We start from the raw sequence: 71,342 nt of genomic DNA, 5'->3' as shown, positions 1-71,342 counted from the left end.
CAGCGGCTTCCTTTAAATCTAAATCATCTTCTTCTCCGAGACTAAAGGACACAAACCCTCAGCCTCTCCCGTGTGAATGTGAGCTCTCGCACCGTGACGCTAATGCTAAACCACTGATTGATTTTTGCTCTTAATATGAAGGTTATTGTCACTCACATGAGCCGAGACACTCACTCTGAGTCTCTCCTCTCATTGGGTGGAATAACCTGTTTCTTTTTTTATTGAAGCGGGCATTTCAAAATGCTTTGTTGCCTTAACGGAATGAGCCTTGAATGAATTGAACTGATTAGCTGATATCTGTTTGATGGAAAATAAGATTTAATTTGCTTTATTGACGCATGCAAAATGACCCTGACTGGCTTTGTCTGCTGCCATCTTCTCTCTCTCTCTCTCTCTCTCTCTCGCTCTCTCTCACCTCTCTCACCTCTCTCACTGCCCCTGTGCATGTGTATCTGTCCAGGTGAAAACAGCTGTGCAGGGGTTAATGACGACGGAGAGGGAACGGGTGGGTAACTAACTTTTTCCTCCACCAGCCAGAGAAAACACGGGACTAGATTTTTTGTTTCGGACACCCCGACCACTGCTGGATTTCAGTATTCAAGTATTGCCACATATTTGCTTACCCAAAAGAAAGAATAACGAAAAGTCCCTTGTCTAGGATTGCTGTTTTATATAACAGTTTAACCTACATAGGCTCAGATGACCTGTTTACTACTCTATTGTGCAAGGGATTGTGGGAAATGTAGTCTTTTGAAATTCTGAAGCCAGCTGTCAATCATTTGTTCATGACTCTGCAGTCAGTGATGATTGACGGTCGAGTTTCAGCTTGACAAACAACACTCTTTAAAAACAAGCACTCTCCTCTTCGTCCAATCAAAGCTGCTGAAACCTGCCGCATGCTTTCAAGCCCCGCCCCCTCTGCTGAGAGCTTTAATAACCTGAGTTTTGGGGTTATTTTGGGGGTTGGATGGGGTGTATAAGGAAATCATAAACCTGATTCCCCAACATCAGATTGAATTGAACTTTTCAGTCATCATCTTTGAACTTCATTGCGATGAAATTTGCCACTAACAACATTCAACAATAATAACAACAACAATAATTCCCATAATTCAACTCAGATTAACCGAAATGAAAGTCGTGAATTTGGCGTGAATGGAGGCGACAGACAATCAACGCTGCGACACACATTCATGAGTATTCTGTTTAAATAACAATAATAGAAATATTGTGTGTAAAGAATTCTCATTTTTGCTAAATATGTGCAGATTTATTAGACGATCTCTTATATTAAAAAAACAAGTAGGCATGTATGTTATCTTTTGTTCACTGTTTGTTAAAGTATTTAAAGTGTGTGTGCTAACTTGTGTGACTGCTACCAGGCACAGTTTTACCGTGCTCCATACCCGGTGAGATCGGAGAGCCCGGATACCCCGGAGGACTCGGACGACCAGGTACCATTTACGAAAAAATCACCCTTTTCTTTCGACGAATGCACTTCCTGTCTGTTTCATCTAATTAAAAAAAATGTTTTAATTTGCCTAACATTTTATATTTAATATTTTCTGATCTGAGCTGTTTTTTCTGATTTTTTGTCTGTTTTTAATGCATAAAAAAAGCCAGATTTATCAGTTTTATTTAAAGGAAATGTCTTTCTTTTTTATAGTCCTAACGGAAAGGAGTGGAACTGCAGTTTGGAAGAATTTAATATGTTACAAATGTTGGATGGAAATAACAGGACAGCATTCGCGAATGGATTAATTTCAGTGGATTTCATAAGAAACATAATATCTTGTGAAATAACATTTAAAAAAACTATAATTTATGACTTTTTAATGAAATAATTAGATGTGTTATAGCCGTCACTTCCTTCTGACTCCTTACTACAGCTACCCTAACCAACAAAACCGTAATTATGCAGCTTCCTGTTCCTTATAGGATTTCTGGAGCAGATATAAAGACTTGTATGAACTAGATAGATTGTATAGCAGAGACAATAAGACTTTAATCTACTTAACATGAGAGAGAAATACTCATTACTACCAAAACATTTGATAACAATGACATTTCAAGGAACCGAAGGACACTCATAATGAGTTCCAATGTGCATTTACCCGTCAGGCCCTAAAGGTCAGTCAGGGTTCCCAGGAGGACCCGGACGTCCCGGATTTGACGGGTCCAAAGGAGACAGAGGAAACCCCGGTTTTGGAGGACAACCTGGACCACAAGGTAAACCCGTACCCTAATTATCGAGATCAGAGACGACACTTAATAGAGTGGCTGAATAGGACTACAGAAGTCGTGGAGGACGTTAATTATTGTTTTATTATTTTACTCCTATAGTGTTAACTTATTTTATATTGTATGTATTCCCTGTACAGCACTTTGGTCAACTGAGGTTATTTAAATGTGCTATATGAATAAATAAAGATTGAGATTGCCTTTTTTTTTAAATAAAATAACTCCCCGCTCTTTCTCCCCTTTCCTCCGTGCAGGTTTCCCCGGACCCAGAGGGGATTCCGGTATTCCCGGCGGTCCCGGACAGAGCTTTGACGGCGGCAGAGGGAAGGATGGAGTTCCTGGTCGTCCCGGAGGAAAGGGCCAGCCTGGAGAGGTGCTGGGGGCCACGCCTGGCTCCTCGGGACAGAACGGACGACCAGGAACGCCTGGAGACAAGGGCCAGCCCGGGACCCCTGCAGGGCCGGGACAACCTGGTGGGTTTGAGACACTGATTCTTTCATTTAGTCCACTCCTCCTGAGCTTGGATTCAACGCCATAAGACACATCCTCTGAAATGACCACATGGTTGATCGACACCTTTTGTAATCATTTTGAACAAAAACAGATATTTATAACCTTCATCAAGGGAGTTTTCAATTAATCAGTTTTAATCAGTACCAAAACAATGTAAGGCGGTGGTGGCGAAGTCGATAGGGACTCGGCTTGGCAACTGGAAGGTCACCAGTTCAAGTCCCGGCAAGACCAAGTGCTCCCGAGTGTCCCTGAGCAAGGCACCGTTCCCCACACTGCTCCCGGGGTGCTGTTCAAAATGGCAGCCCACTGCTCCTAACACAGGATGGGTCAAATGCAGAGAAAGAATTTCCCCACGAGGATTAATAAAATATATCAAAATTGTGCTAAAAGTAGGGTTTTGGTAGCAGAAGCAAACAGAAACAGAACAAAACTATACAAAACTGTGGAATTAATGGAAAGGGTATTCAAAAAAGCATCTAAATGTGATTCTAACTAAAACATATTTTCTCGAAATTTGACCTTAAGGGGCTCGAACATCCTAAAACTGATTTTACCCTTCATAAAAAGAGGCATTCATGTAGTACTTATAAGAAGTCAAATTGGTGCTAGTATCATTTATTTGTCCCGGGGAAAAACGGGTTTCCCGACAGTTGTTCCATTTAAGACAGATATAAAATAAAAGATGTATACAATTAAATAGTAGGTAAACATAAGAAGTAAGAATGTGCAATAAAATGCTCAAATAAGAAACTGCCAGTAATGTACGCCAGAGGGAAACATCTTTAAGCTTCTTCTTGCCCCTTTTGAACATGACAGAAACTATGAGCATTTGTTTAAATTTTTTTGTTATACCTTGACATTTTTTTTTTTGTTGCTTCTCTTTGTTACAATTATTATTTTTGTTTATTTTTGTTTATTTGGTTCTAACATGTTCAATAAATCGACTAATAAAATAAAAGTCTAAATATAACTATATCCCCTCTCCCAGGTGGCGACGGGCGTTTCGGCGTTCCCGGTCTGAAGGGAGAGCGAGGAGTGGACGGTTACCCTGGTAACAACGGTCTCCCCGGACTTCCAGGCGAGCCGACCTTTGGTATTCTCGGTCGTCCCGGTTTTCCCGGTAATGTCGGACTGAGCGGATCTCCAGGTGAGGACAACTCAGCCTGTTCCTCCACGACACTTCAGTTGAATTCTGTGGGACTTCTAGTGTGAAGTTATTTGGAGCTTGATTTCTAGTAAAAGAGGGTTTAGTTTGGACTCGGCTGTCACTCCTCCCCCCCCCTCCCTTTTTTCACTTTTCCTGCGTTGACGAATCAGACACCACAGTTTTTGTTTTTCCTGTTGTTCATTTGAAACTCTGCATCACCCAAAAGAATTCTCCTGTTTTGCATTTCTCTGTGTTTCCTCCTCCTTCCTTCCCTCCTTCCTACACACCACCACCATTATCTGCATCATCCTCTCATCCCTCCATCTTTTCTTGGTGTTGGGTCATTCGCTATAGGCTGCCAAGGTGAGACACGCCCTCCTCCTCCACATCCATCCTTTTTGCTTCAAATCCCTCCTTCCTCCTGCTTCGTGCTTTAGACCAAACGCTCTAACAGCGCTCGCCATTTCTCATCTGTACAGCAGACAAATGTCCATCTGCATATTCTGATTCATATTCTGATTCATATTCTGATTCATATTCTGATTCATATTCTGATTCATATTCTGATTCCTTTTTCAAGTCAACGGTGTGTCAAACTAGTCTTCTCCAAGAAATAAAGGATATATTTAAGTGGTTTCTACATAGAAGTTAAAGGAGGAACTGCAACTTTCAGTGAGTTTTTCTAGAAGTAGGTAGGGCTGCTCTATTAATCGAATTTTAATCGCGATTACGATTATGGCTTGCAACGATTATGAAAACAACGTAATCGAAATAATTTTTTTTTTAATTATTATTACTTTTTTTTTTTTTTTTTAATACATTTTTGGTTTTTCAGTTGAATTATAATTAAAGTTCAGGGTAATCAACTCTTAAAAACATACGTTGAAATATTTCAAGCTTGCCAAACAGCAGACAAATGTCCGTCTGCATATTCCGATTCATATTCTGATTCATATTCTGATTCCTTTTTCAAGTCAACGGTGTGTCAAACTAGTCTTCTCCAAGAAATAAAGGATATATTTAAGTGTTTTCTACATAGAAGTTAAAGGAGGAACTCCAACTTTCAGTGAGTTTTTCTAGAAGTAGGTAGGGCTGCTCTATTAATCGAATTTTGATCGCGATTACGATTATGGCTTGCAACGATTACGAAAACAACGTAATCGAAATAAAAAATGTTTTAATTATTATTACTTTTTTTTTTTTTTTTTTTTATACATTTTTTTTTGGTTTTCCAGTTGAATTATAATTAAAGTTCAGCGTAATCAACTGTTAAAAACATACTGTTCACATTTTTTTTCTCCGATAAATGGATGTTTTCAAAGCCAATTATTGACCCAAATAATCGAGATTATGATTTTTGCCATAATCGAGCAGCCCTAGCAGTAGATCTAAAATGTTCAAGTTTGAAGTTCTCTAGAGGTTTAATTTGAACTAACTATTTAAATGTGATATCGTTTAGCGGAAAACTCCTAAACGTTAAAATATTTCAAGCTTGCCAAACAGCAGACAAATCATCTGCATATTCCGATTCCTTTTTCCAGTCAGTGGTGTGAAAAACCAGTCTTGTACAATTGTGAAAGTGGGAACTCCGATTTTCGGCATCGATATTCTACTTTTTCTAGAAGGAAGTCATTTTTAACAATTTCTTTAGTTACTTCTTCCTATATATAATAAGCTAAAAGTTCACCAAACTAAATGGTCAGGATATATTTTAATGCTTTTGTTCAGTAGGAACTCCGACTTTGAGTGCCTTTTCTATCTAGAGGTTTAATTTGAGCAACTAACTATTTAAATGTAATCTCATTTTATAGATAACTCCTAAACGTTGGAAATAATTATAAGAAAAGTTTCTTAGTGAATAATCAATAGTGTTGCTTCCTTCTCTGCACGTAAACAAGATACATTTAAAAACAACTTAGAAATATAGTATGTGGATCATGTTTTCATCCCATTAGTGAATCTATTGTACATGCTGAAAGGACAGCTGATTGTAGGACAGTTGGAAAATATATTTTACAGTTGGAAAATATATTTTACAACTCAATTAAAGATCAGAACATTAGCTTAAGATGGACATTTCCGCTGCTACAGATCCAGAAACGTTTATTATGAAATGTGACTTCCACTGATGTTGGTTTTTTTGCAGCCGGTACTAACCCTCCTCCTGAAGTGTAATCTGTACTAAGATGTGTTTTTGCATTAGTGTGCGTGACGACTGGCTTTTTAACAAGCACCTTAGAAACCTCTTAAAAAAGGACTTTTAATTTCACCGCATCCATTCATCGTGCTGTATTAGTGCGAGGTTATAAACACGTAATGGCTTAAATGTACTTTAGATGCATGGGTGTGTTGAACACTGTCCTCTTTTTAAGAAAGTCAACAGTAGTGGTAGTCTGCTAGCACAACTCGGCGGTTGAGAAAACGCTAATTCAGCCTGGAATTGCACTTGAGATTTGTATATCTTTGGATAAAATATTGCAGATTTGATATGTAAACTATTTAAATCCCTTTTTAATGAGCTGAAATGATTTAATAACAAGTGCAATTGCAGCCTAACCAAAGCAATGACACGACGTAGTTGTTTGCATTGTACTTTGTGGCCAAACTGTGTGTTTTAATAATAGAAATAAATCATAAAGTGCTATATGTATTAATGAACTTAGCTATTGTGTTGGAGGTAAGTTACATTACAGGTAAGTTTATGTGTTTGTTACTCAGTTACTGAAAAAGTGAAATTATTTAGTCTATTTTTTTTTTTTTTTTTTTATTTCAAATGTGTAAAAGAATAATACAAACAAATTATCGTAATAATGAAATGAAACATGAGAATTATTATACTATACAAAGTTAATCAGTATCAAATTGATAAACAAAAATATTACTGACTTAAAAATTATATATAAACAAATGATTTACCTGATTACACATTCGAAAAGGAGTGAAGTTTAAACTTATTTAATTCTCGCAAAAACTAAATTATTAACATATATACTTTGTTTTTTCTTAAAAATCTATTAGTATTTAGATGTAGCCTATATTTCCATGTATACTGTTCTCCTTCTGATTAAATTCCACCTTCCTTTTCTTCACTTAAGTGTATGCAAAAGTGAAATTACTATGTCTATTAGTGTATAGATTTATATTTCCTTCTCCTTCTGACTAAATTCCTCCGCCTTTCTTCTGCCCGTCTCGCCGTCCTTCGTCCGTCCCCCCTCAGGTTTCCCCGGTAGAAAGGGAGACAGAGGAGACCCAGGTTTCCCAGGACCAGCGGGGATGAAGGGGACCCCCGGCGTGCCCGGTACCCCTGGAACTCCAGGGGCCCGAGGACCCTCCGGACCCCCCGGACCGGGAACTAGAGACGGGATCCCAGGAACACCGGGAAGAAAGGGTAGGCTGGAGTTGCTGTTTATCATCAAAGTACTGGTGGGAAGTAGTGGAGTACAAATATTTCGTTACTGTACTTAAGTACATTTTTCTATACCTGTACTTTCTACTTCTTACATGTTTATTTGAACACGATCCGTGTATCCATCATGTCCTGGTCTTCTCTAAAGAAGAGGGACCAATGGAAACGTTGTCATGTTGCCGTTGGTCGGCATGGAAACATTCATTAGCTAACAATGACATTATTGTTCTATTAATATAAAGGGAGGTCAGGTACTCTTTAAAACAGCTGGTAGCTATGGGTACTTTTTACTGAAGTACACTTCAAAGCCTCTTTACTTTCACTTGAGTAAAGAAGTTTAGTCAGTACTTTTTAAACACGAGTATCTGTACTTCTACTCAAGTAAAGGATGTGTGTACCATCTCTGGTACTCACATGTTTGGGGACCGACTGTAACACTAGGGAGAATCAAGATTCAAAGGTTTTATTGTCATAAAGCTACATTGTAGAAATGGCAATGAAATTATTCTGACCTGATGTCCTCCAACAATGCAACATATATAATAAAATACAAAGATAAAAAATAAAAAAGTCTATATACATGTCAATAGAATATGATAGTGTAATCAGCAAGGTTTATTTGATTGCATGTTTTCCTATTGTAATGTATTAAATGGTGTTTCTATGTCTTCCTGTTGCTGTTAAGTTAGTTTAGGAAGATATCACAGAGTCTTATCAGTGATTCTGAATCTAGTTTGAACGCACAGCGGATAGGATCATGGTTTATTCACAATATTTCAAGGATTCAGTGACATTTTGATTGTCTGTGTTTTCCACAGGTGAGTCAGGTTTCCCAGGACTGATGGGCTTCCCTGGACTCCCGGGACGTCCTGGATCTTCTGGCTTCCCTGGAGGGAAAGGACAGGCTGGAGGACAGGGTAGAAACGGACTCAACGGCGGCCCCGGGTACTCCGGAGCGAAAGGTAAAGCATCCAGAATTAAGTGATAAGTTGTGCATTCGTATGAACATGTTAAATATATTTACATAAGAGTGCAGATGAGAGTGCAGGTTACTTAGTAGTGTGTCACAAAAGGCCAAAAGCAGAGGGAAATCAACGACCTTGTATAGCAGAGAAAATAAGTCTTTAATCTACTTAACATGAAAAATAAATACTGAAGATTACGACCAAAAAAAGTGGTTAAAGTTGCATTTTAACGAAGGGCTCTCATAATGTGTGTTTTTCCTCCTTCAGGGGACAGAGGATACCCCGGCTCCCCCGGTCTGCCCTCCCCTCCGTTCAGATCAGAGTTTGTAGAAAAAGGAGAACCAGGAAACAACGGAGGCAGCGGCCTTCCTGGTTTCCCCGGACCCAGAGGTAGATCTACTTCCTGTTTATCTGTTATTGTTGACATCTGAGACACAGACAACGTGAACGTCTTCTCAAAGCTGCTTCTAAAGTATCAATTAATATAATATATTGTGTGATTTATATTTTAAGTGTTTTTTAAGACATTTTAACCCGGGTATGTATAGTATTATTATTATTATTATTATTATTATTTGTATTTGTATTATTCTTTTATGGGTTTTTATATTCGTATTACTTTTTTTGTATTATGTTTAATATTATTTGTAATTATTTGTATTTCATTATTATTATTATTAATATTCTGTTTTTTTATTATTATTATTATTATTATTCTGATTAAATCTGCCTCTGCTCTCAGGTGACAAGGGTTTCCCGGCTCAACCTGGTCGTCGGGGTCTTCCCGGACTTCCTGGTTACGCCGAACAGAGCAAAGGACAGCCTGGAGTACCTGGTTACCCCGGGCAACCAGGTACCCCAGGATACCCTGGACCAAAGGGAGAATCTGGTATTATGGGATTCCCCGGCATGGCTGGACCGAGGGTAAGAAAACATAACTTGAAAACTGTTTCTACCCATCTTTTTACATTGGCTTTTCTTTCTACTTGAAATGTGTTTGATTTTATTTCGAATGTGTAAAACAATCCTAAAAACAAATAATAATGAAATGAAACTTGATAATTATGATACTACCCTTTAAGTTTGTTTATTTATTTTTATTATATATAATATTTCAGCGGTTCTCAACCTTTTTCAACTCAGGGCCCACTTAAGAATAAAAATGTTGCGGCCCACATTCAACCATAAACAATATGGAGGCTAAATAAAGTTCTGATTGGTCAATTCAGAACATGTGGCACGTGTTAAACACACCGTTGTCAAGGACTGTAATAACCGTTGCTAAGGAGGATCAAGAAAGAGAAAGGAAAAGGGGTTCAAATAAAAAAAAATCTTAATAATGAAATGTTTCCACACAAATCATAATGTTTTGCAAATGATTTGGTGGCCCACTTGCAATGCCTTTGCGGACCACTAGGGGGCCGCGGCCCACAGGTTGGGAACCGCTGTACTATTTTGTATGTTCTTTCCCACTATGACTATGTATGTCATTAATACGGAGCACCCGAGGAGAAAAAAAAATTATTTGAAAAAAAATAAAATGTTTTGCGAGATCTCGCAAAACCCCTTTGTGATATTCCGCAATACTTTTGCGAGATCTTGCAAAACCCCGTTGCAGTTTGTAGACTAAGCACTCCTCCTCTCCTTCCTCCAGCTGCAGATTGTGACCAATTATTGATGTTTAGCTCGGATGACGGCGCGTATCGAACTGTTCTGATAAAAACTACTCTGTAGCTCGTTGTCCACCTTGCTATGATTGTGAAGTCATGTTGTTTGTATTTTTACAACGTTATGTTCATGAGTTATTGATCCGCGAAATTCAAATCTGTCAATAACTCAGCTCAGAGGAACGTGCATGTCCCCTCGCTCTGAGTGTTTTCTTGAGGTGTCTTCACTTTGTGAAACCCTTTTATATATACAGTCTATGTGTGAAACCCGTGCCTATTGCCAAGCACTGATGTTATATCTTTATATTTAAGGCCAAGCTCAAAGTAAAATCGATAAACCACTCCATTGTTGTGGTTTCTGTGTTGCCGTAGCAGCCGAACTGACCAGGAAGTACTAAATGAAAAGTATAAAAAAAAAAAAAAATGGAACAAAAAAAATTTAAATGTTTTGCGAGATCTCTTTTTTGTTCAAATTATTATTATTTTTCTTCTCCATGTCCTCTAGGGGGCTCCGTACATTAAGTATGGTATTCCTGTCATGCCATGTTTTTTCTCTGTTGATAAAGAGAGGCATGATTTCCACCCCAAAGAATCTGTACTATTGCTTAAAAAAATATTTGAAACAGAGAATTATTATACTAAACAAACGTAAGCAGTGGCAAATTGATATACTAAAATATTACTGACTTACAAATTATATATAAACAAATGAATTACACATCCGAAAAGGGGTGGGAAGCGGGTTACACAAACGTAATCCCACCTCTTCTCCCAAAAACTAAATTACTAACATATATATATTTAGTTTTTGCTTAAAAAGATATATTTCGTGTGTTTTGTTTTTATGTTATCCTTACATTTCTGCCTCATGTCATTTTAACTTTTTTTCTTTCTTGTGAAGCACTTTCTGTGAAAGCTGCTATACTAAATAAACGTATTATTACCAATGAGACTCACTGATTGGATGCTTTCAGGGTGATGACGGCACACCTGGTTTCAATGGAAATCCTGGAGAAAATGGCCGACCAGGAGGCAAAGGTGAGCGCACGCTAAAAAACATCAATCATATGTGTTTATGAAAGTGTAAATGCAGACTTTGACTCACGTATTTTGTTCCTCAGGTTCTCCCGGAGAGAGCTACGGTTATCCCGGAAGATCGGGAGCTAAAGGACAACCCGGAGATTCAGGCTTCCCAGGTAACACCCACCATGTTTGATTTTAAGACTGTTATTACCCATACTAGCTCCGATACCCTGCTTTTAACCGACCGAAAGATTGTTAAAACATATAATACAGTGAATCTTTGTGTATTCACATTTCCGCATAGTAGTAAAAAGAAAAGTCGCTAACTCCCTAACTGTGTGGACTTGTACTGTTTTTATTCCCTTTTTTTGCTTATATTTAAACCATAATTGCTTCTTTTAATATATCCCTTTTCTGTATTTCACACCGTATTGATGTCTCTCTTCAGGCGGGCGTGCGAATGACGGCGCTCCCGGTGACAGCGGTTTCCCAGGAGGTCCAGGCTACCCCGGATCAAAGGGAGGTCCAGGTGATGGAGGCCGGCCTGGAATAACGGGTAAGAGATAAAAACGCTGCAATGGCAAACTGATTTTTAAGAAACGGGTAAAAATCACATTCGTAATAAAATAATGACTTTCTGTCCTTTTTAATGTCCTGTCTTGTCGTCTTCTTTCCTTTCCTTAGCTTTAATTGTATTTCCTTTCCTTCTGAAGCCTCTTTCCTTTCCTTACCTTTCTTTCCTTTCCTTTCCTTTCTTTTCCGAAACGTATTTCCTTTATTTTGATTAACTTCTTACCCTAATTTAGTTTCCTTTACTTTCCTTTGATTTACTTCCTATCCTATCCTGTTCTTCCTTTCCTCAAACCCAATTTCCTTTCCTCTCCCTTCTTTTTCTCAACCTGATCCCCTTTCCTGTTTCGTTTCCTATTGCCTTTCACTGTATCCTCTCGTCCTGTCCGACCCCTCTCCTCTCCTTTCCTTTCTTTTTCGCAACCTGCTCTCCTTTCTTTTGATTCGCTTCCTTTCCTAAAAACCAATTTCCCATCCTCCCCTCTGCTGTCTACATCGCACATCTTTAAGAAACGAGTAAAACTCACATTCAGAGGAAGCGAGATTGTAACATGTTCACCTCCTTTCCTCTGCAGGCTCCCATGGTTTCCCCGGGCCAAAAGGTCAGTCTGGATATCCAGGAAGACCAGGAGCAGACGGGACTCCTGGACCTCCTGCTGGGCCTGGAGGTCCCGGAGCCAAAGGTGAGACGATTATTACACTTTCTTTCAAGACTGTACTCAAGAGTTTGAAGCTTCAGTGATAACGCTAACATTCAAATGTGCGTGTGTGAGGCTAGGGCAGGAACGCTTAGCTTAGCTTAGTTTAGCTTAGCTTAGCTTAGCTTAACTTAAAGGATGAACACTGGGTTAAAAGGCTAGCCAAGCTCCGTCCAAAGAATAAAAAAGTTCTGCAAAAGCTTCAATAATATAAGAAATGTGTTGTAAAATGTTAAATATTTAGTTTTTGAGATGCTTGTTGGTTGATTTTGTTGCTTTTGGTAAGCATGTAGGTTATCTGTTTCCCCCTGTTTCTCATCGTGATGCTAAACTAAGCTAAGAAATACACCGGCATAGCAAAGCAGTAAATTATCAGCATTTGTATACAGTGTGATTAACAAGCAAATGTTTTTCTATATACTAAAAGTTATATGTAAAATCGTATGAATGTTCTTTTTTTGTTTATGAAGGACGTAGCTAAGTAAAGTACAGTTTATTTAGTGTGTTTCCTGAGGAGTTTGAAGCTTCAGTGATAACGTTGACATTTAAATGTTAATTTTTCAGGTTTTTGTGGCTGGTTTATTTCACCTTAATTCGGTTTTAACTCTGTATTTTGGCTTTTTGTCGGATTAGATTCCAGTGGTTGCTTCATAGGATTGTTTCTCACTTGTTTCATTCAAACATTTCCAATTACTCCAGAGCATTGCAAAGACCATAAGTCAAACATTTACTGGCTTAAAAAAAGCACAGATCATTTCCAATATTCTCATGTTTTAATGTCACCAAATATTCAGTTTCAATCCATTGAGTGTTGGCATATAAGTGGATACAAACTGGAACTGGACAGGACATGTATTGCGCTAGTTTATCTGTTTTATTTGTTGTATGTCCTATACTGTATATATGTCGCACTGTTAGAGGAGCCTGAGACCTACGTTTTTCATTGTCATATCTACACTGTAGCTAATGTGCAAATGACAATAAAAGCCTTGAAACTTTAAACCTGAAACGTATTACCCCAGTATGAACAAACCCTCTCTGTTGTGGTTGTGCAGGTTTACCTGGATCCCCTGGTTTGGATGGTCTTAATGGCCTCGCTGGACCTAAAGGCCTCCCAGGAACACCAGGTGGGAACGCTGGAGGTCGTCCAGGAGCTTCCGGTATTCCCGGTCTGAAGGGAGAGAGAGGATCCTACTACCCTGGGGGACCAGGATACCCCGGAGCCAAGGGACAGAGAGGAGACCAAGGTGAGCTTCACGGGAATTAAAGGTCACCTGAGGAAGAAGTGACATCAGTGGGTGTATCAGAGTATGAATTAGCGAATATAAAAATTTCAAAATGGTTTGTTTTTATTTGTGTGTGTCAGGTGGTCCCGGACGCTCAGGGTTCCCCGGTCTTCCCGGACCCCCCGGTCCCACGGTGGGATCGGACGTTCTTGGACCTCTTGGAGACCCTGGACTCCCTGGACTGGATGGAGAATATGGTAAATATGTTCACTTTCTGTCCTTTTTAATGTCCTATATTGTCCTCTTCTTTCATTTCCTTTCCTTACCTTTCATTTTCTTTCCTCTCCTTCTTAAGCCTCTTTCCTTACCTTTCCTTCCCTTTCCTTCCCTTTCTTTTAACCCAATGTCCTTTCCTTTTGTTGTATTTCCCTCCTTTCTTTTAACCCAATTTAATGTCCTTCCCTCTCCTGTCCTTTCTTTTTATCAACCTGCTTTCCTTTCTTTTGATTTACTTCCTTTTCTAAAACCAATTCCCCATCCTCCCCTCTACTGTCCCATCCTATCCTGTCCTTTTCTTTCCTTTAATTCCTTCCCTCTCCTTTCCTTTCCTACCCTCTCCTTTCCTTTCTTTTCCGAAACTTCCTTCCTTTATTTTGATTTACTTCTTACCCTAATTGTCTTTAGTTTCCTTTACTTTCTTTTGATTGACTTCCTTTCCTCAAACTCAATTTCCTTTCTTCTCCTAGCCTTTCCCTTTTGTGCTCAACCTGTTTCGTTTCCTATTTCCTTTCACTGTATCCTCTCGTCCTGACTCCTCTCCTTCTCTCCTCCTCTTCTCAGGTTTCCAGGGTCCTCCAGGTCCTCCCGGTCCTCCTGGTCCCGGCACAGCTCAGGGAGACCGAGGAGACCCTGGACTCCCAGGTTTCCCAGGATCCCCCGGGAGAAAGGGAGAACCTGGTTTTCCCGGAGGCCCCGGACTCCCCGGAAGCCCCGGGTTCAAAGGTCAGTGAAGCTCCGATTGGCCTGTAAACAATATGAAATAAACCCCAAAAGAAAGTGTGAGAGACAAATGTTTTGGGGTGTTTTTTAGGAGGAATAGGAGAGAGCGGATACAGCGGAGGTCCTGGTCTGAAGGGCTATCCCGGTGATTCTGGATATTACGGACACAAAGGAGCCAAGGGAGTGCAAGGTAAGAGGACTTAAATAAGAAGTTAATAAAAGTTAGGATAAGTTAAGCCGCTTTCCCTCTACGTTTTCGTGTTGTTTTTTTGTTTTGTTCTTTCCGTTAACTGTCAAGTGGGAACTAAGTATTTTTTTGTACGTTTTTGTGTTAATTAAAAAAGCTCCATCTTATCTTATCTTATTTCCTCGTCTCTCTCCATCCCTTCCTCTCCAGGACGTCCCGGTCGTAAGGGAGCCCCCGGACACATGATTCCCAGGATACCGCAAGACTTCGAGCGACCCTACGGAGAAATTGGTTACCCCGGAGGAGGTGGAGGAAGCGGGACTCCTGGAGAACCCGGACAGCCGGGACTCCCCGGACGTTCAGGTGAGGAATCACACAATCCAGATCTTTGTTTTTGTTAAAAAAAAATATTTTTGGTGATCACATTTTTATTTAGATTAATACACAACATGTACAATTTATTTTTAAATAAAATAACTAAAAGTACTTGAGAAAAAGTAAAAAAAGACAACAGCAATTACTTACAAAACATACAAAATGCAGAATACATATGTAAACCAAAAATAATAATAATACAGACAAAGAGAAATAATTTTTTTTTAAATATAACAGATTTGTGTTCCCATTAAAGACAAAAAAACGATATATATTTTTTTAAGAAAAACGCCAAAAATGATATCTAAATGACAAGAAAACATCAGGTTTCGTTCTCATTATTTGGTTGTGTTCAAAGGAGTAGTTTAGTATTTAGTGAAAGTTAAACGAGAAGATGGATTTCACTCTGAAGTCTGTGTGAGTTTATGGCGGGAATACTTAGCTTAGCTTAGCTTAGCTTAGCGTAATGAATGAAAACTGGGTTAAAAGGCTAGCCAAGCTCTGTCCAAAGATTAAAAAAGTTCTGCAAAAACTTCAATAATACAATAAATGTATTATAACATGTTGAATATTTAACCTTTGAGATGCTTGTTGGTGTTTTTTTGTTGCTTTTGGTTAGGATGTAGGTGATCTGTTTCTCGTCTTCATGCTAAGCTAAGCTAAGAAATACACTTTACTGGCATAGCAAAACTTCTCACCAGTAAACCATCAGTGTTTTTATACGGTGTGATTCACATAAGATTTTATATTTACAAACATTATACTGTATGTACCCATGATTAACATTTGTTGTTTATCAAGGATGTAACTAAGTAAAGTACAGTTTATTTAGTGTGTTTCCTGTTCAACAAAACAGCTTCAACTTCAATACTATAAGAAATGTGTTGTGAAATGTTATATATTACGTTTTTTAAGATGCTTGTTGGTGGATTTTGTTGCTTTTGGTAAGGATGTAGTTTATCTGTGTCCACGTGTTTCTCGTCTTCATGCTAAGCTAAGCTAATACGAACAAAAAAACTGCTCTCTGGACTTTTTGTTGACGGCTGAGTGAACGTGTGTCCTGCTTTAGGGTCTAAGGGTCGTCCCGGTCCTGGAGGCAAACTGGGCCAGACTGGACCTCCTGGTTACCCCGGATCTATCGGTGAGGCCGGATCCCCCGGTTTCCCCGGACCCGCTGGAGAACAAGGTCAGACATTTACATGCTATGATAAACGTACTTATACCAGAAATCTCCCCCATTGCAAATACCTGGACTCTTTCTAAGTTAGTGTTAGAAATATATCACTCGTCACTGGATTGAGCTTCAATATCAGGATCCATGTATTTAATATCCTCTCCAGAATGGAAGTAGTCCTCACATACAGAGCATCAACTAGTTCCTGAACAGTGTCCTTCACATGCTGATATCCAAGAGAGGGAGTTACACAGTCACAAGATGGAGGAATACCGGTTCTTGTAGGTAATCATACATCCTGTCATGAATACTGAGTTTTTTCTCAAAATGTTGACTTTCTCTAAAAATTCTGACTTTCTCTCAAAATTCTGACTTTTTTCTAAAAATCGCAAAATTCTGATTTTTTTTGCTCCAAATTCCGACTTTTTCGCAAAATCCAAAATTCTGACTTTTTCTGAATACTTAAAAATCCCTCGTCACCGGCTTGAGCTTCAATCTCAGGATCCATGTATTTAATATCCTCTCCAGAATGGAAGGAGTCATCACATACAGAGCTAGTTCCTGAGCAGCGTCCTTCACATGCTGATATCCAAGAGAGGGAGTCACACAGTCACAAGATGGAGGAATAGAAAGCAGTCTTCAATGTTTACTTCAGATTAACTCCACGTCAGAAATGAGCATGCTTGATGTCTCTCTCCATAGAGGCTGAATCATCATGTTAATCACATAGCTATCATCTGCCTCAAGCAGTCCTGATGCTCTTCTAGGTCATCACACATCCTGTTATGCACACAGCTACAGTTGGGATACCTTTGTTATCACGTGGACTCTGATATTGGACGAGGACATTCAGTATTTTCCCAACAGTTAGCATGCGAAACAAACCTCTTATTTCTTCTTGTTGTCTCGTCCTCCAGGCGCCACTGGGTCCACGGGTCGCTCCGGAGCCCCCGGGGCTGTGGGTCGTGGCTCAAGCATCGGATACACCCTGGTGAAGCACAGCCAGAACGCCCAGGTGCCCATGTGTCCTCAGGGCATGGCCACGCTGTGGGACGGGTACAGCCTGCTGTTCGTGGAGGGGCAGGAGAAGGCTCACAACCAGGACCTCGGTACGGAGAAACGTTTCATATTCAGTCGCTAACGTGATGTTACAGAGGTTTGAAGGACTGTTACCTTCATCTACCTTTGATTTGTGAGCCGATACATCCTGTCTGCACTTTCCACGACGGAAGCTTTGAGCTAGATTACCAAAAGTAATAAGATTCATTAGCGTACTAAAGACGAGAATAGTGTTTTAGAAAATGTTTGGAAAATGTGAGAAGTAGAAAGTACAGGTATTTGAGTTCAACATGTAAGAAGTAGAAAGTACAGGTATTTGAGTTCAACATGTAAGAAGTAGAAAGTACAGGTATTTGAGTTCAACATGTAAGAAGTAGAAAGTTCAGGTATTTGAGTTCAACATGTAAGAAGTAGAAAGTACAGGTATTTGGGTTCAACATGTAAGAAGTAGAAAGTTCAGGTATTTGAGTTCAACATGTAAGAAGTAGAAAGTACAGGTATTTGAGTTCAACATGTAAGAAGTAGAAAGTTCAGGTATTTGAGTTCAACATGTAAGAAGTAGAAAGTACAGGTATTTGGGTTCAACATGTAAGAAGTAGAAAGTTCAGGTATTTGAGTTCAACATGTAAGAAGTAGAAAGTTCAGGTATTTGAGTTCAACATGTAAGAAGTAGAAAGTTCAGGTATTTGAGTTCAACATGTAAGAAGTAGAAAGTACAGGTATTTGGGTTCAACATGTAAGAAGTAGAAAGTTCAGGTATTTGAGTTCAACATGTAAGAAGTAGAAAGTACAGGTATTTGGGTTCAACATGTAAGAAGTAGAAAGTACAGGTATTTGAGTTCAACATGTAAGAAGTAGAAAGTACAGGTATTTGAGTTCAACATGTAAGAAGTAGAAAGTACAGGTATTTGTGTTCAACATGTAAGAAGTAGAAAGTACAGGTATTTGAGTTCAACATGTAAGAAGTAGAAAGTACAGGTATTTGAGTTCAACATGTAAGAAGTAGAAAGTACAGGTATTTGGGTTCAACATGTAAGAAGTAGAAAGTACAGGTATTTGAGTTCAACATGTAAGAAGTAAAAGTAAAGAGTAAAATAAGTAGTGGAGTAAAGTACTGATACCAGAAACATGTACTTAAGTACGGTAACGAAGTATTTGTACTCCACTACTTCCCACCTCTGCACTGTTGGAGGAACCTGTGACTTCAGTTTTTCATTGACTACACTGTAGCTACTGTGCTAATGACAATAAAGCCTTGAAACGTATCACTAATTGTCTCCCCTCTCTCCCCTCTCTCCCCCCTCTCTCTCTCTCTCTGCAGGTCAGCCGGGGTCTTGTCTCCCCCGCTTCAGCACCATCCCCTTCCTCTACTGCTCCCCCAACGAGGTGTGTTACTACGCCTCTCGAAACGACAAATCCTATTGGCTCTCCACCAGCGCTCCCATTCCCATGATGCCCGTTGCCGAGCAACAGATCCAGCAATACATCAGCAGGTACTGGCCCTCGTTCAGGACTGCAGGACTCATACATTCACAAACTAAACACCCTGAAACTGTATTTCCCACCAACGTATGCTGGAGCAAAAGTCCCTACGTATTCTCTGTCTATAAAAGTCGATTTCTTTGCCGTTTTTATGACAGAAATTACGTTTTAATAATTGCCTCTCTCCTGTCCTTATGTTCCAGGTGTTCAGTATGTGAGGCTCCCTCTCTGGCTGTAGCCGTGCACAGCCAGGATCTGAGCATCCCCACCTGCCCCCCCGGCTGGAGGAGTCTCTGGATCGGATACTCCTTCCTCATGGTAAAACAAACAATAACATCAATAACTCACTATACACCCTAAACATCACATTTAGACGTGTTTTAGTGACATAAGGGAAATAGCAAAGCGTTTTCTTCATATATGTTCACATTCTTTGTGTAATGTTGGCGTAATGGATTGACTTTACTGTCATTGTATACACACCCCCGTTGAGGAACATGGTTAATATGAAATGTCCAAAATACCTATTTTCTACAACATTTTAACAATTATCAGCTTGTTAAACACGTCCCTTCCTCGTGGTCAACTTTAAAGTACTCACAAACCAAACTACTGATAGATGTCTCCGGGTAATACTAATGTCCATTTCAATAGGGTTAACGTATTTTCTTTATCCGAAGCTAGGGTAGAAAATACCAGATGGTGTCGTCTTCTGTACCGATAGCAAACCCTTGAGCTAGGATTTAAATATGTTTTCTTTGTTTTTATAAATGAGAAGTTAAAGCCGAAGATAACCGTCTTTTTCCCGTGTGGAAATGGCTCTATTTTCTCCAACATTTGAACCAATCAGCTTGCTAAACATTAACTTGCCTTCTTCACACGCTGCTCTGACAAAACGATGTTGCAATCAATAAAGAATATCTCATCTAAACGCCTGAACTTTTGATAGAACATCCATAACATTCTGTTAGCACTATTTCTATTCTATTCGTATTTACTTTCACTATGTTATCTGTGTTGTTGTGTTGCACCGTCGGAGGGGCAAATGGGACATGTTTAGCAAGCTGATAATTGTTAAAATGTTGTAGAAAATAGAGCCGTTTCACTCGGAAAAGACGGTTCTCTTCGGCTTTGACTTCCACATGTATTCAAACTAACAACACATCCTAGTTCGAGGGCCTCGAGGGTCGTAGCTGTCTGTACAGATGGATACTAAATGTCCCTCTCTCCGTGCAGCACACGGCGGCGGGATCCGAAGGTGGCGGTCAGTCTCTGAATTCCCCCGGTTCTTGTCTGGAGGATTTCCGCGCCACGCCGTTCATCGAGTGCAACGGAGCCAAGGGGTCCTGCCACTTCTTCGCCAACGAATACAGCTTCTGGCTCACCACCGTGCAGCCGGGCACGGAGTTCCTCTACGCCCCCGGACAGGAGACCCTGAAGGGCGGCCAGGAGAGATCCAGAGTCAGCCGCTGCCAAGTCTGCAGCAAGCTGTTGTAGTGTCAGCACCTCGGAGGAGAAGTAGAGGCGTTCAAGGTCACCTATTATGCAAGATCCACTTCTCCATGTCTCTACATCAACATGTGTCCCCTCTTCTTCATGTCTCTACATCAACATGTGTCCCCTCTTCTTCATGTCTCTTCTACATCAGCATGTGTCCCCTCTTCTTCATGTCTCTTCTACATCAGCATGTGTCCCCTCTTCTTCTTGTCTCTTCTACATCAGCATGTGTCCCCTCTTCTTCATGTCTCTTCTACATCAACATGTGTCCCCTCTTCTTCATGTCTCTTCTACATCAACATGTGTCCCCTCTTCTTCATGTCTCTTCTACATCAGCATGTGTCCCCTCTTCTTCTTGTCTCTTCTACATCAACATGTGTCCCCTCTTCTTCATGTCTCTACATCAACATGTGTCCCCTCTTCTTCATGTCTCTACATCAACATGTGTCCCCTCTTCTTCATGTCTCTTCTACATCAACATGTGTCCCCTCTTCTTCATGTCTCTTCTACATCAGCATGTGTCCCCTCTTCTTCTTGTCTCTTCTACATCAGCATGTGTCCCCTCTTCTTCATGTCTCTTCTACATCAACATGTGTCCCCTCTTCTTCTTGTCTCTTCTACATCAACATGTGTCCCCTCTTCTCCATGTCTCCTCTACATCAACATGTGTCCCCTCTTCTTCATGTCTCTACATCAACATGTGTCCCCTCTTCTCCATGTCTCTACATCAACATGTGTCCCCTCTTCTTCATGTCTCTTCTACATCAGCATGTGTCCCCTCTTCTTCATGTCTCTTCTACATCAGCATGTGTCCCCTCTTCTTCTTGTCTCTTCTACATCAACATGTGTCCCCTCTTCTCCATGTCTCTTCTACATCAACATGTGTCCCCTCTTCTTCATGTCTCTTCTACATCAACATGTGTCCCCTCTTCTTCTTGTCTCTTCTACATCAACATGTGTCCCCTCTTCTTCATGTCTCTACATCAACATGTGTCCCCTCTTCTTCATGTCTCTACATCAACATGTGTCCCCTCTTCTTCATGTCTCTTCTACATCAGCATGTGTCCCCTCTTCTTCATGTCTCTTCTACATCAGCATGTGTCCCCTCTTCTTCTTGTCTCTTCTACATCAGCATGTGTCCCCTCTTCTTCATGTCTCTTCTACATCAACATGTGTCCCCTCTTCTTCTTGTCTCTTCTACATCAACATGTGTCCCCTCTTCTCCATGTCTCCTCTACATCAACATGTGTCCCCTCTTCTTCATGTCTCTACATCAACATGTGTCCCCTCTTCTCCATGTCTCTACATCAACATGTGTCCCCTCTTCTTCATGTCTCTTCTACATCAGCATGTGTCCCCTCTTCTTCATGTCTCTTCTACATCAGCATGTGTCCCCTCTTCTTCTTGTCTCTTCTACATCAACATGTGTCCCCTCTTCTCCATGTCTCTTCTACATCAACATGTGTCCCCTCTTCTTCATGTCTCTTCTACATCAACATGTGTCCCCTCTTCTTCATGTCTCTTCTACATCAACATGTGTCCCCTCTTCTTCATGTCTCTTCTACATCAGCATGTGTCCCCTCTTCTTCTTGTCTCTTCTACATCAACATGTGTCCCCTCTTCTCCATGTCTCTTCTACATCAACATGTGTCCCCTCTTCTTCATGTCTCTTCTACATCAACATGTGTCCCCTCTTCTTCATGTCTCTTCTACATCAACATGTGTCCCCTCTTCTTCATGTCTCTTCTACATCAACATGTGTCCCCTCTTCTTCATGTCTCTTCTACATCAAAACCATTAGCCAATCAGTAACCAAGGTAACCCCCCCCCCCCCGTATCACCTGAATTTCTCGAGCTCCATTGAGTTCTTTCTAACCAAATCTCTCTCAGAGGGGCGTGGGGAGGGGCTCCGTATTTTCATCTAAAGTAACAGACAGAGAATCAGCACTTTGGAAACAGGGCTGAAACAGAGGGGATTATGGGTAATGCTGCAATGTTGGTGTTTCGAGCCAATCAGAGACATGTTTTGCATATATCTGAGACCTGTGATACATTGATGAAAAGCAGTATAATAGGTGACCTTTAAGGAGGAGTAAATGTATAGAAGAACACTGACTGAAAAGAAGCCCCTCTCTCCTGCTTCTCCAAAAACAACATCAGAGTTTTAGGAATGAATTGCTTATTACAAATGTTTTTAAAAAAAGGAGCGTTGAGGAAATGGAGAGAGAAGAGCTGCATATGTGGTGGTTCTTCTCCAGATCATCACCGACAATGGTGCTATTTGTGTACGTGTTTATTTTGTGTCTGTTGTCTCGTTGTTCTTTTCTTTTTTGGTGAGGATCATTCTCGGCTACCTCGGACAGTGCCAACCCACTTTGCATAGCACCGCTTACACCACATGTGCTCCAGTGAACCAGTTTTAAGTCGGTTTTGTTTGAAAGTTGGTTGGAATTAAAGTCTTAATTTCTGTGAACTGATCCAACTGAAGTGAAATCACCTGATTCCTGATCACAAACGCCTTTTTAGTGAATTAGCCGCCATAAAACGTTGCTTTTTTTCTATCTACCGCCCTGTTCTGCTTTAAATGCATTTATCTTCCAGGTTAAGAGAAACAACCAATTTAAATATTCTCACAAAAGAGGGTTTTATTCGTATGGAAATCAAATAACCCAGACACGTTATAAGGCAGAAAAGAACCAGATGTATCCAAATCCTTTCGATAATTTCCACGTTTGCTCATTTCATTTGATTCTCTATCGAAACAACGACTTAAGTGTCGACCAAACTCCAATATCGCAGCTTCAAAGTAAGCGTTTTCAGACCGTAACGATACGTCCACACAGCAGCTCTAGACGAATCTTCCACCGCTTCCAACGCTTCTCTGCCCGTTGACTTTGAATGGGGATGATGTCACTTTGCCTCGCTTTTCGCCGAACTGCATTGTGGGGGAGCGAAGCGAAGATTTCCAGGATTTCCAGGATTCAAAAATTGAGCAATGTTCAACTTTTGAAGCTGAGCTGGAAGCGCCAGCCAATCAAACACGTTTATGCAAATCTGACATTAGAAGCGCTAGCCAATCAAACCGCGTGTAAGCAGGGAGAGCCAGACCGCAGTTCATTTCCTCATATTCCAAACGAGAAGTTACGGTAGCAAATCACCCGGTTCTTTACGACCAGAACTATTAACGGGATACAAACCGGAGGACCCAGGCATGGAGGGAGGTGGCAGAGACAGTGGGGGAACTGGTAGGTTTTCGCCTGTTTGGGGAGTTTATATATATATATATTGCTCGCATAAAATCCCCGGGGTTTTTGCTTTGTATGTCGGGGGCGGAGATTCATGTGATTGGTTGTTGGTCGCAAAAAATCCCCAAGCTGTCAGACACGCCCAGCTCCAAGATTTTCAAGATGTTTGAAAAGCTGCTGCACAAGGCAGCGTTGCATTGAAGCTTGCCGGTGCGCACGTCTGGCGTGCGACCAACAACCAATCACATTAATCTCGGACACACAAGCACGCGATTTGATTGGCTGGAGCTTGAAAAGTTCTCAACTTTCGAAGCGAGCAACGGACGCTGCCGTGTGGACGTACCGTAACATGTTCCTTTTGACGTTACTTTCAGCGCTTTCTTCAGTCAGATGTTCATCGTTTACAGGAATGATCTGTAACTTGGCGACCTGGAAGTTAGACCTGGAGCTTGTAAGATCCTTCTTTTCTGGAAATAATAGTCAAAAAGGAGCTTTTAATAAATACTTCCTAAGTTAAGTCCACCTGCTAGTGAAGCTAGTAAGTGGAACTTGAGTTAAAGTTCGCAATTTGCGGTTCAAAATCATGCAATAAAATGCCTCTGCAGTCGTTTTAAATTCACATTGTTCCTGTTTTATACGCCTTTTATATCTGTTCATTTCATTATGGTGCTACAATACCCTGACAGCTGACTTGAAACACGACTTTTTAAGACATTAAACCGCATGCATTTCAAGGAATAAGCGACACTTGCTCAAAGCAACTGATTGATATATCTTCTATATATTGCACTGATGGGTTAGAATAATAGACCAAATCCACCTTCATCTTTACGTCGTGACCAAACTAGTGTTTTTCTTTTTAAATCACCCCAACCAAACACTCAATTATTGCTGTACATAGTGCTTTCTGTATTTCCCACCAAAGTATGCAAAAGTCTATAAAGCTTTTATGTTGTTTTTTTCAGTCTGTATCTTTCGTCTGTCCTTGTATAAGAAATAGGAAGAAATACGTGTTTCTGTCTATAAAAGTAGCCGTTTTTATGACAGAATTCCCGGTTTTTTTTTTTTTACTGCGGTGTCGATGTAATCCTCTTCTCGTCATCGTTGGACGTTGAAAGCTTCTGGGTGACTTGTAACCACTATGACCACTGTGTCGAGCACATAGCGCTGTCTCTCTGCTGGTAGCCCTGATGTTGATGTCACAGCCTTTGTGGTTTTGTAATCTAGATTGTAATTATTTTACCTAAATCATGATACTATCCCCTGGTTTGTATTTACTGAGTTGGGAGGGAATGGGAAGATAATGATGTGTACATTAAATATTATGAGGAAACGAAACAAAATGCCTTTAGGATTGTGTTTTTATATGGAAAATATATTCGCCACTGATGATTTAACAGACCCCCGAACAACCGTCTGATTTGGTCTTTACCCCCATTTTCCAAACACACGTGGTGTATGGAGTGACAGAGAAGAAATGCAGTTTTCCTCAAAGAGGATCGATCACGATAACATGGTAATGACATGTCTGTTACTGTAATGTGTATTTCTGTGCTCACACACTTAAATAAAGTCTCTAAACTAACTGAGAATATTCATTGAAGATGGTTTTGTCCGTGAAACAACGAGGTATTTCAGGTCTTTTTACGTGTGAACTCCACTGAGAAGATGACAGGTCTTTGCTTTGTGCTTGGAAAACCAAATTAAAAACATGTCCACCTTGTTTGAAACATATACACGTATTGCCTTGTACAACTAAGAGGAGCCCTAACTTAACTTATCCCTAGTAGGCTATTGCACATACACGAGTAGAAAATACACAATTATACAATATAAACGTCTCAAAATAGCAGACCAAACTGAAATTAAAGAGTGAAATGATCATAGGTGACTATGAATATAAAAATATGTAAACTATCAGTTAAATAAAACACGATTGAAAAATATTTGTGCACACTAAATGATAGAATTATATTCCCTATTGTCTTTTTGAAATTATTATTATTTTCTTTATTCACTGTTTCTCACATCTTTCATTTATCATATATACTCTACAAACAATCCCAGGCCGTGCATGATTCAGATATAAAAACAATTTAATATACATAGAACATATATATAGTTAATAAAAAAACATACACGTTGAAAGCCAAGTAGTGGAAGCAAAATATATTACATTACATTACATTGCATTTAGCCGACGCTTTTATCCAAAGCGACTTACAATAAGTACATTCGACCAGGAAGACACAACCTTGAAGAAAACAGAAGCATATAAGTACATCAGGTTTCATAGAGCCAAGTATTTCAAGTGCTACTCAACTGGCTATAGATAAGCCAGTTCTTTATTAGTATATAAGTGCTCTGTTAGCAGTTCTTTGTTAGTCATTCTATCGCTCGAAGTGGAGTCGAAAAAGATGAGTTTTCAGTCTGCGCCGGAAGGTGTGTAAGCTTTCTGCGGTCCTGATTTCAATGGGGAGCTCATTCCACCACAAATAGTGCAATACAAATAGTGGTCAAACATGGTCTACAGTGAATTTAAAAAGTAGTAGGTGAAGCAAACATGAATATTGAAGTATGTTAACACCTGAACTCCTAGAAAACTGTATAAAAAATACACTTTTTAATTGATTTTTTAGACCAAAAAACGTTAATGTGTGTATTAAAATCCAACTGTAATGACACCTCCCTGACAGCAGGGGGCGCCAGAGCCCTTCCTTAGCAACAGAGGAATCCCAGCATAACAACAACACGGCTGCTAACGTTAGCTCGAAGAGGAGCGGAGTGTATTTTTCTGCTAATTGGGAACTTATCAACAGGTGAGTCTCACATCTGACAGCCCAAACAATGTATAACATACGTGTTCACCTCATGTGTATGTTTCTATAATCGTTCAATCACACGTTAATCGTGTGTAAAATCGTTAGCTTTGAAGCTAGCATTAGCTCCGCTAGCTCCCTAATAACTAGCATCACCTACTAACGTTTTATTTCTGTTTAATATCAAATGTTTCTGCGTGAATAAATACAAATATTGTTTAATGTGTAACAGTGGTTAAATGTTACTGCCATTTTCATCACTGTCAGCTAGTTGATGCTACAGTTAGCTAGCTTTTCTATTTTAAAGATGTATTAGCTTCACGGACAGTTGCTAAAAGTGGTTTCTTGAGATGGTTTTGTAATTAAAAAGACATGTTATAGTGTTGCATTCCGGGTTTATACGTATTTACGGTAGCTATGGTTGATAGTGCCTTCATATCCTTACGCATCCATCTGTTTTTCACATAAGCAGTATTTTATTCCTCTACATTTTACTTTATGTTTTAGCTCGTATTTACTTCTCCTGCATTGGTCACTTTGTTATATCCTCCTGCACTATTTTATTTATAATTTGTTTATTTTTTCATTATCTGTATTGTTGTATGTCTTACATATATTTATGTTGCATTGTTGAAGGAGATTTGCATAGCCATATCCACACGGTAGCTGTGACGTATTATGCTCAGGAGAAGAGAAGCTACTACTTTACAGAGAAATACTCCTTAATATAAGGATTTGTTTAAAATACCGGCTCTAACAATATATATAGGAGATGAAACAAATAAAACAGATAAAATAGTGCAGGAGAAGGGGTTTAATAAAAATGTCTTTGTGTTTTAAAAGCTGGATTTGGTAAAGTTTTCTTACAGTTTTAGTGATTTCTCCTGAGGTTTAGAGGAGGCGCCGTGGGAATTGTAGTCTTTTATACTCTGGTTGACTACAGATGTCACGAGGGGCCTTTCTTTTAAAAAACAAAACACTGGCTCTAACAATATCTCCTGTTCTCCTTTTTCCTTCGATGCAGGTACGCTGGAATTTTCTGACACCCACTCGGACATGTCCTATGTCTTCATCAATGACTCGTCGCAGACCAACGTGCCGCTGCTGCAGGCCTGCATCGATGGAGACCTGCCGTTCGCCAAGAGGCTCCTGGAGACGGGCTGCGACCCCAACATCCGGGACAACCGGGGCCGCACCGGGCTGCACCTCGCCGCCGCCCGGGGCAACGTGGACATCTGCCGCCTGCTGCACAAGTTCGGAGCCGATCTGCTAGCCACCGACTATCAAGGGAACACCGCTTTGCATCTGTGCGGACACGTGGACACCATCCAGTTCCTGGTATCCAACGGGCTGAAGATCGATATCTGGTAAGCAGAGTACACACATCCTTTACTCGAGTAGAAGTACACATACTCGTGTTTAAAGATACTCTGGTTAAAGTAGAAGTACTTTATAGAGTATCCAGCTGCATCCAGTAGTATAGGAGAGATTATCATAACTGATTCATCATTTAGTTTACAGACTAGCTTGCCCTATCAAATGGTGGTTAAACCGCCTGATGTTATCTTTACAGGACAGAGAGTAAATATTGGGACTTCAGTGTTTCCCACAGATCTGAAATATACTTGGGCGGGTGGTGGCAGCGGGGGGGGGGGTGCCCAAAAAAAAAAAAAAAAAAAAAAAAGTTTTAACAACATGTTTATTTATTGACTTTTCATTCCTGTATAATCATTTTGCGCAAAGATGGCACTGTTTGTCAGAGCACTTCATCCTTCTGGGATTTCATGAAGAACAGCTCCAACGCCTGTGTGTATGGGAACACCTCTGGTGCTGGTCCATTAACTGCCAGTGTTTCCCACAGATCTGTTTCCCACATATATGAAATATACTGGGGGGGGGGGGGGGGTGAGGTGACGTGCAACAACATTAACCTTTCTGTTGGTCGCTTGTTAGCAGACCCTTCACGCGATGGCAGAGCGAACAGTTACAGGCAGAGCCCATTATGATAGCCCTATAGTTTAAATCTACTACCCACACATGGAAATGGGTTACTTTAAAAAAAAAAAAAATGTATTTAGGAACCTATCCATGTGATTTTTAGTGGGGGTCGAGCTCAAATCCTCTAGGGGGTCCAGGGGCATGCCCCCCCGGTAAGATTTTATTTTTATTTTTGGAGTTAAATGCATCAATCTGGTGCATTTTGAGGGCAAAATAAAGAGACTAGATCTATGGAAACACCTATATTAAACAGAACTGTATACATTTCAATAATCATAAAATCATGGCCATAACCAATAACATACCATTTCCAATATGAAAAAAACACTGAAACTTGTTTATTAATTTATTTTTGGTTCATTTATAGTTGTGAGTGTGTCTGTGCTCCTGAATCAGCCTCTCCTGTCTCCCTCCTCTCCCCCCTGCTCCTCTTTGAGGCAGCAGCAAAGACTAGTTTTCTCTCAACAAGTTTTAAAAGTGTATCTTACCTTTTTTTAGGTTAACCATAAATCCATCCCCTTTGATTACTATCCATCCTCCATGTCCTGTAGTAACCATAGCAACTTCATCCTAACCCCTTTAAACCATTGGAGGAGATTTTCCCGGTAAAAAAAATAAAATGATTACGCCTCGGCGGCTGCTGCTTGTGTGTGTGTGGTGGTCTGCACACACCCCTCCTAGAGACACTACATGCTGATATACACCTGAACATCAGCAGGAGAGGACTCTTTAAAGTAGAGACACTACATGCTGATATACACCTGAACATCAGCAGGAGAGGACTCTTTAAAGTAGAGACACTACATACTGATATACACCTGAACATCAGCAGGAGGACTCTTTAAAGTAGAGACACTACATACTGATATACACCTGAACATCAGCAGGAGGACTCTTTAAAGTAGAGACACTACATACTGATATACACCTGAACATCAGCAGGAGAGGACTCTTTAAAGTAGAGACACTACATGCTGATATACACCTGAACATCAGCAGGAGGACTCTTTAAAGTAGAGACACTACACACTGATATACACCTGAACATCAGCAGGAGAGGACTCTTTAAAGTAGAGACACTACATACTGATATACACCTGAACATCAGCAGGAGAGGACTCTTTAAAGTAGAGACACTACATACTGATATACACCTGAACATCAGCAGGGGAGGACTCTTTAAAGTAGAGACACTACATACTGATATACACCTGAACATCAGCAGGAGAGGACTCTTTAAAGTAGAGACACTACATACTGATATACACCTGAACATCAGCAGGAGAGGACTCTTTAAAGTAGAGACACTACATACTGATACACACCTGAACATCAGCAGGAGAGGACTCTTTAAAGTAGAGACACTACATACTGATATACACCTGAACATCAGCAGGAGAGGACTCTTTAAAGTAGAGACACTACATACTGATATACACCTGAACATCAGCAGGAGAGGACTCTTTAAAGTAGAGACACTACATACTGATATACACCTGAACATCAGCAGGAGAGGACTCTTTAAAGTAGAGACACTACATACTGATATACACCTGAACATCAGCAGGAGAGGACTCTTTAAAGTAGAGACACTACATACTGATACACACCTGAACATCAGCAGGAGAGGACTCTTTAAAGTAGAGACACTACATACTGATACACACCTGAACATCAGTAGGAGAGGACTCTTTAAAGTAGAGACACTACATACTGATATACACCTGAACATCAGCAGGAGAGGACTCTTTAAAGTAGAGACACTACATACTGATATACACCTGAACATCAGCAGGAGAGGACTCTTTAAAGTAGAGACAGTAGAGTTCCTTTGACTCTTGACTAACAGCTGTCTGTCCGCTCTTCTCCTTCACAGTAATCACAACGGCTCCACCCCTCTGGTTCTGGCCAAGAGACGCGGCGTCAACAAGGACGCCATCCGCCTGCTGGAGGGTCTGGAGGAGCAGGAGGTGAAGGGCTTCAACAGAGGAGCCCACTCCAAACTGGAGACCATGCAGATGGCCGACAGTGAGAGGTGTGTGTGTGTGTGTGTGTGTGTGTGTGTGTGTGTGTGTGTGTGTGTGTGTGTGTGTGTGTGTGTGTGTGTGTGTGTGTGTGTGTGTGTGTGTGTGTGTGTGTGTGTGTGTGGTGTGTGTGTGTGTGTGTGTGTGTGTGTGTGTGTGTGTGGTCCTAACTGTGGTTTCCTCCGTGCTCCAGTGCGATGGAGAGCCACTCCCTGCTGAACCCCAACCTGCAGAGCAGCGAGGGGGTGCTGTCCAGCTTCAGGACCACCTGGCAGGAGTTCGTGGAGGACCTGGGCTTCTGGAGGGTCCTCCTGCTGCTGGTGGTCATCGCTCTGCTCTCTCTGGGCATCGCTTACTACGTCAGTGGGGTCCTGCCTTTCTCCAGCAGCCAACTGGAGCTGGTGCACTGAGGGAGGAGAGGGGGAGAGGAGAAGAAGTCCAGAATCCATTGTTTATTTTGTTTACTTGCAGCCAAAGTCTTTTTCTCTGCTATCTGAACACCTTCATATTATACTCTTTTGATTTGCATTGAGTTGAGTTGGCCCGCAGCACCATTCGTGTTTCCTCGCGTCACTCAAACTAGACGTGCTGGCGAGGAGGCGGGGCTTATCTCCATGTAGATACCGTGGTATACACCAACAACAAAGTTAACACATTGTACCGTGATTTAATTGTAATTCACGTATAATAACTAAATACTGATACAGACTAGGGACGAAAACATGAGTTCGTGCTTTTGCAAGTGTGCTTACAAGAAATTTATGTTTTCTGAAAAGATGGGATGAACGAGGAAAAAGTCATCTCTAGATCCAAAAGAACAAAACTCACACACTCAATTAGACTGCGTACGCGTGGGGCGATCGAACAGGAAGTGTCTCGTACTAAAAACAAGTGTCGGTTTAAATAATGTTAAATATTCCCTCTTTAAAGTGAGATCAAGCTGAACTAGTATGAAAATGAGAAAAAGGCTCCTGCTTTGTTTTAATCCAAACACATGTCTTTGTATACCCGCTATGCTCTGCCACCAGCTGTGTGTCGCCATTGTTTTGCATATTTTCTCATATTTGTCGGATCTTTTAATCGTGTTATTTATCAATTATCTTCTGTCTTCTTTTTCCTGCATTCTGTATGTGTTGTTAAAATCTTGCTTTCTTAACCCATTTCTCATGTAATCAATAGACTGGAGTTTTGGTAAATGATAAATATTCCTAATTCTGCATCGTCCTATTAAAGTAGAAAAGCCCCTCGATCGCGTTCTAGCAGAAGCACGCGGCTGTGTTGCATTATGGTCATATAAAGGCGCCATGCTCACCCGTAGGATGGTGGCAGCAGCTTAACAATGTGTTGTTGTATTTTCCTTTCTATCTCAATGTCCTTGTACACCATGTTCATGTTATCTGTTTATTTTCTGTCTTCATGTGGACCCAGAATAAAGTGTGATTATAAACAACAACCCGTATTGTCAGATCTGCTTTTTGTTTCATCGAGAGTTGAAGTCCCGCCCATCTACTTCCGCCCCATGGGACCTTATTTCGGAAAAAGTACGTATTGAAGTCAATGGAGAGAGAAATATTATCTCTCCATCCCGTTTGAATTATGCCATGAATTATACACATGTTTGTCAATCTTAAAAAATAATGTCCATGTCAAAAAAGTCACAGTTTGTCGTAAAACTGTTGAAATATAAGACGATGAAAAATACGCAACTAGAAAGACTACAAATCCCAGAAGTCCCGGTCCCGCATGCTGGCTCTTACGGGACCGACTAACTCCCCTTGTGTGTGTGTGCAGCTCTCAACGTGCCCAGACTTGGAGTGATTTTCACCTCTTTTAATACTTTCCGCCTCGTTCTGAGAGAAAGAAGTGAGATGTTCCAACGGGACGGCCGTCTTGGTGTGTGGTGCGAGACGGGAGAAAATGTATATTAATTGTAAAAAATCTATAATATTTACATCTGACAAACGATATACTGTATTTAAGTGGAGAGCTGCTGATTCAAAAGAGGTCGTGTGGAGAAGAAATGTGCAACATGTGCATGATTTACACATGTTGAATATATGGGGCCTTTAGCATGGTCTCCATTCCATAAGAATGTGTTCAACCCTCTGTAATCGTATTTAACCCAATTGCCCCTTAGATGAACATCCATTGTCTAAACTCACCATTCATACAACTTGACATTTAGACATTTAGTCAGTGAAAAATAATAACAAAGTCAGACTTCCAGCCGTTTCACTTAATTAAGAGCTTTTAATGAGACACCTGAGCTTGTCTTTCATAAGCTTTTGGGGCCAGACGCCAGGCTTATGAAAATAGATTTTAAAATGTTTTTGTGTGGCCATTGCAATCCCTCATCCTTCTGCGTCCCCCGCCGGCTACCCCCTCAAGCACCGCTAGGGGTCCCCATACACCTGGTTGGGAACCACTGAAGCAACCAGAACCACACTTTCACTTATTTTATCCATTCATTCGTTATTCAGATTTGACTATAGGATGGAGCAACACGGTGGAGAATGACTTGAATGATTCTGAATGTTCTGAGGTTGATGCCTTAAAAAAGCTATTGTTCTACTAAACATGTGTTTACTGCAAACGGGCAAACGTCTGCATAATAAAGCTTCTTTGTCCCATAATACATCTCCCATTCGTGTGATCTATTTAAAGCGTAATTTGAGCCTAATAGTGTTTATTTTACATTAATGTTGGTGCTTAATCATGCTGTAAATTACAAGTTTAGGAAGCACAATTGTTTTTTGGAGAAAATTGCAGTTTGTCCGTTTTTCACCTTCGGTTTAAGATGCCTCCGCGTAAAACTGACTCGCGCTATATACTTGTCTCCCTCTCTCCCGTCGCGCGGATGGGAGTGTATGATCACAAAGCGGAATATCAGGACTTCCCGGTAATCACATGGCAGTAATGAAGCAATGTGCTTCGATTACTAACCGAGAAGAAATGTGATGATTCGGTAACTTTCGCTACTTCCTTGTAGCCTCATGGAGAGCAGTATATTACCCAAAGTGATCTTAATTTGATATTGCACCGTCTAACTGGTCGATCTGCTTTCTGTGATTGTGTTTAAACTGCAACGCAACATTATATAAGGGGAAACATGGCACACATAACCAGTGGCTTCTAGATTTTATTTAATTATTTATTTATTCACCAGACAGAAAGAAACCCCAATTATTTTCATTAAATGTTACTTTAGTTCTGTGGGATGCTTATGCTTTAAACGTTTGGACTCCAGTTCCAATGCTTTGGGAATGTAAACAGGAAGTAGTGCTACATTGCCGGTTTTTATTTTAATGCATTTTTGTCTAATTATTGTCATTAATATTTCTAATTAGCTGTGGTGACAATAGGTCCTATGGCCATGTGTCCAGACAACTATCACTGGCTGAACAACTACAGAACACGGGCTTTCAATATTGGACATTTGTAAATGTTTTAATTTGTATTTGATATTATTTGTCTTGTATTAACGTTCCTTTAAATAGTCAAATTGAAGCCATGAAGGCCCGGATAGGCCCAAATCAAAAAGGGATTTTATTTCCTATTTCACGTGTGCATTCTGGCCAATGAAATCCCTTCTGACCGTATAGAATTACAATTAAAGCGATAGCTGGTACTATGCCAACTGTAAATAAACTAAGATAGGCCTAGAGAAATGTATAGGAGGGGATATTAATGTTGCACAACATTTACGAATATGCAGTGGGTGCACAGACATTTATAGGGGCAGGTGCTCATGAGAAAAAAAAGGGCACCTACTGAGTCGTCGTGGTGGTCTGGCGGTTGCCCGCGCGCTGAAATTGTGCTCGAAAATTTGCCGGGAAATGGCGGATTTTGTTAGTTTCTTTTCGGTTTTTGGTTACTCCTTCCATCTCTCCCTCATTTTGGTCATCATCAGAGAGCACTGTTTCTGAACATGGTGCTGCTCTGGACTCTGACATTTCTGCTTCATCTGTGTCTGACTCAGAGATACTTTCTATGGATTTGTCTCCCTCGTCTTAGATGGACTATTGCAGGACAGCAGGGGGCTGCTTCCCTGAGCCTGCTGTAGCTGCCTAGAATACAAACAATATAGAATATGATGTTTATTTCAATTATTTGGGTAAGGCAATGCAATGCATGACAACATTAAGACTCACCAGACTTTAACTGTCATGGCCACAATTCAACAAAATTCAAAATTGTTGTTTTTTTGTCATTTGGCAAGTAGCTTCATGTCTGATTTAGTATCACCAAAGCACTTAGTGTGGTTAAAATAAATTGTGGGCCTCTCAATAAAATTATATTATTATTTATTATTATTGTTATTATTATTACTATTATTATCACAGTTCAAATCTGAGCATGAAAGGGCTCGAGACAGACAGTTTGTCCCTTAACATGACTCTGACCTTTCTTCTTCATCTTCATCTTTGATGATGGGGAAGGGTTCATCAGCACATCTGCATCCTCATCTTCCTTGCTTGTAGGCTCAGGCTGCTTTACCCAGGAGAGCAGAGAGCTGCTTCCCCGGGCTGCTTGCTGGAGCTCTCTTTGTTTCTTTTCTTATCCTGTCTCTTCTTGGCATTATTCTACAAGTGGTAAATGCAAATGAGCTAAATCAATGTACTGCTCTGCTGTGCATGATAATTAAGGGTTAATCTCAGAGAAACATTTAACGGCAGCATTAATGTAAACCTATAACGTTACTAGGCTACTACTTATATTGTACTTTTTGAGGCATTTTTACTTTACTTGAGTATTTCCCATTTTCAATACATTTACTTCTCCACTACATCTCAGATGCAAATATTCTACTTTTACTCCACTACAATTATTTGAAAACTTTAGTTAGTTACTATGTAGATTGTGATTAAGATTATTACAAAACATACATTTAATCACTTCAGCCCTAGCATAATGACGCATTGTGAGCGTAGATCTGCTATTTTCAAAAGTGCACAACGAGACTAAATGGATGGATGCAAGAAAAGAAGTGAAGTTATAGTTTAGTTTGGCATCTGATTTAGGGGACTAAACAATACACTCGTTGTATTAGTTACCTGGTGGTTACTTACTTGGTCGTCACGAGGGCACTTTTAATCGTGTTGCTGCGTGCTGCTGCACCACACACCCGCCGTTCACGTTGAGAGCAGGGAAGGGAGGGGCTGCAGCCAGGGCACTATGGGAGTGCCGCGGGGCACGTGTGGGAATGTCTGACAAAATTACAACGCGCATTTGGGGCATTGCTGTATATATTAGAAGCTTTTAATCCAGAATTGATCGATGTTACCATGAGCCACATACAGTACACTGTAAAAAAAAAAAAAAAAAAAAAACTGTAAAAAACGAACTTTCAAAAGGGCACATTGCTGTCCAGAGGGCAACACGGGCAGGTGCTCAAGCACTATAGAGTCTATGTGTGCACGTCTCACTCAGGTCATTGTGTGTTGCTGATAAATGCGCATGATAGATGGAATAGAATATAATTCCTTTATTGTCATCGCACCAGGTACAACTACATTTAAAAAAGCAATCCTCGCAGTGCATTTCCACATAAAACGAATAAATCAACACATCCTCACTCCCAGGTCGGCCTATGTTGACGTTATGTCAAGTCCCCTGCCGGCTTTTTCCAACGCAAGGGGGGGGGCCTTAGCGTCCATTTTCAACGCAAGGGGGGGGGCTTTAGCGTCCATTTTCACAACGCAAGGGGGGGGGGGCCTTAGCGTCCATTTTCAGCTTTCCGGGATGTCCATGTGCTTCTATGGACGCTCATGGAAGCACTGCATTCATTTGTGTCGACTGCCCTTAAAGGCAATGTGAGCGTCCATTCTCATTGGATAGCGGAGAATTGTACACCCGGAAGTAAATATTCCCCTTACTGACGATTGATTTTACAGTGATATCTGCACTACTCATCGACTAAAAAACACCAGATTATCCTTGTTAATTACACAACATTGATTGGTTTAAATTGTGTGCAATGCTTTTGTATTTTTCCCCTTCGATTCGGAGAAACAAATCTTTTTTCGGAGTAAATGATGGCAGAAGACACTACACTACCCAGAATCCCCAGCTATCATTTCTCCCTGCAGAAAAAGAAAACATGGCCGAACTTCGTTTTATTCTGGGTGTAAAATGCCTATTTTAAAGTTAGTTTTGGCCATTAAAATGCGTTTTGATGTCATTTGATGCGAGAAATATGAGTTGTTATTTCAGATTATGTGTGCAGTGGATGTACATGATCTTTAGTTTGCTAGTTATTACGAAGGATTACTTCAGGAAATCGCGACGTTTCATTGTACCAAGGTGGTTGCTAGGGACGCTGCTATCGATATTATTTCTGTTATGTGTGTAACTGTTTAATGGTGTTATCTTATTGCTACCCCCCTTCCCCGTCAATGTATAGTGTTGGTCCACAGCGCAAACATATTAGTTAACAAAATCCGCATCTAAAGATACTTTATTTCCCCCTGTGCAATTCCAGTCTCACATCTCAGAGCACATCGTCATTAACAAATACCGGAAACAGACCGAAAACGTTTAAAGAAAATAAAATAATACCTTATTCCTTGTGTGCTTGCTTTTCTCTTGAAAGTCATCACATAACGGCATTGTAATACACGGTTCGGCTGCATTAAATATTACATATCTGCCGTAGTTCTGTATTTATAGAGCCCTGATGAGAAGACAAAACATGAGGAACTGAAAACGTGACGTGGATCATAAATATATCAGCCCATTAAACAACATCTTACATTTCTTTTCACACAATGGCGTCTCCTTGCAGTATCAACACTAATTCGGCTCACTTTTAATATTTGATCCAATTGGTAGATAGGCTGTATTTACACCATAAAGGTGCACAGATGATATAAAGAGACACCTGGTGGTTTAAAGCATGTTATTGAATTTCATTATTTTATTATTAGATATTAATAGGATCCCTATAAAGTATATTCATTACTCGTTATTCTCTACTAATAGTTAATTAAAGACTGTATGTAATGACTATTTTGCACATCCCGTTCAAGATTTCAAGATTTTCTAAGGTTTATTGACATCACATAGGCCTACACAACTGTGGTGTAGTTCTGCACTGAATGAAAAACTTGGGTCGCAGGTTCCTCAATAGTGCATTACAAGACATCTATCAATATGTGTGCATACCTCCAGCAATGTTAACTATGTTTGAAGCACTTATTTTAACTGATATTATACATAATGTATTATGCTCTTATAAGATGTATGCAGATATTTCATCTCCGGCCTTGTCAGGTATTGAACAATCAATAAATAAAGAACACAGAATTGTTAATATAAAACACAGAATTTGTGTGATTATACTAAATGATTTTCAAATAAACACCACTGCAGATTTAACTGTTACACATGCTGATGTAAACGCAAATGTTTCCAACTTGGGATCAATAAAGTATAGTCTTATCTTAAGCTGATCGATGGCTACTGCCATATTTGCAAAATGTGCCTATGAACCTTGACAAGTGCATGTTTCAGGCTTATCAATTAATGTAATGTAATGTTATCACAGGGGTCACACACATAAGTCCAGCTGTTAAATAAAGCTCTTCTGACCTTAGCTGGCGTGTGGGTATATATATTAATACTGCCCATTATGGGCACCAGCAATTTTCACCCATTTATTAATTATATGTTTTAAATGTGAGTGTTTCCTGTCCCCTAAACCTCCAGGGATGTACAGTTTAATACTGGCAACTTCTTATTATGGGAAATACGAAAACGTCTTTTAAAACTACAACTCCCAGTAGAGACGTGCCATAGAGAACATGTTGCGAAACAGAATAGCCAGCATGTGTAGTTCTGGGGACGGGGTGGGGGAGGGGGGGGACGCGGTGGACCCGTTCAAATCCAGTTTTGAACAGTCTGCCGTGGTTCCATCCCATTTCAAGTGCTGTTCGAGGCTCGGTAACCCTCGGAGCACACTCTCCAATCACAGAGCTTGAGGACTATCACGGGGTTTGTCAAACAGAGCACATGGTGTAGTCCAAACGATAGCTGGGGATTCTGGGTAGTGTAGTGTCTTCATTGCCTTTAAGGGCAGTTGACACAAACGAATGCCGTGCTTCCATGAGCGTCCATAGAAGCACATGGACATCCCGGAAAGCTGAAAATGGACGCTAAGGCCCCCCCCCTTGCGTTGAAAATGGACGCTAAGGCCCCCCCCCTCGCGTTGAAAATGGACGCTAAGGCCCCCCCCCTTGCGTTGGAAAAAGCCGGCAGGGGACTTGACATAACGTCAACATAGGCCGACCTGGGAGTGAGGATGTGTTGAATAAATATATTATCTATATAAACATATACACATTAAACATGCTCACACATCCATACATGCCCGCACATTATTTAAATACAGTTTACAATATAAAAACAACACAGGGATGATATTTTGCATCTCTGATGTCGATCAGTTCATAAGTTAATACAACTATTAAAAAGTAGTGCAGTTGGAAGTTGTAACTGTTCAGTTCAGCGTTTGACAGTGTTCAGTTCTCGTATTGGATGAGTGACTTGACAAACAAAGAAGAACAGGGCAGTTAGAGCTGGTTTATTTGCATTATGAGTCAAAATGGCGTCTGACTCCCGGGATGAATGAAAGGGAGGTTCAATCTGAAGCTGTGTGTTTTGTATGTCGATGTTTCCTATTCACCTCTTTCAGACTTTTTCAATAAGCATACATCCATCTGTTGTTTTTTAAATATATTGTATTTTTAATGTTGAGGAGAAGAAGCCATTAACCTTAAGTCGAAACCAGTCCAGCGCACACAGGGAAAACTACATTTATTTGAATGGAAAAGAATCAAAAATCCTTCATGTGTCGCACAGCAGGATGTGCACAGATGCTGCAAAGGGAAAGTGCGGATAAAAAGACACAAGTGTAATGAGTGGATTCACATATTAAAGAAGCAAGCATATTACAATAAAAAAAGTGCACATCCATGATTTAAAACAAAGTAGCAGCATTATAAAATAACTAAGTTAATAATAATATGAATGGAACCATATTCCATCAGCACCTGAATGTGGACATTTTAATACACTTTAAAGGTGGTGGATTTAATGCACATTTTAACACGTTTTCTTTTTGGGAATATGTTCCATTCACAAGAAGAAATGCATTCCAGACCAAATGTTGACCAACCACATTTTGACTTAGAATATGGAACTATTACAACATATATAACATATTAGAAGGATATCCAAACCAAATTTGATAAATATTTTACTTGAAATTAAACATTTTTAGTTGTTTTTTATCACTTTTTCTATGATTATTGTTTACTCTGCATGTGTGTTATCCTGATCAATTTGGTCATTGCAGAGCTTCTTAAATCAGTGATCATGTGCAGATAGGTCAGTATTGAAAAAATAAGCAACAGTGATGTTTGGCAGCATAGGCTCCTCCAGAGACCTTTGACCCGCAGATTCTCGGCGTTTTCTGACCACAGAAAAAAGCTCCAGCAATCACAAGTACAGCAGCTACTACGGAGACACAGATCCAAGCGGTCTTCTCGTTCTGCAACAGAGAGAGAGGGACAAACACGATCAGACCGCTATGAACTACGGAGCTCCGAAGGGACATGAAACATTTAAAAAAAAAAATCGAGATAACGAGTGACTTTATTGACATAAATTGGAGGAAAAAATAATACTGTGATAGTCACGGACTTGAATTGAGAGATCAAGGCAGACTGTCCTCAAAATGAACTCCGAGTTCGATATCTCAAATATGCAATGTCATTTCCCCATTCCCCATATACACATAACAGCCTGCAGTCACCGGTAACTTTCTCGGATAAACAAGTCGGGATTTAGCATTAGTATTTCATTCAAAAAAAAAAGTCGGGATAACGGGTTAGGCTATCTCGTGCGCACGAATCTCTTTTTTTCTCCCCATGTCCCTCTACGGTTAGGGGCTCCGTACACAACACAGTAGCGTCATGTCTAAGATTAATCTACAAACTAACTGCTTTTTATCATACATATTTGGATATACTCACGCATGGTGGCTGGGGGGAGGGGCACGTGATCTGTTCCCGGTTCCTCTCCTCTGGTGTGTTCAGTGCAGGGCTGACCCTCATCCTCACAGCCTGCAGGTTTCCCCTCTTTCTGTCCTTGAGGACGTAGAGAAAGTAATCCCCTTAGTCCTCGGGCTTCACCCCCTGCAGGGTCAGAGTCAGGTTTCCATCGGACCTCCAGTGAGGGGCTTCAGATGTTCTGCTCTCAAACCCTGAGCCCTGGGAGGTGCTTCCGGAGGAGAGGTCCAGCTCCAACACAAGCTGTGTGTTTCTCTCCACTCTGTACCTCCCGAGTCCTCCTGCAGGAAAGTAGTGGGAGGTGAATCCAGCAGCCTGTCCCGCAGGCACTGGTTTGTGCTGCTGCACCCTACTTCCCGCGGCTATGGAGTCATGTGATTTCGGTGGCCAATGCCATATCACATTTTACACATGGACGGATCATATGATCAAACTGTCAGTCCAAACGTGCGCTCTCATTCAGTGCAACGGTCAGGGCTTTCGATCAAGGATGTAGAAAACCTTGGTGAAGGATATTCTACCCAGAGACCCAGAACAAGATCTGATTGGTTGCTTTCTTTTCTAACACAAAACCACTGAAATGCGTAGCATGGTCCGAGAAGTACAAACAAATCAACGTAACAATGTAATATTACAGATCAACAACACGGATACGATTCTCATTTATATACATTTTATTTATATAATTAAATCGATGTTTTTGTTTTATCTGAGTGTTCTCTGAAGGCCCTGACGGTTCGCCACTGACGAATCATGATGCTCCGCACCCATTGACGTAAGCAGGAAGAATCGAAAGTAGAAATGAACTTTGAGCAGCAGCTGCATTCAGTCTGGGTGTTTTGACGGACCGTGAAGCTCCAGTTTCAGACGCTCAATATATCCATTTCATCTCAAAAGCCTCATAGATCTACAGGAATTCAGTTAAGATGTGTTTTCTCGCCACCTCGCTTCCTCTGCTCCTGGTTTTGTGCACAGGTATGTATCGCAGTTTGTATATGAATGCGTTACTGAGCGACTGTGTTGTAATGAGGGGTTTCGATATGAAATCCGTTGAATTTCTGCTCCCCGTTAAAGCAGTTAAATAACATCGAATCGCTAAAGAAGTGGGGACGGGAAAGCAATTCTGAGAATGGTTCTCATGCAAATTTAGATTGCATCATTTTTTTTATATTGTGTAATAGAGTCCTCTTCTTCCGCCTTGAGATGGAGATACTTTATTGATCCCAATTTGGCAAAGCTTGATAAGCAGCAGTGTGTTAAGACTAAAATACAAATAGTAGGCTACCTAAAATACTTAAAAAGTGGAAAACAAATACTTAAAAAGTGGAATTGTGACATTAATTGATTTAAAAACAATACTTCAATAGTAGATAATTTAAGATGCATGCAAACCCCATTGTATTGGATTAGAATGCTCTATTGAAAGCTACTACCTGGTGTGTTTTATTGCGGCCGGGGCAGACTAGTGAAACCATGTATCGAGGTTGGAGTGCGCTAAACGTGATTTGGCATTCTTTTGGGTGGGAGGGTGCGAGCTGTTTAGACCTGCCACCGATACTCAGGGCCGGTTTTACAGATGTCGTGCCTCGGTCTCTCGTAGTGTGTGGCTGCCGCGAGGTCTGGTGAAAGCGTGCGGTGTTCCGGTGGTGAGCAGAAATCCAGCCGTGTGTTAAACCGTGTTTGGGTTTCACTTGGTTTCTCAGCCCAGCGGGGGTTCCCGGTGTGTCCTGCTCTGGATGTGCGTCCTCTCCACTCCATGGTTTAATAATAACGATTGACTCTATGTCGATGGCTATATATCTGTCTCTGTGGTTATTAGAAGGTTTTTTTTGTGGTTTTTTTTAATGTATTTTTAAGTACTTAATAATATGGTCTTTAATACTCTGTTACATAAGTAAAAGTATAACCATTGAAATATACTTAAAATGACTTGTTATGCATTATTTCATTTCATTTTTTATACATGAGCATTTTAGTATAGTTTGTCAATGTTGAAAAATGTAGGTACAGCAGTACAGTATAGCATTATACTTAATAATATACTTTTTATTTCACACAGTTCAATTTGGATTGAGACAGGGAAATAATCCAAACCTCACGCGTGGCGTTTCACTGTCAAGGGGAGCGTGTATGTAATTACATTGCAAATACTGACTTGAGCCGCGCCGCTGTATCGCCAGGTCTGGACTGGGACAGCAAATCGGCCCTGGCATTTAGACCCAGACCGGCCCAAATCCATAAAACAAACAAATAGTAGCGGTTATTGACAAGAAGAATAACTCAGTATAATTAAAAAAAAACGCTATTATTATTATCCTTTTTACGTACCAGGGGCAAACTAAACTAATACATACAACAAGTATGTGTAACTATCAATCATTAGAAATTAGACCTTCAAACCCTCTCACAAAGCGAACAGTGACCGAGCACTAATAGGGGGGTCTGATGGTGGAGGGGGCGGGGAGGGAGCGGATCGACAGCTTGAGCAGCTGTCAACTCAACTTTGTAAATAACCAACAAAAGACGATCACCGGTTCATCTTGTTTTTGGCTTGAGAATAGTTTGGGCAGCGTGAGATTGAGAGATTGAGAGTGAAAGCGTGTGTCACACGCCAGATGCGTGAGAGTTGGCAACCCTGGAGTACCTGCTGCAGGTGGGGCACCAGTTATACAAGAGGGAGACAATAGCTGTACTTATTCTTTAATGAGCCACATGCCATGATGCACCAACTTCAGACTTCCTCACAGAGCCCCTCCTCCAACACACACGAACATGACCAATGAGGGCACGAGATAAGTTTGTGCACAGATGGAAGGCTGACAGGCAGGTAGGCCAACCCAAGTTCCCATCAGCAGAAACACGTGGGTTTGCTGTCCTGGCTCCAAGATGGTGGAATGAGCTCCCATTGACATCAGGACAGCAGAAAGCTTACACACCTTCCAGACTGAAAACTCATCTCTTTCGACTCCACTTCGAGCGATAGAATTATTAACAAAGCACTTATATACTAATAAAGGACTGGCTTATCTAAAGCCAGTTGAGGAGCACCTAAAATACTTGGCTCTATGAAACCTGATGTACTTTATGATTCTGTTTTCCTCAAGGTTGTATCTTCCTGGTGGAACGCACTTATTGTAAGTCGCTTTGGATAAAAGCCTCAGCTAAATGCAATGTAATGTAATGTCTGGGGGGGGGGGTATGCCCACCCCCCCCCCAGAAGAAAAGTTTTAAAAATAACCCCTTAAATGATGACTTCTAGTTAATTTAAGGGGGGGGCCCTATAGTGCCCTGCCTCCCCTTTCTATGACAACACGATAGAGATGGGACCAGATGAGTCTACAGGATGAGTCGACGGCATCTTTTCTTGGGCTCGTTTCTCCCACAGATTGACGCTCTGATATGACTCCCTGATAAACACTGCTATGTCATTGATTAGGTTGAAAGGTGTTCCACATTCGATGACAGTTTGGGAGGTTTCAGCCAGGACAAGATTAAGAACATGAGCATAGCACCACACATGGACATGAGTGGGTGACTGGGAGGTCATCAGTGCAGAAAATCCTTTGTACCGGCCTTGCATATTGGATGCTCCATCTGTTGCATTACCTATACACACATGCCCTTGTCCAGTTTCAGATGCATGAAGTGTTGTCCGGTGGATGCATGGCACTTCACTAAAGCCACAAGCCTCTCTTGCACAGTCTCATTGACATATTTTAAGATTACTGAACACTGATCCTGAGAAGTTCTGTCTTGTGTTGTGTCCAGCTGAACAGAAGACATCCCGGCCTTCTGGACATCACTGGAGATACTTTCTTTGATTAGACTACGAACAGTTTCTATGATGGAGTTAACAGTAGTTTTGGAGAGTAGGGTGATGAGAGACCCTCTACCTTTACTTCCACTGGATTGGTGCAATTTCTTGCTCTTCTCTACGCAATCATCCAGATGCTCTTTTAAGCAGACATCATACTTTCCTAATAAAATGATGAGCTCCAAAATGTTACCGTGGTCCACGGTGTTGTCAGCTAGCATATATGCTCCCTCATTCTCCACCTGCCTGCACTTTCACCACACGCTCCAAAACCTGACGTCTCTTTCGGACTTGTTCCCTATGAGCAGACATCTGACTGCCAGCAAACATGCTTTCGATGTCTGCTTTAGAGCACCGTAAGAAGAAAGCTTCAGCACAGGTTGAATGTGTAATGCTCTTTTCGTGCTCCTCTGTACGCTGGTGTGCGTGCGTCCAATCTGACATTCCAGTTCTAAATGTGCCAGTGTCAGTCCTCTTCCCAAATGCCAGACATACAAAACAAAACAACATATGACGTCCCTTGCAATATGTAAGCCACTTTCTGCTGGTGCCATCTTTACAGGTGAATACCGTCTGCACAACTGGACTTCTGGTATGTTGTTGTGGGTGCTGTTCTAAAAAACATCTGTAACATAGATGGCTCGGGGCGGGCAAAGTAATCTATGTCCTCCTGCTCTTTGCTCTCCTCACTCTCCTCCTCTGGGGGTGCTGCCTGGCTCAACACGATGATACAGAATGAATGGATTCCCTGATGGAGGTCCATACAAATAGGCATTGCCATAACAATACCACACAGTTAATGGTCAAAACTACATGTGTGCCTCCATTTTTTATCTATTTCTATATTATTCATTCTATATATTGTCAATCAAAACTACCACAACAAGCTGACTATAAACATTTTCTTCAGGTCCCAAAAGACCACTGTTGCCCTTATAACCAAATAAGTAAATAAACTAAACGAAACAAGCTGCCAGCTGACAGTAATTGTTCATGAATGTTGGTTAACTTTCAATGAGACAACGTATCAGAGTCCCATTAAGCTATATTTTAACTTGCCAGGGAAAACCTAAAAAAGCCAGCTTACTAGCTTGTAGGCTAACGAATGTTTAATAATAATATTTTCCTAATTTTCTTAGCTTCTGCTTACCGCCAGTTCTCCTCGCTCTCCCCACTCGCACTGATCTCTCTCCCTCTCATCATCTTCCTCACCACCAATATCGGCCACGGGTTAGAAGAAGATGGACCTGCACCTGTACTAAACATGTCGGTTATTTTGACACAAGCGGCAGCATCAGCACGAAGGGCCTGCTTTTTTCTTGCCCGCAATTGTTCTGCTCTCCCTTTTCGCTTGGCCTTCGCCTTCGCCATTTCTAACTCGAACTTTTTTTTTTCTCGAAAAAAAAGGCAGTTTGGCTTCAACGGCCGGCTCACCACCTGGGGGCGTGATTTAATGATGCACACCGAGCAGCCCAAAGGGGGAGGTGATTAAAGATTTGATTGGCCCGGCCCAGTGTCAATTACACCCGTCTTATGGGCCGGGACTTCAGGAAAAAAAAAAAAAGACGTGTCGGCCCAAAAGGCACGTCGGCCCACCGGGAAAATGCCCGGTATGCCAGATGGCCAGTCCACCCCTGGTTAGCGCTACCATAGGTTACCCAACACAAACACTCTGGAGCCGCCACTGATTATGTTTATTGTTGTTATTTGTAGGCAGGGGCGGACTGGCCATTGTGAATACCGGGAGTTTCCCCGGTGGGCCGGTGCTGTGTGTGGGCCGGAGGGCCAAGAAAAAAAAAGAACTTTATATAAAAAAAAAATAATTCTTTTTTGCCTAAATCCTACCGGCCCACATTTGTAAGTGTTCCGGCCCAGCCCAGTGGGGTGTGGCCAGGGTTGGGTTGTAACGGAATACATGTAACGGCGTTACGTAATCAAATACAAAAATCAAGTAACTGTATTCAGCTCGCGTTACATGAAAAACTAGTAATCTGATTACAGTTACTTTCGTAAACCTGAAGTGAATACATTTTGGATTACTTATTGGGATTATTGGTGGAAAGATTTCCTCACAACATTTAATAGTCATTACTAAAGGTAGCCGAATCATCACAGCGCACAAAACCGCGCAGATGGACCAAAAAGGGGAGCGTTTGAAAAAATGTTGCGGGTCCGCTCAGTGAAACAATAACAACGTAACATGGAGGAACAAAAGTCTGCGTTTAAATCGTGTGTGTGTGTGTGTGTGTGTGTGTAGGTGCGTGTGGTTAAAACACATCAGCCACACCGCTCTTTAGCTTTTCTAATGATTCTGAAGGTAAACACAGTGAAGGCGGTGCGTGAAAGGCGGTGCGTGAAAGGCGGTGCGTGAAAGGCGGTGCGTGAAAGGTGGTGCGTGAAAGGCGGTGCGTGAAAGGCACTGCGCGCTCCTCTTCTCAGAGGCTGAGTTAACCCTCCCGCTGCCTCCTGGCGCTGCAGAGATTTCATGAAGTGAAGCAGGTTTTCCTTCTATAAAACTATGAATTCATAGATCAAGGCAGACTGGTGCACACACTCCTGTTTTGCCAATCCGGTACTTAAACAAATATAGCTCTACACCCCTGGCCGAAATGTCCTTAAAATGAAGTCCGAGTTCGACATTTTAATTCATGTCCTGCCAACACTGGCCGGACAGAAGGCGACACGCCCTTTCTAAGCCGTGTCCTCACATCCCAAGCTGCATGTCCGGTGCCTTGCTCAAGGGCACCACGGCAGGGCAGGAGGTGAACTGGGACCTCTCCAAGTAGAAGTCCACACTCCATATAGGTCTTGTCGGGGACTTGAACCGGCGACCCTAAGGCTCACAGTCCAAGCCCCTACTGACTGCCATAGATTTAGTCCCTAATGTTGCTCTCAAAATGGACCAGATTGATGCATTTAACTTCAACATTTAAAAAAATCTCTTCCCGCGGGAACGTGCCCCCGAACCCCCCTAGAGGAGGTGAGGTCCACCACCTGCCCACACCCCCTGCTAGATTGTCTCACCCACATTGAGGATGCTTCCTACGCCCATGTTTTATTCCATATGTCAAGTCAGGCAAATTGGGTCCAAATGTTATTGCATCAATGATCTGTTAACTTTAAAATCACTAAATATATGCCGTAACTATTTTGCTCTAGGCAATTCAAGGGCTCAATGTGATTACTATATGAATAATGGTCCAAAATAACATTAAAGGCATAGGGTTTTTTGTTAAGTAACATACTTTCGTCGCTGGCCGGCCGATACATGCCGCGCATTAAGTGGGCCTGTCTGTCAATTAATCCCCGGGCCACTTTTTCCCCCCAGTCCGCCCCTGTTTGTAGGGCTTTGTCCTAATATTTATTTTTGTTTTAAACTATGTTGAAAGATTAGTTTAATATCATTGTTTTATTCTGCTATGAAATTCTGAATGAAAGGCTGCGCGAGAGACTGGTTTTCGCTGGGTTGAGTCGTGTATGTTTCTGAGTGAGATGCGGCACAGCAGCCAGTTTACTCTTGCTAGGTTAGTTTGTCTATTATCATTTATATTTATCTGCAACAATGGATATCAGGAAGTGGTTCATGAAAGGAATATGGCAACTCAGCACCAGATGCAGGCACATTAGAAGACATCAGTTACGTTTTATGGCAACCTAAAACCCCTCTGTTTCCGTAACAACGATTCACGAGCGCCCCCCCCCCCCCCCTTGACAAATCTCGAGCGTCTAACAGCCCCCCACCCCTGTCTGCCGTCGGGTCTGATTATAGCCTATCTGTTTTATATTTACAAATGACTATGAGTGTTGAAAGGTATGTAGGCTAGTGGAGTAAAAAGTACAATATTTGCCTCTGACATTTAGTGAAATAGAAGTGAAATTTAGCATTAAATGGACATTTAAAAAGTAAAAACGTGTCAAAAAAGTACAATACTTGAGTAAATGTAGTTAGTTACTTTCAATCACTGATGTCATGTGACCCAATGACTCAAAATCAATGCAGAGTTGTATACATGTTGTCAAATGTACTTCACCAGCACTGCTTTTATCATTTTACACTTTATTTGGAGAAGCCTTGGAGGACATTGTGTCGCAGAAGATCCAAGCCATCGCTGGGGAACCGGTGATTCTGCCCTGCACCGTCAGTGTAAAAGGTGACATCCCATCAGTGGAGTGGTCCAAGGGTCCCACCATCGCCTTCCTGTATCGAGATGGCTGTGAGACCTTCGAGGAGAAGAATCAGACCTTCCAATTCAGGACAAACCTCTTCCTGAAGGAACTGACGAGTGGAAACGCATCGCTGAGGCTTTCCGACGCGCAGCTGTCGGATGCAGGGACATACAAATGCAAGACGATGATTAAGGGTCGACCCCAGGAAGTGGGTTCCATAAAGCTGTCTGTGGGTGAGTCCAGTTGTATCAAACAAGGTGTATATCTGATGTTCTTTGGTAGAAGGGTGAGGTTTCTGAAACCTAACCCAACCCCAAAAGTACCATATGACGTCCTATTGGGTCTCAAACCCAATTCCCTCATTTTTCGACGGGAGTCTAAATATGTCCATCAGGAGAAAAAGGGAGATAATCTTATTTGCTGAAACCTTCTGAGCCTCTTAACATACTGGGGACACATTCATGTATAAAAGACATTCAATTTGCATATTAGGTGACCTTTAAGTACAATGTTGAGGTATACTTGTAACAGAGTATTCCTACACTCTGGTATTTCTACTTTTACTCAAGTACGATATCTTCGTACTTCTTCCCGCTCCGCTCACAGGCCTAATTGTTTATACCGAACATGTGCAGCTGCTGTAGACATAATGCTTTGAAGGGTTTCTCTCTTAAAGCGGTGAAATACAAAGAGCTCTAACTGTTGTCTTAAGGCTTCGTTAGCATTGCATGGATTTATTTGGCAAAGGCTTGAATTGGCTCAGAGTTGGAAGAAGATACTTTACTTAAGCAAAAGTACAAATACTATAGTCTTAAAACACACTTCAAGTAAAATCCCTGATCACAACATGAAGTGTCATCTTGTGAACTCTTGTTTCGTTAGGTGCAGTTTCTGAGCCGAAGCTCTCAGTAGTTTCAGCTGAGGGTGGGAAAGTGACTCTGCAGTGTGAGGCCGACTGCTGGTTCCCAAAGCCTGAGATCACATTTCTTGACGCTCGTGGAAATATCATCAGTGATGAAAACACAAAGACTCCTATTGTCTTCAAGAGGGGTTGTTTCAACATCAGCGGCAGCGTGACGGTGCAGGCTGGCAACAGGTGACATTTCAGCTATTTTATATATTATGTTTGTAAAGTGGGGTAGGAATGAGTCCTTATACCCAGAAATGAGTTTGACCACTTCCAGTCTCAAAGTCAAGCTTGACAATAATGTCTATGTTTGACACAAGTTTAAGAGATTTAACGTTTTGTTCTAAGACATAAAATACATCAGTAAATACCCAACTGGGGAATTTTTGAAGAACTTCTATTGGTCCAAAAAACAAAGGTTGCTAACAAGTATCTAAATGAGACGAGTAAACATCATCACACCCATCATTAGCCGCCTTTAGCTTAGCGGTGGTGACGTGAAGTCATGTGACCGCGCTGTAGTTCCTTTATAGCCCAATATTAGCCGTCTTTAGCTTAGCGGTGGTGACGTGAAGTCATGTGACCGTGCTGTAGTTCCTTTATAGCCCAATATTAGCCGCCTTTAGCTTAGTGGTGGTGACGTGAAGTCATGTGACCGTGCTGTAGTTCCTTTATAGCCCAACATTAGCCACCTTTAGCTTAGCGGAGGTGACGTGAAGTCATGTGACCGTGCTGTAGTTCCTTTATACCCCAACATTAGCCGCCTTTAGCTTAGCGGTGGTGACGTGAAGTCATGTGACCGTGCTGCAGTTCCTTTATAGCCCAACATTAGCCACCTTTAGCTTAGCGGTGGTGACGTGAAGTCATGTGACCGTGCTGCAGGTAGTTCCTTTATAGACCAACATTAGCCGCCTTTAGCTTAGCGGTGGTGACGTGAAGTCATGTGACCGTGCTGTAGTTCCTTTATAGCCCAACATTAGCCACCTTTAGCTTAGCGGTGGTGACGTGAAGTCATGTGACCGTGCTGTAGTTCCTTTATAGCCCAACATTAGCCACCTTTAGCTTAGCGGTGGTGACGTGAAGTCATGTGACCGTGCTGTAGTTCCTTTATAGCCCAACATTAGCCTCCTTTAGCTTAGCGGTGGTGACGTGAAGTCATGTGACCGTGCTGTAGTTCCTTTATAGCCCAACATTAGCAACCTTTAGCTTAGCGGTGGTGACGTGAAGTCATGTGACCGTGCTGTAGTTCCTTTATAGCCCAACATTAGCCACCTTTAGCTTAGCGGTGGTGACGTGAAGTCATGTGACCGTGCTGTAGTTCCTTTATAGCCCAACATTAGCAACCTTTAGCTTAGCGGTGGTGACGTGAAGTCATGTGACCGTGCTGTAGTTCCTTTATAGCCCAACATTAGCCTCCTTTAGCTTAGCGGTGGTTACTTGAAGTCATGTGATCGTGCTGTAGTTCCTTTATAGCCCAACATTAGCCTCCTTTAGCTTAGCGGTGGTGACGTGAAGTCATGTGACCGTGCTGTAGTTCCTTTATAGCCCAACATTAGCCTCCTTTAGCTTAGCGGTGGTGACGTGAAGTCGTGTGACCATGCTGTAGTTCCTTTATAGCCCAACATTAGCCTCCTTTAGCTTAGCGGTGGTGACGTGAAGTCGTGTGACCATGCTGTAGTTCCTTTATAGCCCAACATTAGCCACCTTTAGCTTAGCGGTGGTGACTTGAAGTCATGTGATCGTGCTGTAGTTCCTTTATAGCCCAACATTAGCCTCCTTTAGCTTAGCGGTGGTGACGTGAAGTCATGTGACCGTGCTGTAGTTCCTTTATAGCCCAACATTAGCCTCCTTTAGCTTAGCGGTGGTGACTTGAAGTCATGTGATCGTGCTGTAGTTCCTTTATAGCCCAACATTAGCCTCCTTTAGCTTAGCGGTGGTGACGTGAAGTCATGTGACCGTGCTGTAGTTCCTTTATAGCCCAACATTAGCCTCCTTTAGCTTAGCGGTGGTGACGTGAAGTCATGTGACCGTGCTGTAGTTCCTTTATAGCCCAACATTAGCCTCCTTTAGCTTAGCGGTGGTGACGTGAAGTCATGTGACCGTTCTGTAGTTCCTTTATAGCTTAACGTAAGCTTTGTACTTCCAGCTGTTGTATTTATGCTTCAAAAACATGAAAGCTGTGAATTTTCTGCATAATTCCAAAATCCAATGGAGATCCCATTGTGATGCTAACTTTCAGGTCAGACTAAAAGTGGTTTCAAAGTCAGAAGGAGTGTCACGGCTGCCAACAGGTTCATTTCATTTTAATACACATTATTTTACAAAAGATGACCAAAGTTAAAGAGCAGCAGTCAAACTTTAAATGCACCAAAAATATATGGTTAGAAAGATATACTTCTCCCCATCGCTCGACACATATCTGTAGGTTTTCCAGCACAACCCTCTACATGTATCATTGAAAACAATCTAAACCAAACTATTTTCATTACAGGGTCACCTGCAGAGTTCACCAGCATGACATAAACCAGACGAGAGACACAGAGATTAACATACCAGGTAAAATTGAGCTTTAACGCAACTCCCATATCATATTTATTGTACACACAGTTGTTCTATAAAATAGGGCAATAATTAAAATAATATGTTCTGTATCTTTTGGGTTTGGATTTGTTGGGGGGATTATCATAATTGCATGGCCGCTTTTCCAAGTACGATCATTTTTCTCTAAGTTTGCTGTTTCCAGATGGTAATGTCTGTATCGTTACTAGAATTTTTCGATCCAAGATAATTTCCTTAAACTTATTTCTTGTACATATTTGAGTGTCCAATTCTCCCTAAATCTGATTTTTCGAGGGTTTAAAGTGTCTAATGGCATCATATAATATACCTTTTTATTTTAATTTCAGATAAACTCAAGACGTCCTATACTCCATTCATCATCATTGCTGTTATAGTACCTATCATTTTATGTGCAATATTTGCCTACCTATACAAGACCTGTGTCATCTCTGGTAAGTTTTAACACGATTTTTATTAACAGGAGAACTTTTGATTGTCTGCCTCTGCAAAATCCCAAAGTTCCCTCCATATTGTTTTCTGTACATATGGTTATTTGTTCCAAGTGGCATTAGAGGGGCTTTTAGGACGAAATCAAGTAATACAGTTCTCTTCCTTCAGCACTGTTAATACTGCTTGTTCTCGATCAGATGTGCAGATTTGCATGGATTTCAACAATTCCATTGAAAATTCACCACTTTTTAACTCCTTAAGATTCGCAGACTGCATCTGATTGACAATAAAAGCCTTTAGAACAAAACATGAGAACGAAACACTGGTGTTAAGTCTAATTCAAATGGCAGTAACAGTATATTAATACAGCATATCAGGAAACGTTTTCATATTGAATTTATTCTCAGTTGGAAACTGATGTCAGTATTGATATGTCTGAAGGAAAATGTTTTGTGTTTTTACACAGTGGGGGACAACAACTGCTTTCTATGTAAGAAACACACCAAGAAAGAACAGATTGATGAGCTTCAGAGGAAAATCTTTGACCTGGAGTACAAACTTAACAAAGAGATCGAGATCAACAGCAAACTAAAAGAGGAACTGAAGGACTTTAAATCCAAGCAGAGTCCTGTGGTTTTTCATGACCAGCATATGCTTGTTCACATTCCTTCCCCAGATGTCTCAAACCCCCTAAAAACTCAAAGCAAGTTTCCCGACGATGACAATCCAACACCAGCAGCTTCAACCAACAACAACCATCAAAGTTCTGTCAGTTTACCCCAGAACAAAGACTCAAAACCAGACGTCCCAACACACATCCCTGCGTTCCCTCAGATCCAAAGAGGCACACATAGCCACAGCAGTCCTGCTCTTTTGACCAAAAATGATGACGTGTCCCCCAGTTCTCCTTCAGCCTCCTCTTCCTCGCTGGTTCAGCGTTCGATGAGCATGTCCGAGTCTGGATCACGTTCAAACGGTGCCAAACCTCAACGTAGAAAGACCTTGTCCTACCCATGTCCGTCCGCTAACCGCTTCTCTCCTCTGGCAAATCTACCTGAAGATGATTCCATGCCGCTGCTGGAATGAGAGCAGAGCAGGGTTTCTTTGTTGTTTTTCTTCAGTATAGGAAGAGATCAAAACAAGAGGTCAGTGATGGAGAAAGTACTTCAAGTCAAATGAGTCGTACCAAAGTGCAGAAAAGGAAAAAACATGCATTGAGGATTACACTCGTCAAAGTATTTTTAAAATACCAAAAATAAAAGCACTTATTGTGCATTTTTTTATATAATGTTGGCCAAATCATATCACTAATATACTTACAACATTTAAATGTGGAGCTAACTTTTGTATTATTACATGTCACTTATTAGACTTACATACTCAATACTGTGGGCAATCCCCAGGAGCGATTTGGGGTGAAGCGTCTCAGGGACACAACGAGATGCTGACTGCAGTGGGGTTTGAACCTGTGCCCTCCTGATCCCAACACCAAGGCTCTATCCACTGCGCCACACGCCACGCTATTTTATATTTTTATACAACCAGGTGGCATAGTTCATGCCAATACATGTCTTTCTTTTTTATTAGTAAATATGGACTTTTTTAAGTAAAAAAAAAGGAAATAAAAATGTCCAAATTGTAGTAGAATAGAAGTATAATGTTACTTAAAAAGGAAATACTTAATTAAAATACTGTTATTGGTAAATGTAGTTAGTTACTTTGGTTTGGTGGGTGTTGGCATTACAGATGTTTACAAACATTGTCATTTATGGGTTACTTGTTTAATACTCAGGATTTTACACTCAATTACCTCTCGATGCTTTTATTACAGATAACATCATGTAATACGTTCAGCTCAAGATAAAGAGCACCCCCTTGTGGAGGAATCCTGATATTGCTTTTTTATTCTGCTTGTTCATTCATTCAGAGATTTATTTTAGATGTCCTTTCACCTCCACCTGTTTTTGAATGCTGTGAGAAAATGTCTCGTATGAATTGTTCAAATGTGTTTACTTCCATCACTGGTTGTTTGCTTCAGACTTTACAGCCACAGTGTATTTAATAAACCATCCTGCATCTCTGCTGCCTGCTTATCATCCTCTGTAATGTAGGAAACTGTACTTTTAGCATTTCCTTTAAATGTCACTGTTTGTACTTCATACACTAAAAAAAGGGAACTCTGTAAATAGACTTTGGGAAGTGCAGAACATCGGGACATGACAAATATGTGTCGTTTATTTATTGATCGATCCTGATTATGAATGACTTTTTAAATCAATCTTCTATTCAGACTATTTGATTTCCTGATTGCTTTGCCACAAGCTGGTGAGGGCTGTTTGTGTGTTGTAACGAATGTCTTGTTTGATGTTGTTTATTTAGAATGTTGCATAGATGTGTGTGGAACTAAATTATATTCTTGGATGCATAAAGTAGAGGGTTGTATCCAAATGATAAGATGTCCATTAAACATTGAATGCAAGCTACAATAAAAGGATAGTTTTCACCAAAAAAAGTTCTGTATTTTGATTGTTTTCAGGTATTTAAAACCATGAATCCCCAAGTGTTCATTTCATGTGAACATGTTTCTTCTTTTCACACCACTTTAAAGTTATTCTTGGATCAGCGTGAACACTTGAAAGTCGCAAAACAATGACTTGGTCCAAATTCTGCTATTATCTGATAAAAGACACTAAATACCTGATATGATATTGACTTTCTAAGCACACACTTCCCATAAGAAGACTACACCGGCACCAGTATTTCAAATCTGGGCACCAGGGGGCACAATAAGACAATGTAATACATTTTAAAACAGCTAGTGCACTGTACAAACTGAGACCAATAGTTACTTACAAAAATGGTGGCAACAAAGTGACAATTAATATAATTAAATAGATTTGAACCACAACAATTTGATTAGACAGTACTGAATACATTGAATTTATAAAACACAATTATAATAAGTAAATGTGTGGAATTTATTCATTTTGATTGAGTTTTTATTAACCAATTATTTGAACAAACCACCAAGCATATAACTGACAGCAGGTATATTTATGTGTGCAGAATCTAACAAACAACAACAAAATGTTCACCAACATTTAAAAAATGTTAGAAAGAAAACCAAAAAAGGAAATCCTATAATGGCTATAGGAGAGCAGTCAGGACTTTAATGCCTTCCACCATAATAATAATAATAATAATAATAATAATAATAATAATAATAATAATAATAATACATTTAAGTTTTATAGCGCTTTTCCTGGTGCTCAAAGACGCTTTACATAACATCAGAAACAGAACCAGTACAAAGAATGTACCGGTATGCCCCCCTCTGCCACACACCACTAACGCAGGGTTTAGGCCTATAGCTCCAGTCATTGTTTCACATGTTTAAAGTGGAAATGTTACCTCATCAGATTCAGTTGTAACATCTGTTCCTGCAAGAAGGACCGACTCACCATTGATGGCGCAGCAAAGGGAAGGCCCGGATAGGCCCAGATCCAATCAGGATATGTATTTGTATTGGTGTAAATCCTGGCCAATGAAAAGCCTGGAATATCAGAGTGGGCGGGGTTGAACTTTGGACTTTTGTGTGTTTTTTAAAGTTGAAAATGTTTGTTTGCTCGCTGCTGCGACATGTTTGCAGCCGTAGAAGATCCACAATAAACCGGTGTAATTAAACATATGATGGAACTACGGCGGAGGGTGGCTGGTGTCTCCCTTAGAGATAAGGTGAGAAGTTCGGTCATCAGGGAGGGACTCGGAGTTGAGCCGCTCCTCCTTCGCGTCGAAAGAAGCCAGTTGAGGTGGTTCGGGCACCTAGTTAGGATGCCACCTGGGCGCCTCCCTAGGGAGGTGTTCCAGGCACGTCCAGCTGGGAAGAGACCAAGGGGTAGACCTAGGACCAGGTGGAGGGATTATATCTCTTCGCTGGCCTGGGAGCGCCTTGGGACCCCCCAGTCAGAGCTGGTTGATGTCGCCAGGGAAAAGAAAGTTTGGGGCTCTCTGCTGGAACTGCTACCCCCGCGACCCGACCACGGATAAGCGGGAGAAGATGGATGGATGGATGGATGGAACTACGGGATAAATGCACGGATCAGTGAGGAGTTAGCACCCTCAAATGAAGATACAAGTGAAGTTTAATCACGGATAAGCTTGAGTTTAAGATATGATATCACTCAAGCTTCCATTTAGGCCTATACCTCCTGCAGAGTGGAACCAGAGGAGAGCCTGGCTGAAAGGACCCTTGGCACTAAATGAACTTTAACTCTGTCTTTGGCACATCTTCATTATCACCTCCACACGTCATGCGCCTTGATGTAAAACGACTTTTGGGAAATACTGGTTTTCTACCCGCCATGGCTGCATGATGACAAACAGATTACTGTACATCATGAATACTTTCGCAGTGTGTAATATAGTGTGTTTGCGTGTGGTTGCTTACTTTGACTTTGTTCTGTCATTAGAAATATGTACTTAAGGCTTCGTTAGCATTGCACTCACCTCTGCCACTCTTGTTTCTTATGTTGTAACGAACTGCTGATATCGCCTTTTGATTGGTTGATTCAAGGAAATAATTAAGTTTCTTACGTGTTCGTTTCTCCCTGCACGTTTTATTTATACATTACCGTTCAACACAAGGCAATTCAAAGTGCTTAAGATAATTAAGAAACAGTGCAGTTGAAAAACATTATAAAATGGCATTTAAAAACAGTCATTAAAAAGCATAATTCATTTTTTAAAAACATTAAAAATAAAAGAATATTAGTAACATTTTTTAAGATTTTCCCGCATTAATCTTTGTCCTTTAACCCGTTTTAGATTTGGGTTGGCGTGCCCATGGGACATTTTCTTCTAACAAATATTACATAAAGGTATTAAATCCTGCCCATGCACCTCAGTGTAAATCCACTGCGTCATCCATCCATGGCCTCTGTTTCAGGCACGCGGTGGCTGCATGATGACTCAACTGAATAATGAGGCAATGTGTTGGCATGCAGCCAGAACTATGTTATTGTTTACTGACTCTTTGTTGTTGTGAGCTGCTGTTAATTACCTGTTCATTTGAAAGAAGTGTTTCAGTTTGAAACGTGTTGGTTTCACCTCAGTAGATTGATGATCGTGAGGATTTAAAATAGACTATAAAGGCTTTCAATCAGAAATATTGTATTTGTCCCGCAACGGGGAAATGTACGGTGGTACAAGTGGGGAGAATGGACTTGCATTAATACAACTAAGTATGCTCACGTTATTTATAGTAAAAGAACACAATAAGTAAAGAAAGAAACACAATAGCAGATAATGGTAATACAACCAACAAAAGAACAAGCTGTATTTGTTTCCAAAAAAGTGACGGTATAGAATTTGAATTAAAGCGGGAGCTGTCTTTATTTGCGTCATTACCAAAGTATGAGTCAAAATGGCGTCTGACTCCCGGAATGAATGAAAGGGAGGTTCAATCTGAAACTGTGTGTTTCTATGTCGATGTTTAACCTCCTATTGACTTTTTCAATAAGCATTATGTTGTCCAGTTTGTTTGCAGATTTATTTTTGTATTTTTAATGTTGAGGAGAATAATCCATTATGCGTTGAAACCAGTCCAGCACACACATTTTATTTTATTGGCAAAGACTAAATAATCCTTCATTTGTCGCACAGGATATGTACAGTTGCAGCAAAGGGAGAGTGCGGATAAAAAGACACAAGTGCAATGAGTGGATTAACATATTAAAGAAGCAAGCACACATAAAGCATACATTTATTTTATTTAGCATAAAAAAGTGCACATCAAGTAGCAGCATTATAAAATAACTAAGTTAATAAATAATAATGTAAATATAATTGAAAACAATATTCCATCAGTACCTGAATGTGGACATTTTAATAAAATGTAAAGGTGGTGGATTTAAGACACGTTTTAACTCATTTTATTTTTGGGAATATGTCAAAAAGAGTGACTTGACAAAGAAAGAAAACAGGGCAGTGAGGCTGGTTTATTTGCATCATAACCATGAGTCAGCAAAATGGCTTCTGGCGCACACCGAGGGCCCGAAACACGGTTCCTATGCATCCCGAAATGAATCAAAGTGATATTTCACAAAGCAGAATATTCCAGTGAGGGGCTTCAGATGTTCTGCTCTCAAACCCTGAGCCCTGGGAGGTGCTTCCGGAGGAGAGGTCCAGCTCCAACACAAGCTGTGTGTTTCTCTCCACTCTGTACCTCCCGAGTCCTCCTGCAGGAAAGTAGTGGGAGGTGAATCCAGCAGCCTGTCCCTCAGGCACTGGTTTCTCCGAGGACGTGATGACATTCAGATGGACACGTGTCTCCTCTGAGCCGCAGGTTAACCCGTGCAGTCCCTGCTCGTTGATGCTGCTCCTGTTTGAGACCACGGACTCGTTTGGACTCATCCGGTCTTTGTAACCTGCTGCCGGCTTCCAGACGTCCTCCAGAGGAGCCACGGCCTGACTGCTTCCACCTGTCACAGTGTGCTGAAGTGTCGCTCCTCTCTCCCTGCACTGCTCGGTCTCTGGAAACTGAACTGGGTCTCCTGATATCGTATCGACAGCTCGGCCTCCCACGAGAGGAAGGTGGACAATAAGTAAGAACATGCGCAAAGTAAGAGCTGCCATCTCCAGGCTTCTTCGTCTGGATCCTGTGCTTATTACAAGTGCTCTCTCGGTAACACTATTCTCTCAGAGCCTTGAGAGAGGGATCCGCCTCCTCTGTGCAGAGCTGTGTGAGAGAGGTGCAGTTACAGCAGGTGTCCACAGAGTGCAGCCCGAGTCAGACTGAAGCTTCTCCAACTGCTGTCTCTTTAAATACTCTTTGATTTCGGTTTCATCTGTGGGAGGAGTCTGACTTCCCGATTCATTTTAACCGAGATTTGAGAGAGGGCTCGGGCTCGACTTCAAGACGGCAGCTCGCGGTTGTTGAGCCGTGTATTCCCCACGCCGGATGTCGGGCCCGGTACCTCTCTCTCACAGCTCGGGGGAAAGGCTGATTCTGAAAGATCAGATTCCTCCCAACTCGCTGCGATCCCTCTCTCGTGCAGCAAGCTCGCGGATGCAGCATGTTCCCCGCTGTGTGGGAGAGTACTCGCGCACCTCTCCTGGGGGGGGGGGGGGGGTGTCTCCTGTTCACCAAAACATACCCATCTGTTATGGAAAAATAAAGTATTCCAAAAGTAATCTGCCACCGGTACCGGCGGGGATTGTTGTTAGCGTCTGATGCGCAGAAGAAAAATCTGGCCCACCCTATTTTTTTTACAGGCCCACCCTAAAGTAAATGTCTGCCTACGCTACTGGACACGAGTCAGTCAGTCAGTCAGTCAGTCAGTCAGTCAGTCAGTCAGTCAGTCAGTCAGTCAGTCAGTCAGTCAGTCTCTCTCTCTCTCTCTCTCTCTCTCTCTCTCTCTCTCTCTCTCTCTCTCTCTCTCTCTCTCTCTCTCTCTCTCTCTCTCTCTCTCTCTCTCTCTCTCTCTCTCGCAGTTTGTTTCGTCAGTTTTTCAAACTCAGCTGAACAATTACTGCGTACAAGTAGAGTCCCCTGCACCGACTCTCACACCGACTCTAACACCGACTCTCACACCGACTCTCACACCGACTCTAACACCGACCCTCACTCTGCAAGACTGTGTGCACGGATTGTTTGAGCTGTGAGAGAGACGGGCAATTTTTCGAGCTGCCGAAAGAGAGAGAGGCGGAAGCAGCAACAGACTCAGACACGAGCTCCTGAGAGTTAAATAGTTTATTATTATTATTATTTAAGCCCAATATAATAAATAAAACAATAATTTAGAAATTTGACATGTCCATACATGTGTTTTGACATTTAAACATTTAAACTGCCTATGATTTCTGTGAAGTCCTGATTCTTGAGGAACTCTTCTCCCTCGGCCTCGTGTGCTTTTCTCTCGGAAAGATCACCATCATATTTCTCTTCAGAAATCCTCCCGTTGAGCCTCACGAATAATAATAATAATAATAATTATTTACATTATTTGTTCAGCTGTACGTGAGTTTTCCTCTAATACACCTTTCTCAGAGTACATATGCAGCATAACAACATGGAATATATGCGGTCGAACATGCGACAGTATTAAAACGTTGTTGGCGGACATTTTATCAATAACATTATCAGTCAATCAATCAATGTTTATTTATAGCCCATTTCCTCCTTAGACGATCTAGTTTCTGTTTCTTTTTGATACAACCAAGGTATGATTTAAAATACTTAAACATGCTATTACAATGAAAAAAAGAACATTCTAGATATTGGATTAAATCCAAAACTTTTATCGATCATTTCCAGACGAGACCGAATTTCCAGAACTTTCTTGACATAAACATTCTCCCTCAATAAAAGCATAGGCAATTAAAATAGGTTGCAAGTGGCATACGTCTCAATAGATTAAACAAAATAATATTTTATAATATATATATTAAGAAAATTCATGCCGGTAGACATTACCTTGGAGCAGTTGCAGGCTCGAGCTCAAAGTGACTTTTATACCGGCTGTGTCCGTGTTCCGTGATAAGCGGTGAGGATGCAGCCGTGCAGTTCCCCGCAGCCGGTATGGCGGCCACACAGGTCATATAAAACACAGACAGAACTCTGAATCTGCTCGTGATGAGAAGGTCCTGACAGGACACCAGGGAGAAGCTAAGACCCCACAGAAGCAGAGTTATTTCAGTGTTTTATTTTAGATTTATCACCAATCTGAGTACTTTGTTTATAAATGTGTGTTAATCATTAATATATATTTATCTAAGAAATAAAAGATAATTTAGGGAGTTTTAATCGGATAAGATTGGAGTTGTAGGGAAAGGCTGTTTTGGGTTGTGTTTCTGCTTTTTACATGTATTTACTCATCAGAACACGTGGCTGGCAAATGCTCAGTTTGTGATCTCTGTCTGGGGGCAGCAGTGACAGCCTGCTGTAATGACTCATATATCACATGTATTACCAGGGGGACATTCATTATTAACACCTTATGTTTCAGGCTGGTCGGTTATGAAGTGTGTTTAAACGCACTGGCTTATCTAATTTCAGGAGGAGTGAGTGTTATAGTTCATTTATACAACTTGTTAGAACAACAAGGCAATTGAAAGTGCTTTAAACGGAGCATTAAGACACACAACAATTCATTTACACACAATTACACAATCATTAAAACGCGTGTTATCCTCATGTTGCTTGCTCTTGTGCCGTGCGTCTTTTCATCCCAAAAGTCACTAGTTGTCTGTTTGTAAGTCTCAGATCTGGTTACTATCAAACAAGCAGCGACATTCCCCACATTATTGCACGAAGGCGTAAGCACCGTGCGTGAGAGAGAGCTCGTGCCCGACAGCCGGCCCGGTGAACACGGAAGCAGCAGACTCTCCCTCGTAAACAACTCTGGATCTAAGCCGGTGCTTTGAGAGGGACATCATCATATAGAGAGAGAGAGGCTGCTGTGGAGTGAGAGCCGGTGGTGAGCCCTTTCTCTCAGACACAACGTCCCGTCCCCAGAGTCAGCTACAGCAGGTGTCCCCGGAGTGCAGACTGAATGCTTTCCAAATGCTCTCTCTTTAATACTCGTTGTTTTCGGGGGTTCCGCCCACATTGTAAATGGCTCCGCCCATTTTTCATGGTGTCCGCCTACATTTTTTAGTGTAACCTCATTTGGAAAAAGGAAAGCAGCCGAGCAGGAGAGCGTGTGATTTTACACGAGAGAGAAACAGGCTGAAAGAAGAGAGGAGACTTCAGCACAGTTTGAGAAAGGTCTTCGTGAGGCTCAACGGGAGTATTTCTGAAGAGAAATATGATGGAGATCTTTCCGAGAGAAAAGCACAAGAGGCCGAGGGAGAAGAGTTCCTCAAGTATCAGGACTTCACAGAAATCATAGGCAGTTTAAATGTTTAAATGTGCTTTATGCAAAACACATGTATGGACATTTCACCTCTCTAAATGATTGTTTTATTTATTATATTGGTTTTAAATAATAATAATAATAATAATAATAATAATAAACTATATAGCCTAACTCTCAGGAGCTCGTGTCTGAGTCTGTTGCTGCTTCCGCCTCTCTCTCCTTCGGCAGCTCAAAGAATCGCCCGTCTCTCTCACAGCTCAAACAATCCTGTGCGTAAAGTCAGGCGCGAGCCAACTCGAACGAGCCTCCCCACAGCAGCGCTCGCGCTGTGACCCCTCTCCCTGTCGAAGCTCTCACTCAATCCCTCTCATATAGAGCTCGTCGCTGCTTTCGCCGTTGGCTTCTCCAGTCCCACTCTCAGATCAAGATCCCTCCGCGTACAAATGTCAAAACACATGTATGGACATTTCACCTTTCTAAAGTATTGTTTTATTTATTATATTGGGCTTAAATTATAATAAACTATTTAACTCTTGCAGGAGAGGTGCGCGAGTACTCTCCCACACAGCGGGACACATGCTGCACCCGCGAGCTTGCCGCACGAGAGAGGGATCGCGTTGTGTCTGCGCCTCCCCCGGGACCCACGCCGGGACCCCAACCGGGACCCCAACTTGGACCCCCACCGGGACCCCCGGGGGGACCCCAACTTGGACCCCCGGGGGCACCCCGACCGGGACCCCGGGGGGACCCCAACTTGGACCCCCGGGGGCACCCCGACCGGGACCCCGGGGGGACCCCCGGGGGGACCCCAACTTGGACCCCCGGGGGCACCCCGACCGGGACCCCCGGGGGGACCCCAACCGGGACCCCCGGAGGGACCCTAACTTGGACCCCCACCGGGACCCCCGGAGGGACCCTAACTTGGACCCCCGCCAGGACCCCACGGTGCTTTGAGAGAGAGAGGCTGCTGTGGAGTGAGAGCCGGTGGTGAGCCTTTTCTCTCACAGACACAACGTCCCGTCCCCAGTGCCTGAGGGACGTTGTGTCTGCGCCCCCAGGAGAGGTGCGCGAGTACTCTCCCACACAGCGGGAAACATGCTGCACCCGCGAGCTTGCTGCACGCTCGCAGTTTGTTTCGTCAGTTTTTCACACTCAGCTGCACCGACTCTACACCGACCCTCACTCCGCAAGACTGTGTGCGCAGTCCTAACATCTGGAAGGCCCTTTGAGCCACACACACTTCCATCAGGCAACACGTGCTCGCTGTGGGCCCACACCCTGCGTGGAAACAGCTTCCCGGAGTTTTAATGTTTTTTAAATGTTTTGGAGAGAATATCTTCACCTCCAGTCCAGCACACAAACACAACACAAATACATTTGATTATTTTATTGGCACAGATCAGATTCAGAACCCCTTGTTCCCCAGAGAGGGGAAGCGCTGCATCGAGAGGGAAGTGCAGCGACAATAAAACACATTATACATGAATGTTAAGCTGATGAAGCGTGTCCACTCTCTCCTGGAGCACGAGGGTCTGTGCCGGGCTGACTCTCCTCTTCTGTCAGAGGTCTTCCACCACCGGGTGAGACACGTGACCTGCAGACCCTCTGCCCACACACAACACCAAGTGCAACCAGAACCAGAGCAGCGGTGATGGCGAGGGGGGTCCACGGGGTCTGCTTCTGCTCCAGGGAAACACAACAAGAGCACGTGATGACATTCAGATGGACACGTGTCTCCTCGGAGCCGCAGGCTAACCCGTGCAGTCCCTGCTCGTTGATGCTGCTCCTGTTTGAGACCACGGACTCGTTTGGACTCATCCGGTCTTTGTAACCTGCTGCCGGCTTCCAGGCATCCTCCAGAGGAGCCACGGCCTGACTGCTTCCACCTGTCAAAGTGTGCTGAAGTGTCGCTCCTCTCTCCCTGCACTGCTCGGTCTCTGGAAACTGAACTGGGTCTCCTGATATCGTATCGACAGCTAGGCCTCCCACGAGAGGAAGGTGGACAATAAGTAAGAACATGCGCAAAGTAAGAGCTGCCATCTCCAGGCTTCTTCGTCTGGATCCTGTGCTTATTACAAGTGCTCTCTCGGTAACACTATTCTCTCAGAGCCTTGAGAGAGGGATCCGCCTCCTCTGTGCAGAGCTGTGTGAGAGAGGTGCAGTTACAGCAGGTGTCCACAGAGTGCAGCCCGAGTCAGACTGAAGCTTCTCCAACTGCTGTCTCTTTAAATACTCTTTGATTTCGGTTTCATCTGTGGGAGGAGTCTGACTTCCCGATTCATTTTAACCGAGATTTGAGAGAGGGCTCGGGCTCGACTTCAAGACGGCAGCTCGCGGTTGTTGAGCCGTGTATTCCCCACGCCGGATGTCGGGCCCGGTACCTCTCTCTCACAGCTCGGGGGAAAAGGCTGATCCTGAAAGATCAGATCTCGCTGCGATCCCTCTCTCGTGCAGCAAGCTCGCGGATGCAGCATGTTTCCCGCTGTGTGGGAGAGTACTCGCGCACCTCTCCTGGGGGCGCAGACACAACGTCCCTCAGACACTGGGGACGGGACGTTGTGTCTGTGAGAGAAAGGGCTCACCACCGGCTCTCACTCCACAGCAGCCTCTCTCTCTCAAAGCACCGTGGGGTCCTGGCGGGGGTCCAAGTTGGGGTCCCTCCGGGGGTCCCGGTTGGCGTGCCCCCGTGCACCCCGACCGGGACCCCCGGGGGTCCCGGTGGGGGTCCAAGTTGCGGTCCAAGTTGTGGTCCCGGCGTGGGTCCCGGGGGGGGCGCAGACACAACGCCATCCCTCTCTCGTGCAGCAAGCTCGCGGGTGCAGCATGTTTCCCGCTGTGTGGGAGAGTACTCGCGCACCTCTCCTGCAAGAGTTAAATAGTTTATTATAATTTAAGCCCAATATAATAAATAAAACAATACTTTAGAAAGGTGAAATGTCCATACATGTGTTTTGACATTTAAACATTTAAACTGCCATATGATTTCTGTGAAGTCCTGATTCTTGAGGAACTCTTCTCCCTCGGCCTCGTGTGCTTTTCTCTCGGAAAGATCTCCATCATATTTATCTTCAGAAATCCTCCCGTTGAGCCTCACGAAGACCTTTCTCAAACTGTGCTGAAGTCTTCTCTCTTCTTTCAGACTGTTTCTCCCTCGCTCTCCTGCTCGGCTCTCGGAGGGATAGCTACTCCCCCTCCTCCTCGTGGGCTGCTTCCGTGTTCACGGGGCCGGCTGTTGGCCGCGAGCCCTCTCTCTCAGTGAGCAGTGAGAGGCAGAATCTCGTTTGGGAGGAGTCTGCTCTTTCAGACTCGGCCTCTTTTCCCAGCTGTGAGAAAGAGGGAGCCTCGCTCCAGCTCAGCATGTTCTCGTTGGCTGGTCAGACACACACAGAGAGAGAGAGAGAGAGCTCGTGCCCGACAGCCGGCTCCGCGAAGTTGGAAGCAGCCAATGAGGAGGGAGTTAACGCAGCGAGAGCCGAGCAGGAGAGCGTGTGATGTTACGTTAGAGGCAAACACGGAAACAGCCTGAAAGAAGAGAGGACACTTCAGCTCAACGGGAGGATTTCTGGTTATGAGACAGTCCGTGAACTTTAACAGCTCAAACGCGACACACTGACCGAGTTCCACTTTATCCTTGGTGTGTTCAGATTGTACGCGGAGGGATCTTGATCTGAGAGTGGGACTGGAGAAGCCAACGGCGAAAGCAGCGACGAGCTCCATATGAGAGGGATTGAGTGAGAGCTTCGACAGGGTGTGGGCCCACAGCGAGCACGTGTTGCCTGATGGAAGTGTGTGTGGCTCAAAGGGCCTTCCAGATGTTAGGACTGCGCACACAGTCTTGCGGAGTGAGGGTCGGTGTAGAGTCGGTGCAGCTGAGTGTGAAAAACTGACGAAACAAACTGCGAGCGTGCAGCAAGCTCGCGGGTGCAGCATGTTTCCCGCTGTGTGGGAGAGTACTCGCGCACCTCTCCTGGGGGCGCAGACACAACGTCCCTCAGACACTGGGGACGGGACGTTGTGTCTGTGAGAGAAAGGGCTCACCACCGGCTCTCACTCCACAGCAGCCTCTCTCTCTCAAAGCACCGTGGGGTCCTGGCGGGGGTTCAAGTTAGGGTCCCTCCGGGGGTCTCGGTGGGGGTCCAAGTTAGGGTCCCTCCGGGGGTCCCGGTTGGGGTCCAAGTTAGGGTCCCCCCGGGGGTCCCGGTGGGGGTCCAAGTTAGGGTCCCTCCGGGGGTCCCGGTTGGGGTCCCCCCGGGGGTCCCGGTCGGGGTGCCCCCGGGGGTCCAAGTTGGGGTCCCCCCGGGGGTCCAAGTTGGGGTCCCCCCGGGGTTCCCCCCGGGGTCCCGGTCGGGGTGCCCCCGGGGGTCCAAGTTGGGGTCCCCCCGGGGGTCCCGGTGGGGGTCCAAGTTGGGGTCCCGGTTGGGGTCCCGGCGTGGGTCCCGGGGGAGGCGCAGACACAACGCGATCCCTCTCTCGTGCGGCAAGCTCGCGGGTGCAGCATGTTTCCCGCTGTGTGGGAGAGTACTCGCGCACCTCTCCTGCAAGAGTTAAATAGTTTATTATAATTTAAGCCCAATATAATAAATAAAACAATACTTTAGAAAGGTGAAATGTCCATACATGTGTTTTGACATTTGTACGCGGAGGGATCTTGATCTGAGAGTGAGACTGGAGAAGCCAACGGCGAAAGCAGCGACGAGCTCCATATGAGAGGGATTGAGTGAGAGCTTCGACAGGGAGAGGGGTCACAGCGCGAGCGCTGCTGTGGGGAGGCTCGTTCGAGTTGGCTCGCGCCTGACTTTACGCACAGGATTGTTTGAGCTGTGAGAGAGACGGGCGATTCTTTGAGCTGCCGAAGGAGAGAGAGGCGGAAGCAGCAACAGACTCAGACACGAGCTCCTGAGAGTTAGGCTATATAGTTTATTATTATTATTATTATTATTATTTAAAACCAATATAATAAATAAAACAATCATTTAGAGAGGTGAAATGTCCATACATGTGTTTTGCATAAAGCACATTTAAACATTTAAACTGCCTATGATTTCTGTGAAGTCCTGATACTTGAGGAACTCTTCTCCCTCGGCCTCGTGTGCTTTTCTCTCGGAAAGATCTCCATCATATTTCTCTTCAGAAATCCTCCCGTTGAGCCTCACGAATAATAATAATAATAATAATTATTTACATTATTTGTTCAGCTGTACGTGAGTTTTCCTCTAATACACCTTTCTCAGAGTACATATGCAGCATAACAACATGGAATATATGCGGTCGAACATGCGACAGTATTAAAACGTTGTTGGCGGACATTTTATCAATAACATTATCAGTCAATCAATCAATGTTTATTTATAGCCCATTTCCTCCTTAGACGATCTAGTTTCTGTTTCTTTTTGATACAACCAAGGTATGATTTAAAATACTTAAACATGCTATTACAATGAAAAAAAGAACATTCTAGATATTGGATTAAATCCAAAACTTTTATCGATCATTTCCAGACGAGACCGAATTTCCAGAACTTTCTTGACATAAACATTCTCCCTCAATAAAAGCATAGGCAATTAAAATAGGTTGCAAGTGGCATACGTCTCAATAGATTAAACAAAATAATATTTTATAATATATATATTAAGAAAATTCATGCCGGTAGACATTACCTTGGAGCAGTTGCAGGCTCGAGCTCAAAGTGACTTTTATACCGGCTGTGTCCGTGTTCCGTGATAAGCGGTGAGGATGCAGCCGTGCAGTTCCCCGCAGCCGGTATGGCGGCCACACAGGTCATATAAAACACAGACAGAACTCTGAATCTGCTCGTGATGAGAAGGTCCTGACAGGACACCAGGGAGAAGCTAAGACCCCACAGAAGCAGAGTTATTTCAGTGTTTTATTTTAGATTTATCACCAATCTGAGTACTTTGTTTATAAATGTGTGTTAATCATTAATATATATTTATCTAAGAAATAAAAGATAATTTAGGGAGTTTTAATCGGATAAGATTGGAGTTGTAGGGAAAGGCTGTTTTGGGTTGTGTTTCTGCTTTTTACATGTATTTACTCATCAGAACACGTGGCTGGCAAATGCTCAGTTTGTGATCTCTGTCTGGGGGCAGCAGTGACAGCCTGCTGTAATGACTCATATATCACATGTATTACCAGGGGGACATTCATTATTAACACCTTATGTTTCAGGCTGGTCGGTTATGAAGTGTGTTTAAACGCACTGGCTTATCTAATTTCAGGAGGAGTGAGTGTTATAGTTCATTTATACAACTTGTTAGAACAACAAGGCAATTGAAAGTGCTTTAAACGGAGCATTAAGACACACAACAATTCATTTACACACAATTACACAATCATTAAAACGCGTGTTATCCTCATGTTGCTTGCTCTTGTGCCGTGCGTCTTTTCATCCCAAAAGTCACTAGTTGTCTGTTTGTAAGTCTCAGATCTGGTTACTATCAAACAAGCAGCGACATTCCCCACATTATTGCACGAAGGCGTAAGCACCGTGCGTGAGAGAGAGCTCGTGCCCGACAGCCGGCCCGGTGAACACGGAAGCAGCAGACTCTCCCTCGTAAACAACTCTGGATCTAAGCCGGTGCTTTGAGAGGGACATCATCATATAGAGAGAGAGAGGCTGCTGTGGAGTGAGAGCCGGTGGTGAGCCCTTTCTCTCAGACACAACGTCCCGTCCCCAGAGTCAGCTACAGCAGGTGTCCCCGGAGTGCAGACTGAATGCTTTCCAAATGCTCTCTCTTTAATACTCGTTGTTTTCGGGGGTTCCGCCCACATTGTAAATGGCTCCGCCCATTTTTCATGGTGTCCGCCTACATTTTTTAGTGTAACCTCATTTGGAAAAAGGAAAGCAGCCGAGCAGGAGAGCGTGTGATTTTACACGAGAGAGAAACAGGCTGAAAGAAGAGAGGAGACTTCAGCACAGTTTGAGAAAGGTCTTCGTGAGGCTCAACGGGAGTATTTCTGAAGAGAAATATGATGGAGATCTTTCCGAGAGAAAAGCACAAGAGGCCGAGGGAGAAGAGTTCCTCAAGTATCAGGACTTCACAGAAATCATAGGCAGTTTAAATGTTTAAATGTGCTTTATGCAAAACACATGTATGGACATTTCACCTCTCTAAATGATTGTTTTATTTATTATATTGGTTTTAAATAATAATAATAATAATAATAATAATAATAAACTATATAGCCTAACTCTCAGGAGCTCGTGTCTGAGTCTGTTGCTGCTTCCGCCTCTCTCTCCTTCGGCAGCTCAAAGAATCGCCCGTCTCTCTCACAGCTCAAACAATCCTGTGCGTAAAGTCAGGCGCGAGCCAACTCGAACGAGCCTCCCCACAGCAGCGCTCGCGCTGTGACCCCTCTCCCTGTCGAAGCTCTCACTCAATCCCTCTCATATAGAGCTCGTCGCTGCTTTCGCCGTTGGCTTCTCCAGTCCCACTCTCAGATCAAGATCCCTCCGCGTACAAATGTCAAAACACATGTATGGACATTTCACCTTTCTAAAGTATTGTTTTATTTATTATATTGGGCTTAAATTATAATAAACTATTTAACTCTTGCAGGAGAGGTGCGCGAGTACTCTCCCACACAGCGGGACACATGCTGCACCCGCGAGCTTGCCGCACGAGAGAGGGATCGCGTTGTGTCTGCGCCTCCCCCGGGACCCACGCCGGGACCCCAACCGGGACCCCAACTTGGACCCCCACCGGGACCCCCGGGGGGACCCCAACTTGGACCCCCGGGGGCACCCCGACCGGGACCCCGGGGGGACCCCAACTTGGACCCCCGGGGGCACCCCGACCGGGACCCCGGGGGGACCCCCGGGGGGACCCCAACTTGGACCCCCGGGGGCACCCCGACCGGGACCCCCGGGGGGACCCCAACCGGGACCCCCGGAGGGACCCTAACTTGGACCCCCACCGGGACCCCCGGAGGGACCCTAACTTGGACCCCCGCCAGGACCCCACGGTGCTTTGAGAGAGAGAGGCTGCTGTGGAGTGAGAGCCGGTGGTGAGCCTTTTCTCTCACAGACACAACGTCCCGTCCCCAGTGCCTGAGGGACGTTGTGTCTGCGCCCCCAGGAGAGGTGCGCGAGTACTCTCCCACACAGCGGGAAACATGCTGCACCCGCGAGCTTGCTGCACGCTCGCAGTTTGTTTCGTCAGTTTTTCACACTCAGCTGCACCGACTCTACACCGACCCTCACTCCGCAAGACTGTGTGCGCAGTCCTAACATCTGGAAGGCCCTTTGAGCCACACACACTTCCATCAGGCAACACGTGCTCGCTGTGGGCCCACACCCTGCGTGGAAACAGCTTCCCGGAGTTTTAATGTTTTTTAAATGTTTTGGAGAGAATATCTTCACCTCCAGTCCAGCACACAAACACAACACAAATACATTTGATTATTTTATTGGCACAGATCAGATTCAGAACCCCTTGTTCCCCAGAGAGGGGAAGCGCTGCATCGAGAGGGAAGTGCAGCGACAATAAAACACATTATACATGAATGTTAAGCTGATGAAGCGTGTCCACTCTCTCCTGGAGCACGAGGGTCTGTGCCGGGCTGACTCTCCTCTTCTGTCAGAGGTCTTCCACCACCGGGTGAGACACGTGACCTGCAGACCCTCTGCCCACACACAACACCAAGTGCAACCAGAACCAGAGCAGCGGTGATGGCGAGGGGGGTCCACGGGGTCTGCTTCTGCTCCAGGGAAACACAACAAGAGCACGTGATGACATTCAGATGGACACGTGTCTCCTCGGAGCCGCAGGCTAACCCGTGCAGTCCCTGCTCGTTGATGCTGCTCCTGTTTGAGACCACGGACTCGTTTGGACTCATCCGGTCTTTGTAACCTGCTGCCGGCTTCCAGGCATCCTCCAGAGGAGCCACGGCCTGACTGCTTCCACCTGTCAAAGTGTGCTGAAGTGTCGCTCCTCTCTCCCTGCACTGCTCGGTCTCTGGAAACTGAACTGGGTCTCCTGATATCGTATCGACAGCTAGGCCTCCCACGAGAGGAAGGTGGACAATAAGTAAGAACATGCGCAAAGTAAGAGCTGCCATCTCCAGGCTTCTTCGTCTGGATCCTGTGCTTATTACAAGTGCTCTCTCGGTAACACTATTCTCTCAGAGCCTTGAGAGAGGGATCCGCCTCCTCTGTGCAGAGCTGTGTGAGAGAGGTGCAG

At 42.7% G+C, this 71,342-nt stretch overlaps 3 protein-coding genes across 4 annotated transcripts in view; all 3 read left to right on the top strand.

Annotated features, from left to right (window-relative positions):
* Positions 1-25,059, top strand: part of col4a6 (collagen, type IV, alpha 6) — a 171,188-nt gene extending 146,129 nt beyond the window's left edge. The window contains exons 26-48 of one of the 2 annotated variants that reach the window (XM_071206608.1): positions 461-505; positions 1,383-1,454; positions 2,122-2,229; positions 2,496-2,714; positions 3,743-3,901; positions 7,119-7,289; positions 8,126-8,269; positions 8,540-8,662; positions 9,015-9,196; positions 10,914-10,977; positions 11,061-11,135; positions 11,411-11,518; positions 12,108-12,215; positions 13,286-13,477; positions 13,597-13,713; positions 14,297-14,458; positions 14,547-14,645; positions 14,853-15,005; positions 16,087-16,203; positions 17,109-17,300; positions 18,572-18,743; positions 18,936-19,050; positions 19,969-25,059. In XM_071206608.1, coding sequence (XP_071062709.1) covers positions 461-505; positions 1,383-1,454; positions 2,122-2,229; positions 2,496-2,714; positions 3,743-3,901; positions 7,119-7,289; positions 8,126-8,269; positions 8,540-8,662; positions 9,015-9,196; positions 10,914-10,977; positions 11,061-11,135; positions 11,411-11,518; positions 12,108-12,215; positions 13,286-13,477; positions 13,597-13,713; positions 14,297-14,458; positions 14,547-14,645; positions 14,853-15,005; positions 16,087-16,203; positions 17,109-17,300; positions 18,572-18,743; positions 18,936-19,050; positions 19,969-20,229 — 3,158 coding nt within the window. In that variant the 3' untranslated portion in view covers positions 20,230-25,059. The remainder of the gene's footprint in view (positions 1-460; positions 506-1,382; positions 1,455-2,121; positions 2,230-2,495; positions 2,715-3,742; positions 3,902-7,118; positions 7,290-8,125; positions 8,270-8,539; positions 8,663-9,014; positions 9,197-10,913; positions 10,978-11,060; positions 11,136-11,410; positions 11,519-12,107; positions 12,216-13,285; positions 13,478-13,596; positions 13,714-14,296; positions 14,459-14,546; positions 14,646-14,852; positions 15,006-16,086; positions 16,204-17,108; positions 17,301-18,571; positions 18,744-18,935; positions 19,051-19,968) is intronic. The other variant, XM_071206609.1, reaches the window with a different exon arrangement.
* A 1,125-nt stretch (positions 25,060-26,184) lies between these two features.
* ankrd46b (ankyrin repeat domain 46b) lies at positions 26,185-31,768 on the top strand. The gene is made up of 4 exons (XM_034106370.2): positions 26,185-26,293; positions 27,318-27,660; positions 30,168-30,326; positions 30,509-31,768. The coding sequence occupies exons 2-4, from the start codon at positions 27,350-27,352 to the stop codon at positions 30,723-30,725; spliced, it is 687 nt and encodes a 228-aa protein (XP_033962261.1). The 5' UTR covers positions 26,185-26,293; positions 27,318-27,349; the 3' UTR covers positions 30,726-31,768.
* Positions 31,769-41,193: 9,425 nt separating this feature from the next.
* Positions 41,194-54,788, top strand: LOC117463330 (butyrophilin subfamily 3 member A2-like). The gene is made up of 6 exons (XM_034105520.2): positions 41,194-41,360; positions 48,270-48,599; positions 49,249-49,462; positions 51,765-51,829; positions 52,180-52,284; positions 52,749-54,788. Exons 1-6 carry the CDS (start codon positions 41,312-41,314, stop codon positions 53,366-53,368), a joined length of 1,383 nt encoding a protein of 460 aa, XP_033961411.1. The 5' UTR covers positions 41,194-41,311; the 3' UTR covers positions 53,369-54,788.
* The last annotated feature ends 16,554 nt before the right edge of the window (positions 54,789-71,342 follow it).

Source organism: Pseudochaenichthys georgianus, chromosome 18, assembly GCF_902827115.2.
Source record: "Pseudochaenichthys georgianus chromosome 18, fPseGeo1.2, whole genome shotgun sequence".
Taxonomy (NCBI): Eukaryota; Metazoa; Chordata; class Actinopteri; order Perciformes; family Channichthyidae; genus Pseudochaenichthys; species Pseudochaenichthys georgianus.
This window is presented reverse-complemented; position numbering and strand designations above follow the sequence as displayed.

What these genes read in the sequence shown, in the direction of transcription:
- ankrd46b (XM_034106370.2), top strand. Translation starts at nt 27,350, where the DNA reads ATGTCCTATGTCTTCATCAATGACTCGTCGCAGACCAACGTGCCGCTG. An exon ending in GGGCTGAAGATCGATATCTG is followed by an intron (nt 27,661 to 30,167) that starts GTAAGCAGAGTA and finishes TCTCCTTCACAG; the next exon opens with TAATCACAACGGCTCCACCC. An exon ending in CAGATGGCCGACAGTGAGAG is followed by an intron (nt 30,327 to 30,508) that starts GTGTGTGTGTGT and finishes TCCGTGCTCCAG; the next exon opens with TGCGATGGAGAGCCACTCCC.
- LOC117463330 (XM_034105520.2), top strand. Translation starts at nt 41,312, where the DNA reads ATGTGTTTTCTCGCCACCTCGCTTCCTCTGCTCCTGGTTTTGTGCACA. An exon ending in TTCCATAAAGCTGTCTGTGG is followed by an intron (nt 48,600 to 49,248) that starts GTGAGTCCAGTT and finishes TTGTTTCGTTAG; the next exon opens with GTGCAGTTTCTGAGCCGAAG. An exon ending in CACAGAGATTAACATACCAG is followed by an intron (nt 51,830 to 52,179) that starts GTAAAATTGAGC and finishes TTTTAATTTCAG; the next exon opens with ATAAACTCAAGACGTCCTAT.